Below are 72,089 nucleotides of genomic sequence, written 5' to 3'. Positions count from 1 at the left end.
AGAGTCTTCTCCAACACCACAGTTCAAAAGCATCAATGCTCAGCGCTCAACCTTCTTTATGGTCCGACTCTCACATCCATACATGACTACTAGAAAAATCATAGCTTTGACTAGATGGACCTTTGTCGGCAATGTCTCTGCTTTTTAATATGGTATCATATTATCATAGCTTTTATCATAGCTTTATCACAGGTTTATCATAGCTTTTCTTCCAAGGAGCAAGCATCTTTTAATTTCACGGCTGCAGTCACCATCTGCAGTGATTTTAGAGCCCAAAAAAATAAACTCTCTCACTGTTTCCATTGTTACCCCATCCATTTGCCATGAAGTGATGGGACCAGATGCCATGATCTTAGTTTTTTGAATGCTGAGTTTTAAGCTAACTTTTTCACTCTCTCTTTCACTCTCATCAAGAGGCTCTTTAGTTCCCTTTTGCACATAAATGTCCAATTATGCACATAAATGTCCAATTATTCAAGTGCCACTTGTTGAAAAGACTATTCTATTTTGCCACCAAATAGCGTAGATATTTTTGACAAAAATCAATTTTCCATACTACATGTGAGACTATTTCTAGACCCTCTCTTCCATTCCATTGATTTATGCTTGAGCCTAATGATCTGTGTGTCTGTTTTGACACCAATAACAAACTGTTTATTATCATGGGTCAATTTTAAGTTTGGGAATCATGTAGTACAATTCCTCCAAAATTTTTCTTTTTTAAAAACTTATTTGGCTATTCTAGGATCACTGCATTTCCATATAGGTTTTAGAATTATCTCATCAATTTCTATAAGAAAGTCAGCAAGGATTTTGACTGGAACTGTGTGGAACCTATGAATCAATTTCCAGAGAGCTGACACTTAGCAATATTTAGTCTTCTGACCCATAAGCACAGGATATCTCCCCATTTATTCAGGTCTTCTTTAAATTTTTCTTCAGCATTGTTTTGCAATTTTCAGTGAAACAGTCTTTTGCGTATTTTGCTAAATTTATTTCTAAGTAAATCATATTTTTAAGGCTACTATAAATGGTACATTTTAATTTCAATTTCCAAGTGTTTGTTGATAGTATATAGAAATATAATTGACTTCTCTGTATTGATCTTGCATCCTGAGATCTTGCTAAACTCACTTATTAATCCTAACAGCATTTTTAAATAGAATTCTTAAGAGTTTTCTATATAGGTAATTATGTCATTTGAGGATAAAGACCATTGTATGCATTCCTTTCTGCTCTGCCTTTTCTTTTTCTTGCTTTTCTGCACTAAACAGGGACAGAAAAATGTTGAACAGAAATGATGAGAAAGGACATTCTTACCTTGTTTCCAACGTAGGGAAAAAGCATTCAGTCTCTCATTATTAAATATATTAGCTGAAGGTTTTTCAAAGATGTTCCTAGTACTAAAAGAAAGTTAACTTCTAATATTCTAAGAATCTTTATCAAGAATGGATAATAATTTTTGTCAAATATTTCTCCTGTATCTATTGAAATACATGATTTTTTCATTTTCAGCCTGATAAAATAATTACAGTCACTGATTTTCAATTTTTAACCAAACTTAAATTCCACTAAGTCATGAAATATTATCACTATTATATATTTCTGAATTTCAGATGCTAAAATTTTATAGTGAAATTGTGTTTATAGGCCCATAATCCATAGTGATATACAGTTGTCTTATAATGTCTTTTGCATCAGGTTTGAAGATAACTAATGATGATGTTTATAAATCATGCAAATTACAAAATTATATCTTTCTTGATATAGTAAAGATGAAGATATTCATGAATGATGCAAATTACACAGTAAATAGGAATTTACATTACATATTGACTTTTCAAAAGTTAGCTGTATAAAAGCATGAAATGATAATACATTAAATACAGTTGCTTTAAAAAGAATTCCCCCTTTTAGAAGCTGTTCACAACTTTTTTGCCATAATCAGGAATTTTGCATTTCTACTATATTAATACTTGATAGAAACAGTTTCATGGCTATAAATTTAAAGTGGATTCTCTTCTATTACAGCATGGGGGTAATCTGGAAATCCCACTCATTGATATGAATTTGTGTCATTCTCTTTATAAATGGAGTTCCCTGGTGGCTCAGATGGTAAAGCGTCTGCCTACAATGAGGGAAACCCGGGTTCAATCCCTGGGTCAGGAAGATCTCCTGGAGAAGGAAATGGCAACTCACTCCAGTATTCTTGCCTGGAAAAATCCCATGGACAGAGAAGCCTGGTAGGCTATAGTCCATGGGGTCACAAAGAGTCGGACACGACTGAGTGACTTCACTTTCTTTTCTTTATAAATGAAAAAGAGGTTAATGCTAACCAGACTCAAGGTAAATATAAATGAATATATTAGAATCCTGTTATATTCCAAGCAGCGCAGATAAACTGCTGTTTCTGAAACAGCATGTTTCTCTCTGTGAAATAATAAGATCAAAGTACTTAGAAAATAATATAATCTCTTTAGCAATTTCCAAACTGCACTGAAAGTAGACAGTCCATTTTCAGAGTGCTAGAGTCAAAAAAGTGAAGTTCACATTAACATGTAAGATTCTGTCAAGGAAGGCTGACTGTGGCTTGATACAAAATAGGCTGCCAATTACTACTGAGATAGAATCACGAATAAATGGAAAATTCAGAAAACTTCAGAGCAAACATTGAGCTCTCCAGGAAGCAGACCAAGAGATGTTAGTTAAGAAGTACCTCTAGGATCAAACCTATGAAAAGAGAGGGGAATGAAGCAGGTTTGGCCAGAGGGAAAAATGAGATCGCAATACAGGTCTAGTGTCAGCCTTGACTGATGCCACAGGAAACTGCAGCTGGAATGGCCCTTCAGAGGTGTCCTCAGTTGGGCCAGAATGGTCAGACCTTTATACTTCTTATGGCAATCAGCCACTGACTGTGGGCCACCCTAGGAAAGAGAGTTATCTTAGTTGAGCGGGCTCCTGGCCACTGACGTGGTCCCTCAAGGGACTGCCAGCTATGGGTTATCTGTCCACTGCACTCCCAGAGGCTGGGGCAACAAGCCCTCAAGGAAGGGAGACTTGGGTGGCACATAACAGTACCTACCACATTAGGAAAAGCATTTATGAAAAGGAAGAAAAATTTTAAACCATGCCAGAAACCTTGTCTAATATGTGCTACATTTCAAAGTTTACATGACTTTATTCAGCTCTCTATACAAATGTGATCCCTCCAGAACTTTCCCTGACCAATCTAAGATTGACTTCTTTAATGTGTTACATTGTTTCATGGTGTTTATCACTACCTGATATCTTAATATATACATTTATTTGTTCATTGGGTGTTATCTGTCACTCCCACTGGAATATAACTTACAAGAGGGAGTAACTTTGTCTTGTTTACCACTTATCTCCAGTGTCTAGAAAAATGCAGGAAAAATAACATATTCATAAATAATCAGTTCACTTAATATTTTTACTTATAGTTGTTGATATCTCATCAACTATACTGTAGTTGGATTGGATAGCAAAGGCTGTAACTTGACCTAGATTCCTGATGAGAAAAGTGCATGTGTGCATGCGTGGTCAGTCACTAAGTCGAGTCCAAGTCTTTGAGATGTTATGGACTGTAGCCTGCCAGGCTATCCTGTCCATGGGATTCTTCCAACAGCAATACTGGAGTAGGTTGCCATTTTCTCCTCCAGGGTGTCTTCCCATTTCAGGGATCGAACCCTTGTTTCCTGAATCTCCTGCATTGCAGGCAAGTTCTTTATTGCTGAGCCACTAGGAAAGACCAATGATGAAAGATGTAAAACATACAATTAAGAACATTAAGGTAGGTCATTATGATGGTTAATTTTACATCTCAATTTGACTGGGCCACAAGATACCCAGGTATTTGGTCAAACAATACTCTGGGTGTTACTATGATGATGTTTTTGGATGAGTTTAACATTTAAATCCACCATTCCTGGCCCTCAATGTGAGTGGGTCTCATCCAATCAGTTGAAGATATGAATAGAACAAAAAGGCTGACCCTCCTCTGGATAAGGGAATTCCTTTTCCCTGACTGCCTTTGAGCTATGACTTCAATGTTTTCCTGCCTTTTGACTCAAACTTAAATACCAGCTCTAGGTCTTGAACCTTGTAGCCTTTGGACTAGAGCTACACCATTGGTTCTATTGGTTCTTAGGCCTTTGAACTACGACTGGAATTCCACTATCAACTTTCCTGGGTCTTGATCTTGCCGACTGCAAATCTTATAATCTGTCAGCTCCATAATGGTGTGAACCAATGACATGGTTCATTCAGACTGGTATAACAAAATACCAGCTGTTTGGTTATAAACAACAAAAATTTACTTCTGACAGTTCTGAAGGTTGGCAAGTTCCAAGATGCTAATACAGTCATTTTCTCATGAAGGCCCTCTTTCCTGCCCCCAGCCAGCACAGTCTCTCAGTCCTCAGATGTTAGGAGAAGTTAGAGAGCTCTCTCAGTTCAGCCACTCAATCGTGTCCCACTCTTTGCAATCCCATGGACTGCAGCACGCTAGGCCTCCCTGTCCATCACCAACTCCCAGAGCTTGCTCAAACTCATGTCCATCTAGTCAGTGATGCCATCCAACCATCTTATCCTGTGTTGTCCCCTTCTCCTCCTGCCTTCCATTTGGCCCAGCATCAGGGTCTTTTCTTTTTTTTTTTTAATTTTATTTTTAAACTTTACATAATTGTATTAGTTTTGCCAAATATCAAAATGAATCCGCTACAGGTATACTTTTCAAATGAGTCAGCTCTTCACATCAGGTGGCCAAAGTACTGCAGTTTCAGCTTCAGAATCACTCCTTCCAATGAATATTTAGGACTGATTTCCTTTAGGATTGACTGGTCCAAGAGACTCTCAAGAGTCTTCTCCAACACCGCAACCCAAAAGCCTCAATTCTTTGCGGCTCAGCTTTCTTTATAGTCCAACTCTCACATCCATACATGACTTTGTATGGAAAAACGATAGCTTTGACTAGAAAGACCTTTGTTGGCAAAGTAATGTCTCTGCTTTTTAATATGCTGTCTCCGTTGATCAAACTGCCAACATCCACTGGATCATCGAAAAGCAAGACAGTTCCAGAAAAACATCTATTTCTGCCTTATTGACTATGCCAAAGCCTTTGACTATGCGGATCACAATAAACTGCAGAAAATTCTTTAAGATGTGGGAATACCAGACCACCTGACCTGCCTCTTGAGAAACCTATATGCAGGTCAGGAAGCAACAGTTAGAACTGGACATGGAACAACAGACTGGTTCCAAATAGGAAAAGGAGTACGTCAAGGCGGTATACCGTCAACCTGCTTATTTAACTTATATGCAGAGTACATAATGAGAAATGCTGGGTTGGAAGAAGCACAAGCTAGAATCAAGATTGCCGGGAGAAATATCAATAACCTCAGATATGCAGATGACACCACCCTTACGGCAGAAAGTGAAGAGGAACTAAAAAGAAAGTAATTAGCCTCTAAATAAAATAAATACATTTAAAATAAAAGAAAGTGAAAGAGGAGAGTGAAAAAGTTGGCTTAAAGCTCAACATTCAGAAAACTAAGATCGTGGCATCTGGTCTCATCACTTCATGGGAAATAGATGGGGAAACAGTGGAAACAGTGTCAGACTTTATTTTGGGGGGCTCCAAAATCACTGCAGATGGTGACTACAGCCATGAAATTAAAAGACGCTTACTCCTTGGAAGCAAAGTTATAACCAACCTAGATAGCACATTAAAAAGCAGAGATATTACTTTGCCAACAAAGGTTCATCTAGTCAAGGCTATGGTTTTTCCAGTAGTCATGTATGGATGTGAGAGTTGGACTGTGAAGAAAGCTGAGCACCGAAGAATTGATGCTTTTGAACTGTGGTGTTGGAGAAGACTCTTGAGAGTCCCTTGGACTGCAAGGAGATCCAACCAGTCCATTCTAAAGGAGATCAGTCCTGGGTGTTCTTTGGAAGGAATGATGCTAAAGCTGAAACTCCAGTACTTTGGCCACCTCATGAGAAGAGTTGACTCATTGGAAAAGACTCTGATGCTGGGAGGGATTGGGGGCAGAGGAGAAGGGGATGACAGAGGATGAGATGGCTGGATGGCATCACCGACTCGATGGACGTGAGTTTGAGTGAACTCCAGGAGTTGGTGATGGACAGGGAGGCCTGGTGTGCTGTGATTCATGGGGTCACAAAGAGTCGGACACGACTGAGCGACTGAACTGAACTGAACTTAGGTTGGTCATAACTTTTCTTCCAAGGAGCAAGCGTCTTTTAATTTCATGCCTGCAGTCACCATGTGCAGTGATTTTGAGGTCCAGAAAAAGAAAGTCTACTGGGGTCCAGCCCCAGTTGGATCCAGGGATTCCCTCAGGATGACAGTGTCAGAGATTAGAATAGCAAAGCAAAGAGATTAGAGGCTCAGTATAACTGGTTTACGTGGAAAATCAATATAACCCATGACACCAGGTTTGCTCTGACCACGGAGGCCGCAGGCGCTCTCTCGAATTGCTGAAGGTGCCCCACCTCGGGCACCTTCTCGAGTGGGTCTTAGAAGCCCAGGCAAGTACTTGGTCTCAGAGGACCTCTGCGCTCCAATTATTTTGGCCTGAAGGAAGATCAGAAGAGAAAAGGCGGAAAAGGAAACAAGAATGAACGACACAGGGAGACCAAGCTTTGAGCAAGGCCCATAGCTTTATTTTTAAAGGGAGCTTATATACCTTAAGTTGTGCATAGAGGATAATAGGGGGTGTGAAATCGTGCAAAGTCAGCAGTCTTAGATCCTTATCAAGACCAGGCTTTCTTTTCTGCAAAGTTATCATATACAAATGGTTTAGGTGATTTACATCATCTTCTGGCCAGAAGGCCTGTTAACATTTTATGACTCTGATAAAGGTTTGTCAACCATAAGACTTATTTTCTCTAAGAGTAATTATTTTAAAGTTTGGCACCATCCTCCAAAGGTGTTAGATAAAGTTTCATTCCTATAGGGCAGAGGTGCAGTGGGTTTACAACAAGGAAAGAATTTATTACCTTAAGGGTCTAAAGTTGTTAGCACCAAGGCCACTACTTATTTTTTCTATGTACTAACTATATTAATTAATACACTTCCAAGGATACACTACAGGGGATGTGGAAACTTGGCAGCAAGCATTGACCCAACAATGAAATCTTCTACTAATCCTATTCTAACAATTTCTAACTCCCCAAGAGGCTCTATACTATTTGAATATCTTAAGCTTCCCGTGCCTCTCGAGGTTGGGAGACTGTAAACAATCATATGCGTAGCTGTAGGAGTCCGGGTAAACCTGTCAGGCAAGTTAGAAAGCCTTCTGAGGAGTTTGGATTTAAACACTCCTATTATGCCCAGGAGGCTTATTAACTAGAGTTTTAAGTTGATTTTCTTATAGAGAAAGGTGGTCGGGAATAGCTCCCCGTTAATGTCAGAAGCGTTGGTGAAAGTTGTGAAATAGTAAAACAGGCAGATTCTGGTTTTGGGGTACACACTCAGGCAGGTCCAGGGGGGCCCCTTGAGCCCTGACTCACCTTTGCATATCAGGCCTCTCCGCATGACCTTTGTCATGGGTGGGAACTCCCGTGCTGGCTCCCGACAGAAGTCTATCATTGTTTCCACTGTTTCCCCATCTATTTGCCAGGAAGTGATGGGACCGGATGCCATGATCCTCGTTTTTGGAATGTTGAGTTTTAAGCCAACTTTTTCCACTCTCCTCTATAACTTTCATCAAGAGGCTCTTTAGTTCTTCAGTCTCTGCCATAAGGGTGGTGTCGTCTGCATATCTGAGGTTACTGATATTTCTCCTGGCAATCTTGATCCCAGAGTGTGCTTCATCCAGCCCAGCATTTCTCATGATGTACTCTGCATATAAGTTAAATAAGCAGGATGACAATATACAGCCTTGACGTACTCCTTTCCCTATTTGGAACCAGTCTGTTGTTCTATGTCCAGTTCTAGCTGTTGTTTCCTGACCTACTTACAGATTTCTCAAGAGGCAGGTCAGGTGGTCTGGTATTCCAATCTCTTTCAGAATTTTTCACAGTTTGCTGTGATCCACACAGTCAAAGGCTTTGGCATAGTCAATAAAACAGAAATAGATGTTTTTCTGGAATTCTCTTGCTTTTTCAATGATCCAAAAGATGTTGGAAATTTGATCTCTGGTTCCTCTGCCTTTTCTAAGTCCAGCTTGAACATCTGGAAGTTCAAGGTTCACATACTGCTGAAGCCTGGCTTGGAGAATTTTGAGCATTACTTTGCTAGCATATGAAATGAGTGCAATTGTGCAGTAGTTTAAACATGCTTTGGCATTGCCTTTCTTTGGGATTGAATGAAAACTGACTTTTTCAGTCCTGTGGCCAGAAGAACTATACAAAAAAGCCCTTCATCACCCAGGTAACCACAGTGGTGTGATCACTCACCTACAGCCAGACATCCTGGAATGTGAAGTCAAGTGGGCCTTAGGAAGCACTACTATGAACAAAGCTGGTGGAGGTAATGGAATTCCAGTTGAGCTATTTCAAATCCTAAAGATGATGCTGTGAAAATGCTACACTCAGTATGCCAGGAAATTTGGAAAACTCAGCAGTGGCCACAGGACTGGAAAAAGAGAGCTCTCTGAGGCCTCTTTTTCAAGAGTTAATCCCATTAATGAGGGCTCCACCCCCATGTCCTGCTAAGCTAAGTCGCTTCAGTCGTGTCCGACTCTGTGTGACCCCATGGACAGCAGCCCACCAGACTCCTCTGTCCCTGGGATTCTCCAGGAAAGAATACTGGAGTGGGTTGCCTCATCTTTGGGGGTTATAGGATTTCAACATGTGAGTTTTGGGGGTTTACAAACATTCAGATCACAGCTATATATATATAAGCCCAATATACTCAGTCTGTTTTTCTGCAGAACAGCTTAAAATAAAGAAATCTCTAACTATGAGAGCAAATTATAAATCTAATCATAAGTAATTAATGTGTACTTTGTTATTCTCTACAAAGGACATTAGCCATCATTTGGAATTTACCTGTTAAATGTGTTGCCTCTTATGTGTATGTCTAAGAAGCAGAGGGTCTTATAATGGGATCTAACCCTTACAAGAAGGAAATCCAAAGATCTAAAGAAGTATAAAATCTTGAATATATTCCACTGGACTAAATACACTTCAATATCTACATAAAATCAAAGGCTGGTAATAAAGTCACAGGGTATTAGGCACACCCTTATCCAAATGCAGTACAAAAATGCCTTCAGATGTTAACAAGAAGTAATTTTTGGATTAAAGGCCTCTTGGGAGTTTACATGTTTAGGCTCTCTTTCAATTAGTGTAAATAATCAAAAACTAACTGGATTTCAAGTGGAACATTTAAATTGAGATCATCTTATGTTTTTTCATGCACATCATTCTGAGAGACAAATGTTTCTTGCAAAGCTACATTTAAGGGACTCCTCATAAGCAAATGCCACCTAATCTACATGAAAAAGCACAAATTAGTCTAGCTTGCTCAGGATGAATTTATTTGGTTTTGCTACACTACACTACGCTAGGTCGCTTCAGTTGTGTCTGACTCTGTGTGACCCCAGAAACGGTAGCCTACCAGGCTCCCCCGTCCCCGGGATCCTCCAGGCATTGACTGCTAATCTACGAATGCTATAAAGTGCTTGCTTTAAACAAGAGAAAAGAAAAGAAATAATATTTCACTTTTAATGTATTTCATTTAGATTTAAAAAGTCAGTATGCCTCAGAAAAAACAATTCCTCATCCAATGCTCAAATGAACAGTATATATTTTAAGTAAGTCATAAATATTATCCAATATGGAAACATTTTAAAACTGCCACAATTTTTTCAAAGTTTCTGTATCCATAGATTGTGAATATAAAATCAAACAAAACTTGGTCTCTGAAAAGAAATTCTCCTTTAAGATGGTGCCATTCACCTAAAATACTCATCATTTATCTCAAAAAAATCACAACTTTATCCCAGTTAGTTCTTATTTGAAAGGAATGTCTCTATTTAGAACCTGAACTTTTCTGAACCCCAAAAGATACTGGTTGATGACACTTGTTTATGCGTTGCTTCTATACTGTTAAAACAGTGCTATTTCACTTCAGGCCATCAAAATAGTAGAATACATTGCTTTAATGAATTTTCCAATGCTTAATATAGACGGTTTCCTGGTCTAAGGGGCAACAATCAAATATTTTTCCTCTTGTTCTTGCCTCTTTTTGGGGGGGTCAATTCTCTCCTCTCCAAATTAGAGCTATCCCTGAAAATGTAGGGATTCAGTTGGTAAAGAATCCGCCTGCAATGCAGGAGACCCCGGGTTGATCCCTGGGTTGGCAAGAGCCCCTAGAGAAGGGAAACGCTACCCACTTCAGTATTCTGGCCTGGAGAATTCCATGGACTGTATGGTCCATGGGGTCACAAAGACTTGGACACAACTGCACAACTTTCACTTTCACTTTCGAAAATGTATCTCTTGATAGACTTGGATGACCCAGTTTAATTGAGTCCACACAAAAAGAAGAATTCTTAGAGATACAGTGAAATCATCTTTCTGTATTTGGAATATATTAGGTACTGAATTTGAATTGTGTCCCCCCAAAGCCAGTGCTTTAGAATATGGCTCTGTTTGAAGACAGAATCTTTAGAGATGTAATTAAGTTAGAAAGAGATCATCAGGGTGAGCCCTAATCTCATCTGACTGGTGTCTCTATAAAAAGAGGAGATCAGAACGCAGAGACACAGGGATGTGCACGCACAGAGAAAAGGCCATGTGAGGACACAGTGAGCAGCTCCACAAGGGGCCTCAGGAAAAACCAAACCTAACATGTTCATCTTGGACTTTCAGCCTTCAGAACTGTGGGAAAGCAATTTTTTGTCAAGGCACCCAATCTTTGGTATTCTGTTATGGTGGCAGGCAATATTGTGATTCATAAGAAATATATATTTGGTTTGAATGATCAAAATATATTTCTTACATATTTGGTCTATGTCCACAGTTCTTATCTCAGAGTTCCCAACTCTTGGAATTTCCTGAGTAATAAGGGCAATAGGAAACTCTCCTGTCATATTTGGTCTCCTGTTCTCAGTTCCTGAAGTCACTTCAGAGCCACAGAGGTCATATGGGTGTCCTGTTACTTATAATAAGCTACTTTTGACCACAATGGGGTTTATGTTAATGAGGTGACTTTTGGAAAGCACACGATGGGGGCTGGTTACCAGGGGAACTAGCTGTGAATAGTGTGTTAGAACTTTCACTCTCACCCCTTGATTTCCTGGGAAGGGAGAAAGGATCCAAGTTGAATCAATCACCAATGGCTAATAATTTCATCCATCAGGACTGTATACTGAAGACTCCATAAAGGCAGAAGGAGGAGATTCAGAGAGCTTCCAGGCTGGTGAACACACAGAGACTTGAGGAGAGTAGTGCCCTTCAAGAGCACAAAGAAGCTCTGGACCCTTTCCCTGTACCCCACCCCCAGCATCTCTCCCACCTGAGCTACATACTTTTATAATAAACTAGGGATCTCGTAAATAAAATGTTTTTCCTGACTTCTCTGAGCTTCTTTAGAAAATTATAAATTTAGAAAATTAACTGAATTTAGAAAATTAACTGAATCCAAGTTAGGGCAAGGGGAGGTCAGTGGAACCTCTAATCTACAGCCAGTTGGTAAGAAGCACAGATGACAACGACAACTTGGGACTTGCAACTGATGACTAAAGTGGGTGTATGTGTGTCTGTGTGTGTGTGGAGGGAAATGGAGGTTTTGTGGGAGTGAGTTCTAAGCCTGTGGAATCCAATATTGTCTCTAGGTATATAGTGTCAGGATTGAGTTGAATTGTAGGACACACAGCTGGTGTCAGAGAATTGCTCAGTGGTAAGGAGGAAACTCCCACCCCCAACACACATTATAATTGGTCCCAGAACCTTTACAACCCTAGGAAACTAATATAGACTATGTTGGTACATTTATTTCAGGCTTATACAATCCTGATATCCTAAGAGAAGAAAAAGATACATCAAGTCACCAGCCAAAATGTAGCTAAGAGAATATATAATAATAAAACACGATGCTCAGTATTTCAGAAGTTCTATTTGCTTTGTGTTAATTCAATCCAATCCAATTCAATCCAGGCCAAGCCAGCTCAATCAAATGGCCTTTTCCATCCAACTGCTCCAGAGTCAAAGACAAATGAAACAATCTTTGTGCTACTTTGCTGCTAGTTAAGAAACAGACACATTAAAAAAGGACAGCTATGTAATACGCTCTTAAATCATAAAAAACCAGACCAAATTATTATCTAATGCATCAAGTGATAAACGTATGCTATAAACACCTGTTTCATAAATATGCACGTGCATATGTAGGGTATGTGCACACGAAATACACACTGGGAAAACCACAGGAAAGTCATATACAAAATGCTGACAGCTGTGCTTCAAATGGTACAATTAAGGTAATTTAAAATTTCATTTTTGTTCAGTCCTTTGTTCCGTGCGTGGGCCTGGCGGTGTCTTAGGTTAGGGCTGGCTTTTCACGTGGTAGATATCCCACAGTCTGGTTTGCTAGCCCAAATTATTTCGCTCAGATAGTGCTCGGGTTATTCAAGCCAGATCCTTACTCTAAGCGATGTAGCCCGCGCTGCGCCTCCCTGCCCAGCCCCCGCTTGCTAGTGGCGTGTGCAGGCGTCTGCGCTGCTTCTCCACTGGGGGAGTTACCGTAGGGCTCCTAATCTGCAGGTTTTAATTGTTTATTTTTCCTCCCTGTTATGTTGCCCTCTGTGCTTCCAAGGCTCAGCACAGATTCAGCAGTGAGAAGGTTTCCTGGTGTTTGGAAACTTCTCTCTTTTTAAGACTCCCTTCCAGGGATGGAGCTCCGTCCCTCCCTCTTTTGCCTCTTTTTTTTGTCTTTTATATTTTTTCCTACCTCCTTTCGAAGACTTGGGTTGCTTTTCGGGGTGCCTGATGTCCTCTGCCGGCATTCAGAAGTTGTTTTGTGGAATTTACTCGGCGTTTAAATGTTCTTTTGATGAATTTGTGGGGGAGAAGGTGTTCTCCCCGTCTGTAGAACAGTGTGGAGATTCCTTAAAAAACTGGAAATAGAACTGCCTTATGATCCAGCAATCCCACTGCTGGGCATACACACTGAGTAAACCAGAAGGGAAAGAGACACGTGTACCCCAATGTTCATCACAGCACTGTTTATAATAGCCAGGACATGGAAGCAACCTAGATGTCCATCAGCAGATGAATGGAGAAGAAAGCTGTGGTACATATACACAATGGAGTATTACTCAGCCATTAAAAAGAATACATTTGAGTCAGTTCTAATGAGGTGGATGAAACTGGAGCCTATTATACACAGTGAAGTAAGCCAGAAAGAAAAACATCAATACAGTATACTAACACATATATATGGAATTTAGAAAGATGGTAACAATAACCCTGTATACGAGACAGCAAAAGAGACACTGATGTATAGCACAGTCTTATGGACTCTGTGGGAGAGGGAGAGGATGGGAAGATTTGGGAGAATGGCATTGAATCATGTAGAATATCATGTATGAAACGAGTTGCCAGTCCAGGTTCGATGCACGATACTGGATGCTTGGGGCTGGTGCACTGGGACGACCCAGAGGGATGGTATGGGGAGGAAAGAGGGAGGAGGGTTCAGGATGGGGAACACATGTATACCTGTGGTGGATTCATTTCGATATTTGGCAAAACCAATACAATATTATAAAGTTTAAAAATAAAATAAAATTTTAAAAAAATTAAAAAAAAAGAGAAGAAACCAAAACTCTTCTAGATCTCAAAACCAAAAAATAAATAAATAAAATTTCATTTTTGCTAATCTTTGGTGACACGTATTATTTTTGTATTGGAAAATGACTAAACATTTTTAAAAGAAATACTACCTCATGAAAGACTGCCTGTACGTGCTAAGTCGCTTCAGTCATGTCTGAGTCTTTGCAACCCTATGGACGGTAGCCTGCCAGGCTCCTCTGTCCATGGGATTCTCCAGGCAAGAATACTGGAGTAGTTGTCCTGCCCTCCTCCAGGGGAACTCCCTGACCCAGGGCTCAAACTTGCAGTTCATTATATCTCCTGCATTGGCAGGTGGTTTCTTTACCACTAGTGCCACCTGGGCGGAGAAGGCAATGGCACCCCACTCCAGTACTCCTGCCTGGAAAATCCCATGGATGGAGGACCCTGGTGGGCTGCAGTCCATGGGGTCCCGAAGAGTCGGAGTCGACTGAGCGACCTCACTTTCACTTTCACTTTCATGCATTGGAGAAGGAAATGGCAACCCACTCCAGTGTCCTTGCCTGGAGAATCCCAGGGATGGCGGAGCCTGGTGGGCTGCCGTCTATGGGATCGCACAGAGTCGGACACGACTGAAGTGACTTAGCAGCAGCAGCAGTGCCACCTGGGAAGCTCTGAAACATGTACTCCAAAGACTAACAGGAGTAAACAGCTATCAATACTTAAAAATTTTACACTCAATTCGTGGGTTCAATTATTCTTGTTTTACTGAGGTGAAATTCACATAACACAAAATTAATCTTTTTTGAGTATACAATTCAGTGGCATTTAGCATATTACAATGCTGTGCAACTACCATCTCTACTTTAAATCATGTAATAACCTTAAAAACATCCAGTATTCACTGAGCAGTCATTCCTAGCTCCTCCTTCCCTATTTACCAGTACTTTGCTCTCTGTCTCTATTACCTTTTCTGGATATTTCATGTAAATATTAATAGATTCAGACAATATACCATCTTTCTATGACTTTTTAAACTTAGAATAATATTATTGAAGTCTATCCACACTGTAGCATGTCTAAATGCTCAGTTCAGTTCAGTTCAGTCACTCAGTTGTGCCCGACTCTTTGAGACCCCATGAATCACAGCATGCCAGGCCTCCCTGTCCATCACCAGCTCCCGGAGTTCACTCAAACTCACGTCCATCAAGTGAGTGATGCCATCCAGCCATCTCATTTTCTGTTGTCCCCAAATGTCTCAATATTCCATTCCTTTATATGGCTAAATAATATTCCATCATAGGGGTAAACCATATTTTCTTTATTCATCAGTTGATGGACATTTGCATTATTGTCATCTCTTAGCTATACCAAATAAAGCAGCTATAAGCATTCACATGCAAACTTTTGTACTATACTTAGGAGTGAACTGCTGAGTAATATGATAATTCTATGTTTAGCAACTACCAAAATGTTTTTCACAGTGGCTTCACTATTTTACATTCCCACCATAATAAATAAGGGTTCCAATTTCTCCACATCCTCTCAACACTCATTATTCTCCTCTCCTTTTTTTAATTAAAGCCAACCTTGTCAGTATAAAGTAGTTTTTAATTGTAGTTCATTATGTTATAATCCAATCTACACACATCTGACATTTCAGTCTAGTAATCACTCAACAAATTCCTAACAATTATACCAAGTTATATGAAGAAATTTTAAAATATAAGAACATGTCCATTAGGAACAAGGATAAGATTGGGATTAATTTAATTAGTCAATTTAGGTAATGCTGAAGTCCAGGATTCTTGTATTCTTGTATTCTTCAGTATTCTTGCCTTGAGAACCTCATGAACAGTATGAAAAGGCAAAATGATAGGATACTGAAAGAGGAACTCCCCAGGTCAATAGGGGCCCAATATTCTACAGGAGATCAGTGGAGAAGTAACTCCAGAAGGAATGAAGGGATGGAGCCAAAGCAAAAACAATACCCAGCTGTGGATGTGACTGGTGATAGAAGCAAGGTCCAATGCTGTAAAGAGCAATATTGCATAGGAACCTGGAATGTCAGGTCCATGAATCAAGGCAAATTGGAAGTGGTCAAACAGGAGATGGCAAGAGTGAATGTCAACATTCTAGGAATCAGCGAACTAAAATGGACTGGAATGGGGGAATTTAACTCAGATGACCATTATATCTACTACTGCGGGCAGGAATCCCTTAGAAGAAATGGAGTAGCCATCATGGTCAACAAAAGAGACCGAAATGCAGTACTTGGATGCAATCTCAAACAGAATGATCTCTGTTTGTTTCCAAGGCAAACCATTCAATATCACAGTAATCCAAGTCTATGCCCCAAGCAGTAACGCTGAAGAAGCTGAACAGTTCTATGAAGACCTACAAGATTTTTTAGAACTAACACCAAAAAAAGATGTCCTTCTCATGAAAGGAGACTGGAATGTAAAAGTAGGAAGTCAAGAAACATCTGAAGTAACAGGCACATTTGACCTTGGAATATGGAATGAAGCAGGGCAAAGGCTAATAGAGTTTTGCCAAGAGAATGCACTGGTCATAGCAAACACCCTCTTCCAACAACACAAGAGAAGACTCTACACATGGACATCACCAGATGGTCAACACCGAAATCAGATTGATTATATTCTTTGCAGCCAAGATGGAGAAGCTCTTATACAGTCAGCAAAAACAAGACCGGGAGCTGACTGTGGCTCAGATCATGAACTCCTTATTGCCAAATTCAGACTTAAATTGAAGAAAGTGGGGAAAACCACTAGACCATTCAGGTATGACCTAAATCAAATCCCTTATGATTATACAGTAGAAGTGAGAAACAGATTTAAGGGACTATTTCTGATAGATAGAGTGCCTGACGAACTATGGACTGAGGTTCGTGACATTGTACAGGAGACAGGGATCAAGACCATCCCCATGGAAAAGAAATGCAAAAAAGCAAAATGGCTGCCTGAGGAGGCCTTACAAATAGCTGTGAAAAGAAGAGAAGCGAAAAGCAAAGGAGAAAAGGAAAAATATAAGCATCTGAATGCAGAGTTACAAAGAATACCAAGGAGAGATAAGAAAGCCTTCCTCAGTGATCAATGCAAAGAAATAGAGGAAAACAACAGAATGGGAAGACTAGAGATCTCTTCAAGAAAATCAGAGATACCAAGGGAACATTTCATGCAAAGAGGGGCTCGATAAAGTACAGAAATGGTATGGACCTAACAGAAGCAGAAAATATTAAGAAGACGTGGCAAGAATACACAGAAGAACTGCACAAAAAAGAGCTTCACAACCAAGATAATCACGATGGTATGATCACTCACCTAGAGCCAGATATCCTGGAATGTGAAGTCAAGTGGGCCTTAGAAAGCATCACTATGAACAAAGCTAGTGGAGGTGATGGAATTCCAGTTGAGCCCTTTCAAATCCTGAAAGATGATGCTGTGAAAGTGCTGCACTCAATATGCCAGCAAATCTGGAAAACTCAGCAGTGGCCACAGGACTGAAAAAGGTCAGTTTTCATTCCAATGCCAAAGAATGCTCAAACTACCGCACAATTGCTCTCATCTCACATGCTAGTAAAGTAATGCTCAAAATTCTCCAAGCTAGGCTTCAGCAATACATGAACCGTGAACTTCCAGATGTTCAAGCTGGTTTTTAGAAAAGGCAGAGGAACCAGAGATCAAATTGCCAACATCCACTGGATCATGGAAAAACCAAGAGAGTTCCAGAAAAAACATCTGCTTTGTTGATTGTGCCAAAGCCTTTGACTGTGTGGATCACAACAAACTGTGGAAAATTCTTAAAGATATGGGAATACCAGACCACCTGACCTGCCTCTTGAGAAACCTATATGGAGGTCAGGAAGCAACAGTTAGAACTGGACATGGAACAACAGACTGGTTCCAAATCGGAAAAGGAGTATGTCAAGGCTGTATACTGTCACCCTGCTTATTTAACTTCTAGGCAGAGTACATCATGAGAAACGCTGGGCTGGAAGAAGCACAAGCTGGAATCAAGATTGCCGAGAGAAATATCAATAACGTCAGATATGCAGATGACACCACCCTTATGGCAGAAAGTGAAGAGGAACTCAAAAGCCTCTTGATGAAAGTGAAAGTGGAGAGTGAAAAGGTTGGCTTAAAGCTCAACATTCAGAAAATGAAGATCATGGCATCTGGTCCCATCACTTCATGGGAAATAGATGGTTAGTGGAAACAGTGTCAGACTTTGTTTTTTGGGCTCCAATATCACTGCAGATGGTGAGCGCAGCCATGAAATTAAAAGATGCTTACTCCTTGGAAGGAAAGTTATGACCAACCTAGATAGCATATTCAAAAGCAGAGACATTACTTTGCCAACAAAGGTCCGTCTAGTCAAGGCTATGGTTTTTCCAGTGGTCATGTATGGATGTGAGAGTTGGACTGTGAAGAAAGCTGAGCGCCAAAGAATTGATGCTTTTGAACTGTGGTGTTGGAGAAGACTCTTGAGAGTCCCTTGGACTGCAAGGAGATCCAACCAGTCCATTCTGAAGATCAGCTCTGGGTGTTCTTTGGAAGTAATGATGCTAAAGCTGAAACTCCAGTACTTTGGCCACCTCATGCGAAGAGTTGACTCATTGGAAAAGACTCTGATGCTGGGAGGGATTGGGGGGCAGGAGGAAAAGGGGACGACAGAGGATGAGATGGCTGGATGGCATCACTGACTAGATGGACGTGAGTTTGAGTGAACTCCGGGAGCTGGTGATGGACAGGGAGGCCTGGCGTGCTGCAATTCATGGGGTCGCAAAGAGTTGGACACGACTGAGAGACTGAACTGAAACTGAAGACCAGGATGGAATAGGTGAAAGGGGGATAGCATACTAACCCATTAAGTCCATGGATTTCTGTTCTTACTTGATAAATAATGGATGAAGTGGCTCACATGATATATTCCTTCTCACGGTAGATAAGCCCTTGGATAAAATAATGAAATTTGAATTCAATCAAGAAAGAGAGAAAGGAAAGGAGGAAGAAAGGAGGAGAGGGATGGATGGAAGGAGGGAGGCAAGAAGAGAAGAAGAGGGAGAAAGAAAAGAAAAAAAAAAAAAAAACTCTATACCAATTCTGAGACACTTGTGATAAAATGTTCTATCTTGGATACAGTTCCTCTAGGAGAATTCTCATTGGAAGGACTGATGCTGAAGCTCCAATACTTTGGCCACTTGATGCGAAGAGCTGACTCATTGGAAAAGACCCTGATGCTGGGAAAGATTGAAGGCAGAAGGGGAAGAGGGTGACAGAGGATGAGACAGTTGGATGGCATCACCGATTCAACAGACATGAACTTGGGCAAACTCCAGGAGATGGTGAGGGACAGGGAAGCCTGGCATGCTTCAGTCCAAGGGGTAGCAAAGAGTCAGACATGACTTGGCGACTGAACGACAACAAAGTCCTTCTGTTCATGGTTCACCATTTCCTGTTCAACCCTGATCCCTCCCTTCTCTGTCTTGCCTAAGCCTTAAGCCTGCCAGAAACACTCACTGACATCCATCAGTCTCCACAATGTACTCAAAACGTTAACATTCTTGAACAAGGATGATTACCCCTACCTGCAGATTTTAAACCCTCACTATTTCAGGAGGATTTTTAAAAGCAGCTTTGTCTGGGGAGGCAGACCTTGATATTTTCTTCTCTAGGAAACACTACCACTCTGCAGAACTGAAAGGTTTCCCGGAAGGTTAGGTGACTGGGTGAAGCATGGACCTGGGGTCACAGTCCTCCTCCTCACATTCTCAGCATAAATCCTGCAGCACTAGTGAAGGTGATGCTCCTGCGAACCAGTAAAGCTTGAGTGGGAGAGAAAGCCCATGGCCAATGCCACAGCGCAGCTGAGAAACAGTCTGGTGAAGACGTCCAGAAACAGTCAGGATGAGGATGCACACTGAAAAGATTACTAGAGATTTCAAGTGCTATATGGAGGACAAAGGTTTAACAATGTTAAACTGACTTTATTTATATAAATTATTTGACTTTTTGTAATATTCAGATGGCATATGGTTAAAATAGAGCTGATAGGTTAAAAAGCAAATACTTCCTGGTAAAGTCAGGATATTATACTAGTGATTACGCTTCAAGTACTGAAAACCATGTACCTGATTCTCTGCATTTGTTCATGAGAGAAACTGATTTCTCTGTGGTATCAGACTACAGAGATACCCTCATTCTCTTGCCTGATACCAATCTCATAAAAAAAAAAAAAAAAAAAAACACTACTTGGGTGCCAGACCTGAGTTAAACCAAAATTTGGAGGAAACGTTGCAAGAGCTGTAATCCCAAATGACTGATGTTTTCCTCATACACTGGGAAGGAGTTTTGTGGACTGGATGGACATTGACTCTGCTCTGCCAGGGAGGGAGTCTGACTGCCTTAGGAATTTAATATGGGAAAATCCAGGTGACAAAAATGAAAAATGAACAGATGGAAACACCATATAAATGCACAGAACTTCTGCAAAACATATTGTCCATCTATGGAATTTCTCCTATCTAAATAAATACTACTCCTAGGAGCACAAAAGAGTTTCCCAGAAGTCACACCCCAGCTACTAACTGACAGAAAGAGACAGGATTCAAATCCAAGCCACCTGCATTCCATATGTACTGGAAAGTAGCAATAAAGAATACAGTTACTGTAAAATAATTTCTAAGAGTGGTTAAGACCAAAAGAACTTTCACCAATGACAAAGGACCAGGCTATCCCAAGAAGGCCTATGTAACATTATTGATAGCTTAGAAAAATCAAACAATTACAAAAACATGTCTTTCAAGCAGCAGGAAGGAATTAAAGAGGGAAAAGGACTCATTCATGTCTCTCAATTAAAAGAAAAGCCAACTCTAAAACAAGCAGCAGTTGAAGTAACTCATACCAAACAGTTAAGATTTCCAATATAAAAGAAGTAAAGAAATAAAAACATACTTCTAAGACATAAAAGTAATAAAGCAATTTAACAACCAAGCTGTTTTTATACAAATAAAAGATCAATACTTTTATTAAAAGATGGAACAATTCCTCTTTTAGTTTTGTCATTTTAAGTAAAAAGGAGATCAATAAAAAAAGCAGTAGAAGAAAGCATATCTGTAAAACCATTCCCTTTCTCTAACCAATAAGCCAAAAATACTCAGCAACAAAGCAATATAAAAATTTCAGAAAATCAGTCAGGCCAAACTATAATGCTTCAGTCAGAAGTTTCCATTACGATCCATATTATGTCCAAATATTTCAAAAGACAGAAGGTCCATTGAGTATTTTAATAGAAACTACACAGTTTTAATACTAAAGACAAGAACAATGAGTTCTAAAAACTCTCCAGAGTCCAGCCTATTAATTATGTTAACTTAGTATCACCGAATACATATCAAGTTTCCACTGAATTATTAGGCGTGAGCAGTAGAACATGTGACTGACTTGAGCGAAAGAACAGCACTGATTATCAGGAAACCTAAACCCTATTCACGTCCTGCCACACACAGTCTGCATGTCCTGGAATGTGTCGTTAGGCCTCAGTTTCCCCATCTGTAACATGAAGCATCTGGCCTGGATAATTTTTCAGTTTCTTTCGACTTTGGAAATTACAATACAGTGTAAGGCTGTATCACTCTCTAACCTCCTGATACATAATGACTTTGTGCCTCTGACAGGAAAATAGAGTTTTCTCATTTCTATGCTTCTAATTTTTAAAATTTATTTTATTAAAATATAGCCAATTTTCAATGTTGTATTAATTTCAGCTATACACGGAAGTGATTGAGTTATACACACACACACATACATTCTTCTCCATATTCTCTTCCATTATGGTTTTTTTTAAAAAAGATTGCTTTTGATATGGACCATTTTTAAAGTCAATGGCACCCCACTCCAGTACCCTTGCCTGGAAAATCCCATGGACGGAGGAGCCTGGAAGGCTGCAGTCCATGGGGTCGCTGAGGGTCAGACACGACTGAGCGACTTCACTTTCACTTTTCACTTTCATGCATTGGAGAAGGGAATGGCAACCCACTCCAGTGTTCTTGCCTGGAGAATCCCAGGGACGGGGGAGCCTGGTGGGCTGCCGTCTATGGGGTCGCACAGAGTCAGACACGACTGAAGTGACTTAGCAGTAGCAGCAGCATTTTTAGAGTCTTTTTGAATTTGTCACAACATGGCTTCTATTTTATGGGTTTTTTCTTTAATTTTTTGACTGCAAGGCATGTGAAATCTTGGCTCCCTAACCAAAGATTGAACCCACACCCCTATGCATTGGAAGGTGAGTCTCAACCACTGGAGTCCCAGGGAAATTCCTCCATTGCGGTTTATTACAGAATATTGAGTATAGATCCCTGTGTTATATGTACAGCAGGGCCTTGTTGTTTATCTATTCTTTATATACTACGCTATATCTGCTAATCTGAAACTCCCATTCCTTCCCTCTTCCCTCTCCCCTCCCCCTTCTCAACTACAAGTCTGTTCTTTATGTCTGTGAGTGTTTGTTTCAAAGATAAGTTCATTTGTATCATATTTTAGATTACACTTTTAAGAGATATCATAGGGTATTTGTCTTTCTCCTTCTGACTTACTTCATTAGTAACATAATCTCTAACACCATCCATGTTGCTGCAAATGGCATTATTTCATTCTTTTTATGACTGAGTAATATCCGATTGAGCTATTTCAAATCCTAAAAGATGATGCTGGTAAGTGCTGTACTCAATATGCTAGCAAATTTAGAAAACTCAGCAGTGGCCACAGGACTGAAAAAGGTCAGTTTTCATTTCAGTTCAAAAGAAAGACAATGCCAAGAATGTTCAAACTACCACATAATTACACTCATCTCACATGCTAACAAAGTAATGCTCAAAATTCTCCAAGCCAGGCTTCAACAGTATGTGAACCAAGAACTTCCAGATGTTCAAGCTGGTTTTAGAAAAGGCAGAGGAACCAGAGAGCAAATTGCCAACATCCGCTGGATCATGGAAAAACCAAGAGAGTTCCAGAAAAAACATCTACTTCTGCTTTGTTGATTATGCCAAAGCCTTTGACTGTGTGGATCACGACAAACTGTGGAAAATTCTTAAAGATATGGGAATACCAGACCACCTGACCTGCCTCCTGAGAAACCTGCATGCAGGTCAAGAAGCAACAGTTAGAACTGGACATGAAACAACAGACTGGTTCCAAATCAGGAAAGAAGTCCGTCAAGGCTGTATATTGTCACCCTGCTTATTTAACTTATATGCAGAGTACATCATGAGAAATGCCAGGCTGGTTGAAGTACAAGCTGGAATCAAGATTGCTGGGAGAAATATCAATAACCTCAGATATGCAGATGATACCATGCTTATGGCAGAAAGCAAAGAACTAAACAGCCTCTTGTTGAAAGTGAAAGCGGAGAGTAAAAAAGCTGGCTTAAAGCTCAACATTAAGAAAACTAAGATCATGGCATCCAATACCATCACTTCATGGCAAATAGATGGGGAAACAGGGGAAACACTGAGAGCCTTTATTTTTCTTGACCCCAAAAGCACTGCAGATGGCGACTGAAGCTATGAAATTAAAAGACGCTTGCTCCCTGGAAGAAAAGTCATAACCAACCTAGACAACATATTAAAAAGCAGAGACAGTACTTTGCCGACAAAAGTCCATCTAGTCAAGGCTATGGTTTTTCCAGTGTTCATGTATGGATGTGAGAGTTGGGCTATAAAGAAAGCTGAGCACCCAAGAATTGATGCTTTTGAACTGTGGTGTTGGAGAAGACTCTTGAGAGTCCCTTGGACTGCAAGGAGATCCAACCAGTTCATCCTAAAGGAAATCAGTCCTGAATATTCATTGGAAGGACTGATGCTGAAGATGAAACTCCAAGACTTTGACCACCTGATACGAAGAACTGACTCATTGGAAAAGACCCTGATGTTGGGCAAGATTGAAGGCAGGAGGAGAAGGGCACGACAGAGGATGAGATGGTTGGATGGCATCACCAATTCGATGGACATGAGTTTGAGCAAGCTCCAGGAGTTGGTGATGGACAGAGAAGCCTGGCGTGTCCCAGTCCATGGGGTTACAAAGAGTGGGAAATGACTGAGCGACTGAATTGAACTGAACATTCCATTGTATATGTGTAGCATATCTTCTTTATCCATTCCAATGTCAAAGGAGATTTAGGTTGCTTATATCTTGGCTACTGTAAATAGTGCTGTGATGAACATAGTGGTGCCTGTATTTTTTTGAAGTAGTTTCCTCCATATATATGCCTAGGAGTGGGATTCCTGGGTCATATGGCAACTCTATTTTTAGTTTTTAGAGGATTCATCATACTGTTTCCCATAGTGGCAGCACCAATTTACATTCCCACCAACAATGTAGGAGGGTTCCTTTTCTCCACATCCTCTCCAGCATTAATTATTTGTAGATTTTGTAATGGTGGCATTCTGACTGATGTGATTTGTAATGATGGCACCTCTGTGAAGTGATATCTCATTGAAGTTTTTATTTGCAATTTGTTCTCTAATATTTAGTGATGTTGGGTACCTTTTCATTTACCTGCTGGCCATCTGGATGTCTTCTTTAAAGAATGTGTATTTAGGTCTGCCTATTTTTTGATCAGGGTATTCATTTTCTGTTGTTGAGTTGTATAAGCTGTTTGTATATTTGGAAATGAAGTTTTTGTTGGTCACATCGTTTGCAAATATTTTCTCCCAGTCTGCAGGTTGTCTTTTTGTTTTGTTTATGGTTTCCTTTGCTGTACAAAAGTTTGTAAGTTTAATTATATTCTATTTGTTTATTTTTGCTTTTGTTTCTACTGCCTTCAGAGATGGACCTAAAAAAACATTTTATGTCAGAGAATGTTTTGCCTATATTCTCTTCTAGGAGTTTAATGGTATCATGTCTTCTGTTTAAGACTTTAAGCCATTTTTAGTTTATTTTTGTGTATGGTGTGAGTGTATGTTCTAACTTCACTGATTTACATGTAGCTGTCCAACTTTCCCAACACCACTTGTTGAAAACACTGTCTTTTTTTCTATTGTACATTCTTGTGGCCTTTGTCAAAGATTACTTGAACATAAGTATGTGAGTTTATTTCTGGGCTCTCCATTGATCCATATATCTTTTCTTGTGTCAATACCATACTGTTTTGATTACTGTAACTTTACAGTATATTCTAAAGTCTAGGAGGGTTATGCCTCTTGCTTTGTTCCTTTTCCTCAGGAATGCTTTGGTAATTCTGGGTCTTGATACAAATTTTAGGATTATTCATCCAAGTTCTGGGGGCAGGAGAAGGGGACGACAGAGGATGAGATGGCTGGATGGCATCACTGACTCGATGGACGTGAGTCTGAGTGAACTCCGGGAGTTGGTGATGGACAGGGAGGCCTGGCGTGCTGCGATTCATGGGGTCGCAAAGAGTCGGACATGACTGAGCAACTGATCTGATCTGATCTGATCTATGAAAAAAAGTCATGGGTAATTTGATAGAGATTGCATTAGATCTATAGATTGCTTTGGGTAGTATAGTCATATTAACAATATTAATTCTTCCACTCCAAGAGTCTATACTGCTAATTTTCATCTCAATGCTTAAATTAAGCTCTAACAGAAGCAATCCTATATTTGAACAAATCATCACACATTCACATTATAAAAATAAAAATAGTGTCTTAAGTTCACATAACTACTAGCTTCTGACTATATAAAACCCAGCCGCCTTTCTATGAGGTCAGCCAAGAAAAATCACTATATGTACTTTCTTATCTAACACTGAAGATTTTCTTGGCACAAGCTATTTGACACACACATCTCCAATGGAAAAGGCAAAAAAGAAAAAAAAAAAACAAGGCCTGCAGACCTACAACACATTAGGTCCTTAATATATGCATGTTGAAAGAACAAATATATCTATAATAGTAAAAGACTCCCATGCTTAGAATGTTTGTAACATCAATACAGGAATAATAGAGAAATACCTGAAACATCAACAAAGGTCAATAATATGGGTAGGTGTTAAAAATCATAGTAGTCAAGTTGTTGTTTATAACCATGCCTCTAAGTTTGATATTAGACTCATAGAAGAAAACCAAAAACTTATCCCTTCTAGCCTCTTATGGAAGCTCATACCAAATCACAACAACACTGACAATAATAGGCAATAGGCCAGATCTAAGCCATGCATCTAGAGCCAGACATCCTGGAGTGTGAAGTCAAATGGGCATTAGGAAATATTACTATGAACAAAGCTAGTGGAAGTGATGGAATTCCAGCTGAGCTATTTCTAATCCTAAAAGATGCTGCTGCTAAAGTGCTACACTCAATATGCCAGCAAATTTGGAAAACTCAACAGTGGCCACAGGACTGGAAAAGGTCAGTTTTTATTCCAATCCCAAAGAAGGGCAATGCCAAAGAGTGTTCAAACTACTGAACAATTGCCATCTCACACACTAGCAAAGTAATGCTCAAAATTCTTCAAGGTAGGCTTCAACAGTACATGAACCAAGAACTTCCAGACATACAAGCTGGGTTTAGAAAGGGCAGAGGAAGCAGAGATCACATAGTCAATATCCACTGGATCATAAAAAAAGCAAGAGAATTCCCCCAAAAAATCTATTTTTGCTTCATTGACTATGCTAAATCCTTTGACTGTGTGGATCATAACAAACTAGAAAATTCTAAGAGATGGGTATACCAGACCACCTTAACTGACTCCTGAAAAACCTGTATGCAGGTCAAGAAGCAACAGTTAGAACTGGACAGGAAACAACAGACTGGGTCCAAACAGGGAAAGGAGTATGTCAAGACTGTACATTGCCACCTTGTTCATGTAACTTATATGCAGAGTACATCATGAGAAATGCCAGGCTGGATGAAGTACAAGCAAGAATCAAGATTGCAAAGAGAAATATCAACAACCTCAGATATGCAGATGATACACTAACACTAAGGGCAAAAGAGAAAAGGAACTAAAGAGCCTCTTGAAGGTGAAAGAGGAGAGTGAAAATGCTGGCTTAAAACTCAATATTTAAAAAATTAAGATCTGGTCCCATCACTTCAAGGCAAGTAGATGGGGAAAAAGTGGAAACAGTTACAGATTTCATTTTCTTGGGTGCCAAAATCACTGTGGATGGTGACTGCAGCCATGAAATTAAAAGATGCTTGCTCTTTGAAAGAAAAGCTATGATAAATCTAGACAGCTTGTTAAAAAGCAAAGCCAAAAATTTGCCAACAAAGGTCCGTACAGTCAAAGCTATGGTTTGTCCAGTAGTCATGTATGGATGTGAGAGTTGGACCATAAAGAAGGCTGAGTTCCAAAGAATTGATGCTTTCAAACTGTGGCTAGAAAAGACTCTTGAGAGTCCCTTGGACAGCAATATCAAACCAGTCCATCCTAAAGGGAATCAGTACTGAATATTCATTGGAAGGACTGATGCTGAAGTTGAAGCTCCAATACTATGGCCATCTGATGCAAAGAGCTGACTCACTGGAAAAGACCCTGAGGATGGCAAAGACTAGGCGCAAGAGGAGAAGGGGGCGACAGAGGATGATGGTTGGATGGCATCACTGACTCAATGGACATGAGTTTGAGTAAACTCCAGGAGGTAGTTCAGGACCTAGAAGCCTGGTGTGTTGCAATTCATGGTATTGCAAAGAGTCAGACATGACTTAGCGACTGAACAATAACAAGGCCATGCAGAGAATTTGCAATTTGGAGGAAGGGTGGAATAAAAATGAAAAGTCCGGAGATTTCTCTTGCCAAGATGTATGGTGAGAAGAAGAGTTAATGGCCCCACCATTGTTGCTGCTGCTGCTGCTAAGTCGCTTCAGTCGTGTTCGACTCTGTGCGACCCCATAGACGGCAGCCCAACAGGCTCCCCCATCCCTGGGATTCTCCAGGCAAGAACACTGGAGTGGGTTGCCATTTCCTTCTCCAGTGCATGAAAGTGAAAAGTGAAAGGGAAGTCGCTCAGTCGTGTCCAACTCTAGCGACCCCATGGACTGCAGCCTACCAGGCTCCTCTGCCCATGGGACTTTCCAGGCAAGAGCACTAGAATGGGTTGCCATCGCCTAGGGCCCCCACTAATGTTGAACTGTTATATTTTAAATCCCATGCAAACATCAAGGAATGTTTTATTGAGAAAATCCCATCTTTTCCTAAGGTAAATGTCTTTCTATTGATTCTTAGCTAAGCAGCAATGGAAAGCATCAACATTCAGGTAGAAATATTAGAAATTACTGCTTAAAAAGCATGCCAGTGGCAGAATATGATTAAATTTATCATTTTAGACTCAGATTCAAATCCTCTGAGAGGCCTACCCACACCATGCTATCTAACAACCCTCTAAAATCTGAGGAATTGCCAGGAGTTGTTCTCAGCTCCTAGAGGCTGGGCACTTGAGCATTACAAATCCAGTCCCATTCCATGTGGCCGCCTCAATCTTTAAACCAGCAAAGACACAAAGAATCTTTCTCATGTTTTTAATTTTTCTGACTTCCTCTTTTACCACTACCAGTCAGAGTAAATTGTGCTTTAAAAAGGTTAATGTAGTTATAACTATAGGATCTCCAGACCTATCCTGATAATCTCCTTTTCTGAGAGTCAATTATGCCATTTAACATAACCTAATCATGAGAGTGAAAATATCCAATTTACAGTCCCAGGGATTACTCGGAGCATAAATGCTGGGGGAGAGGGTATGATGAATCCTGAGTAACATCTCAGAATTCTGTTACCACAGTCTGGTGAAAAACATATTTCAACATGCTGAATATAAATGAGAAAACAATGTGGGCAAACAGACACATATGAGGAACAGAAACTTTTGAAAAACAACTTGCCAAGAAAAATCAAGAGCCATAGACATGTCATATTCCTTGGCCCAGTCTTACTGTTCTTGGAAATACAGTCCCCACTCCCCCCCCCCCAACAAAAAAAAAAATCATGAGAAAGAAAATGCTGTCACATGACTATGTTAGCCTCCTCTGGGTTTACCCAGCACCATATATGCAACTCTGGAACAGTCACTACTAAAGGAAGTTTACCTACCTGTCTCTGCCACAATACTTGGAGCATCACATCCAGAAACTGTACCTTATTAACCTTCTGGTTCCCAGACTCTAGAATGCGGTATGTAGTCGGCAAATATTTGCTGAGAGCCTATTATGTGACCAGGACTGAATGAGGCATTAGGACCCACAACTGTATAATCCATACTCTGGTATACCTCATTTCTCATAATTTTTATAAGAATAAAAAAGTTATATAATATCAAAAAGTTCTACAATCAATATTTGTGCAAAGTACTAAAATCATAAAAGCCAACAACAGTGAGGAAATTGTTGGTCCAGGCCTTGAAAGTTAAGTAAAATTCACTAGAAAGACAAAGCAGATGAGGAAATGAGGGCTTACAGGGGGAAAAAAGTTGGGAATATATTACATAACCATGTAAAATTATAATTATGAACTATGTAAAACTATATAAAAATGTTTATATTAAATGAAAAAACTCTGTTTACCAAATTACATATTTGTTCTAACCATAGTTATGCCAAAAAGTATAAAAACACACAGAAACAGGGAAAAAAATCCAACACAGTTTTCTAGAAGGTACAATAATTGCTAATTTGTTTCCCTCTTATTTTATTTATATTATGCCTATATATTACACACATATATTATAATATTGTTGTTGTTGTAGCTGATAGAAAGGAGAAATACTCAGTGTCAGAGTCTATTTACCACCATTCAAACTAAAAGTCCTGATTACAAGAAAGAGCATACTTAACCATTCATTAATTCCACAAGCACCTCCTGAGCACTAATAATGGCCTGACATGGTTTGGTGCTGGAAATACATAAATGGATAACACAGTCCCCACCCTCAGAAAGCTCTTAATTTGATGGATTATCACAGTGAGATTTATTTGGCAATGACATTTTACTAATTGCTGAGAAGACAAAATTCTCTAAATAATAGTTCAGTTCATAGGTGGAAGCCTAGTTTGACAGAACGTAAAAGCTCCCTACTTCAAGTCTATCTACAACACAGGCATAAGACCTGTCATTGCTGCCAAGCAACTGTTTTTCTGAGACTCACAAATCAGATGAACCAGATTCTTAAATTCCATCAGTTCTATCAACAGTGGAAAGTGATCCAGTCAATGCCTAAACATACACCTCAGTAAATCTACAGATCTAACATCTTGGCTCACTAACAGGTGTTAAGGCTGGAAGAATAACGTTTGAATGACCGATAATTCTAACACAAGTTTACTTACAGGATCCAATTTTCATAAGGAAAATCTCTACAATCTGTGTATTTCTGTGTTTTATTTTATTTCACCCTTCATTTTTTGGTCTTTTTTTATTCCCAATTCTTATCATGAACAATCAACATGCAGCACTGAGGAAAGATAAAAATCTCAATTTCACTCAAACTTCTAAAACTATTAGAAGAATTAAAAGCAATATGAATTTCTAATTGGTGAACACACTGTTTCTCCACAGAGACCATTTCTGCTAGCTACCAAGATAGAGTTTTTCAGTCAAAAGGTGTCTCCTTCTAAGCTGCAGGTTATTTGAACAAGTAAAACAAAGGAAAAAAGAGAAACGAAGGGGAAAAAAAGAAAACAAAAGGAAAAAAATTACGCCCTGCCACAAAAGCCAAGATCTTTCAATGTCTTCCTCATAGAATATAAACCCAACTTGAGGATTTTTGTTACAGAATCTTCATATTTCACTAAATGACTTCTTAGTAGGGTTTTATTACCTATCACCTGTGTGTGTGTGTGTGTGTGTGCACGTGTGCATGTGTGTGTGTGTGTGTGTGTGTTAGTCACTCAGTCATGTCTGACTTTCTGACCCCATCGACTATAGCCTGCCAGGTTCCTCTGTCCATGGAATTTTCCAGCCATGAATACAGGAATGGGTAGCCATTCCCTTCTCCAGGGGATCTTCTTGACCTAGGGATCATTTATATAATAAGAGCTATACTTTATCAGTTACTCAGAGGTAACAGAGTCAGTAGTTCACTAAATCAGAAATATTATAAAGCACAATGGATACATTTGGGTTTTCTCCACTTTGATTTACACTTTTCCTATTGCCATTGTCATCATCACCACCATATTTAACATTTATTAAGCAGTTTACAACATGTACCAGGAACTGGACACCACAGAAAGCACATAGACAGTAGATCATCTCCTCTTCAAAACTACATTTTAAGCATCAGAGATCTAAGGAACTTGTCTAAAGTCACACTAACAAGATCCTCATCTTTCTAACTTGAGAGCTCAACCTCTCAACCACTGTATTAGTCTCCTAGAGCTGCTTTTATATTGAAGCCCACTTATTCCCTTCCCAGTGGGATACCACTCCCCCTCTTTCCATCAGCCTAAATTTAAAATTTTGCATATCCTAGCCTTCCTTCCTAGTTATTAGGTTGGTACAAAAGTAATTTCAGTTTTGTATTGTACTTTGCTGTTTGATATTGAAATATATTCTTAAATAAATGTGGTTATGTTAAAAAATAAATAAATAAATAAAAAATAAAAATAAAATAAAAATTGCCACAAACTACATGGCTTAAAACAACACAACTTTACCCTCTCACAGTTTTGGAGTCCAGAAGTCCAAAATTAGCTTCCCTGGGCAGAAACCAAGGTGTGAGGAGAGCTTCCCTCTGAAGACTCTGGAGGAGAAGCTCATTGCCTCCTCCAGCCTCTGGTTGCTGCCAACATTCCCTATCACTCCAAACTTCAGATCTCCCTCGGCTCCATCTTCACTATGCCTTCTCCTCTGTGTATAATCAAATATCAAGATCCTTAACTTGATTACATCAACCATGTAAGGTAATACTAAGAATTCCAAGGATTAGGAGAGGGATCTTTGAGGTGGGGTCTATTTTTCAGCCTACCACACCATTAAACTCTACTGTTTCTTCAGCTGATTTTTTCATGGGTTCCTGGTGTGGTGATGAATGAGAGATATTACGGAAAGATCCCACAAGGAGTAGTATATACTCTTCTTTGGGAAAAGTCATCCAGGCAAGAGACATACATCTAAGATTAGAACCAATAAAATAAGAGAAAGACACATATGGACTTCTATTGAAGTCACTAAAATCCAACTCATCAGCTCCATGTCAACACTGGAACCCCATTCTCCTTACTCCTTACCCCAGCAATATTTCCAGAGCCACAAACAAATCTTAAACCATTGCACCATTTCTTTAACAGGCCAGACTTATGCTTTGGACCTTTGTTAATGCAATTTCTTATCTTTATGCCTACTGAAATGCTACTCTCCTCAATGCTTTACCATCAAACCTATCAAGTCTTCCCTGATGTCCACACTCCTAATGACTCCTTTCCTGGCATTTGGCTTCTATTTCTTCAGTGTCACTTGTCATTAGTCCTGAATCATATAATTGCTTATGGATGTATGTATCTTCCTAGAGAGTATGAGGTCCTTTAGAACAAAGGCTGTTTATCACCCCAGTGTATGGCAGAGAATTAGGCACAAATTCTAACTAAATTTACATTATAGAAAAGGAAGGAAAAGAGAAGGGGAGGGGATCTGAGAGGAAAATGAGGAGGGAAGGGAAAGGAAGAGAAGGGAGGGCAGGGTGAATATTAAAGCCCAGATTGCTTTAAGAGAACAGAGAGAAATACAGTTCTTTCCAACACATATATGTGAAAGCCTGGAAGAAAGAAGATTTTCAAAAATGTCTGAAAGAAGAGTACCTGAGAGCAAGGGTGTAGGCCTTTCTTGGTATGCTTGAAGCCCAAGACTATAGAGAAATGATATTCCATAGAGAACCTGCAAAGGAACCTCTGCATCCAGATGCTTGTTAACTGGAAATTCCAAGGGTACCTCCTAGACCTGCTGAATCTGAATTGTGGGGTACTGGAAAATAAAATCAGCATTTAAAACAAAATTCTGAGTGATTCTGATGCCCAATAAAATTTGACATAATCATTAGTCTCATAGGAAAAAAAGGAATAGGTCAAACACAGAAGACTTTTTTTTTTTTTTTCTTTTGGCTCAATTCCCAAGGTCTAGTACTGGATTTGATGATGATTTTCCTTTAAAGGTAAAAATAAAAGCCCAGCTTCTAAAATGCCAAGACTGTAGGTTTGCAGTATGTTCCAGGGGAAAATGCCAATGACTTAGAAAGGGGATTTGGGAAAGGTGCCAGGATGATTCGATACTGAGCCCCTCCAGATTATGAAGATATTACTTTAATCAGACTGGTCATAGAAATGATAGCCACAATTTGCCTGACATACCCAATCAATGACAGCCTTATGCCAGTTTGTGGTTTTCTGTCATCTCAATTATTTTTCACTGACTTAAATTCTTTTTGAAGATGCTTCAGGGCTTGAGAAATTATAAGGAATTCCCTGTGTCCCCTCCTGCAGTTATATCATAGATCTTACTGATATTGTGCTCCATTCCTCATTCTTCAAATTCCTTCTTAGAAATGATTTGTTACAAGTCTCCCTCAATCTTCTTATAAAATGTAACAGGTCATGCCAGGGTGCAACTAATTTCAGTAACACTTCACCCCATCATACTCTCAGGGCTACACAGCCCCAGCAAAGAAGACATCTGAGGAGGAGGCTGTCTCCAGGCTGTGGACACTCACTCAATCGTCTAGTATTCTGTTCTTTTGTCCTGTCATTTTTACAGGACACATTTGCTTTTCAAGGATCAATATTCAATTTAGCTTTCTATACACTATAAATCAAAATGAAGAAAATGTGTTTCTGGTTTTGAAGTTATTTTAAACCATAGCCAGGTCCTAGTTCAGTTCAGTTCAGTCGCTCAGTCGTGTTCAACTCTTTGTGACCCCATGAATCGCAGCACGCCAGGCCTCCCTGTCCATCACCAACTCCTGGAGTTCACTCAGACTCACGTCCATCGAGTCAGTGATGCCATCCAGCCATCTTATCCTCTGTCATCCCCTTCTCCTCCTGCCCCCAATCCCTCCCAGCATCAGAGTCTTAAGCTGAGCCCAATTAATAAGGCTCATTCTTGCAAATTCTAAGCACAAAGTATGAGCTATGAGAGGTAAGGTTACATTTCTTTCTTTCTGTCAAAGAATTTTGCCATAAGAGATATTTTTAAGTAAAATAATGAGCTATAAATCAGTCTAATTAGAGAATTTGTAAGTACTCAGCAGATGTGAAATTGTAAGCTTTAAAGAAATAATTTCTTTTGCTCATTATTTCTTTCTATGGATGCTATAAAACATATTCCTGACCAGTAATTTTTATATATGTAAAGACAGAATTATTAACATACTCACATAATATTTTAGTGTTATTTCATCAATGAGTTAAAATTAACAACCTGTTTAATTTAGAAATTTAGAACAAATGAACCTTATAACGGTTGTGATATACCATCAAATGCTAGTACCATCTACATATTTTAAGGAAGCCTTGGTTAAACACAAATAAAATTATAAAATAAACCTGTTCTATGCATTTAAAATAACTTATTTCTAAGTGTCCTCACAAAGTTTAAACAGATCTCTTCAACCCTATGGACTGGACATGTTTCTGAATTAATTTCCACCCAGATACCCATGGGATGAAAATTCTAACTGTGTGATAAATTAAGTTGCCAAACGAAATGGATTAGTGATCAGTGAAATTGCCTGATAAGCTGTCAGATCCACTTTGAATTGGGATTAATCCTCTTTCTTCACCTGTTCATTAAGCTCAGAGTTCATGGCAACTCTAGTGACTGATTGCACATTAACAAGCTGTTTATGTGGGGAAGTGTAGCTAGTCTAGTCAACATTCCTACACTTATGCATTCATTTAAACATAATTCTCTGGTAATTTATTCTGTTCATAATCCCAGGATGGAAAAATATACCTCTACCCTGAAGTTTAACTTTGGACACGACAGAGATGTGATCTATCATAAAATTAAAACTTAACAAACAAATCAGAGTTACCTTAAGGTCAAAAAAAGCCAGGGAAATTTAAAGCCATAAATTTACTTCTTCAGACAGTTACAAAAATAAAAAGAGTAGTGAAAAGCTGGTGCCACTGCACTGATAGTATGCCAGAACAAAATATTTATTTCTGTCCCTATTCTAAAGCAAACACTGACTGCTTTAATAACCAGAAAGCTAAAACCAGTTAATAATGTTGAAAAATACTTCCCAACCTTTCTTTCTTATCAAAGTGACCAAAATCTTCCTTTATACTACACTAAGTGTAATAAAACGACTTGTTAATCAAAAAGTACCAAATCTGAGTTATAAGAATATTCTTCTTACTCAAGCATCAAACTTGGACTCTGTTCTTTTTAAGCACATAGAATTTACTCCATATGGGGACTATTCATTAAATACAAATCTAATAAAAGTCAATAATTCCTCTGAAACTGCTGCAGTTTAAAAAATTTCTATATCAGGAAAATATAAGAATGCTTACTTTCTAGAGATAAGCTAGTGTTCTTCACTATTATTTATGAAGCCTAATTTTTATATGAATTAATGAAATCAATGTCACTTTTCCCTTTCCCTACACATATAAACCAAGGCTTTAATTGAAGAAAAATTTAAAAAACTAACAGCCAAGTGATGACAATTATATTCAGCCAACAGAATAGAATGAATATCATCCACATGGTTTGACCCCACAAGAAGAAGCTCCCCAAAAGTCATAAAGAAGAAAAATAACTTAGAAATTAAGTTGATGTGTATATTAAACAAATAAAACATACAATTTCTTTGGTTGAAATAACCAGAAGGGTACATAAAATGATTTTTCAATTTTACTGTATAATTAATAAATAAAAATTTTAAAAGTAAAAGAGCGTAGAGGATTCCATATAAGGTCACACATGAGGATTAGACAGCTCCGAGGCCTCATGAAATGCCACCTAGCATTGTTATAAAGTTCAGTTTTTAACTAGATTTAACCATAATCAACTACTGACAAGTCATGCAATTACAAGACAAACTATGGCAGACAGCATTTATATTTATTAACTACCAATAGAATTACGATTCACTTATCCCATCCCTTCATCCCACATAAACACTGCTGCTTCCCCTTCCGAGGGACTGGTCCCTTCCTCTACAGTCTCAATACAGTCTCAATGCAAATGGAAGGTAGCAATGAAAGCACTGGAATCCAATTTCAGAAGCTAGGGATGGTTTCAGTATATGTCAAGACTCTACAGAGCAGGGTCCTGTGGCTTATATGGCACCTAAGGACTGCCACCCATTCTAGCCCAGGGTAGGCTCTGAGATTTTCTAGCATAGAGAAAAGGCTCAGTTTCAGAGAAACTATGCTTTTCAACAACCACTAAGAACCAAAGCCATGGCCATAAGACATCCCCAGAACCAAGCTCTGTGCTAGACCCTAGGTACTACTCTGAAAGGGACAGAAACAATACAAAACAAAACAAAAAGAACCACAGTTTCTCTCATCTCAAGGTACTGCAATGTCCATCTCTTTCCCCACTATCTTGGATTTCAAGAACAGAACAGTGGCAATGAATTTGAGCTACTGGGTTTGTCTACTGAGAAACATTCAGTACTGTTCTCCTGAAGCCTCCATCCAACCCAACCACACCCAATGCCTCTAGGTTACCACCACCAAGCTACTTGTACCTTATTGGTGCCAATAAAATTTTACAGGTAAAATCCTGCATTCAATTCCACAAGGCAATATCAAAAGGTATATTTCCCATCTTCAAAGAAATGGAAATTTAAACAATAATACATAGGGCTACCCCACGCCAGAGGTCAGGGGTGGTGGCCAAGAGCTAACCCAATCCTGAGGCCAGGGGAGGCGGCCGAGAGGAGCTACCCCCCGCCTGATGCCAGTGGGGGCAGCCTAAAGAGCAACCCCATGACCAGGAGCGGCAGCTGTATCAGCGCAGGAGTGCCAAGAGGAGCTAGTCCACCTTCAAGGTCAGGAGGAGCGGCCATGAGAAGACACCCCTCGTCCAAGGTAAGGAGCAGCGGCTGCACTTTGCTGGAGCAGCCATGAAGACATACCCCAAGTCCAAGGTAAGAGAAACCCAAGAAAGATAGTAGGTGTTGCGAGAGGGCATTGGAAGGCAGACACACTGAAACCATAATCACAGAACACTAGCCAATCTGATCACACAGACCACAGCCTTGTCTAACTCAATGAAACTAAGCCATGCCTGTGGGGCCACCCAACACAGGAGGGCCATGGTGGAGAGGTCTGACAGAATGTCCACTGGAGAAGAGAACGGCAAACCACTTCAGTATTCTTGCCTTGAGAACCTCATGAACAGTACGAAAAGGCAAAATGATAGGATATTGAAAGAGGAACTCCCCAGGTCAGTAGGTGCCCAATATGCTACTGGAGATCAGTAGAGAAATAACTCCAGAAAGAATGAAGGGATGGAGCCAAAGCAAAAACAATACCCAGTTGTGGATGTGACTGGTGATAGAAGCAAGGTCCGATGCTGTAAAGAGCAATATTGCATAAGAACCTGGAAATGTCAGGTTCATGAATCAAGGCAAATTGGAAGTGGTCAAACAGGAGATGGCAAGAGTGAACGTCGACATTCTAGAAATCAGCGAAATTAAAATGGACTGGAATGGGGGAATTTAACTCAAATGACCATTATATCTACTACTGTGGGCAGGAATCCCTTAGAAGAAATGGAGTGGCCATCATGGTCAACAAAAGAGTCCGAAATGCAGTACTTGGGTGCAATCTCAAAAACGACAGAATGATCTCTGTTTGTTTCCAAGGCAAACCATTCAATATCACAGTAATCCAAGCCTATGCCCCAACCAGTAACACTGCAAGAAGCTAAAGTTGAACAGTTCTATGAAGACCTACAAGACGTTTTAGAACACTCAAAAAAGATGTCCTTTTCATTATAGGGGACTGGAATGCAAAAGTAGAAGTCAAGAAACACCTGAAGTAACAGGCAAATTTGGCCTTTGAGTACGGAATGAAGCAGGGCAAAGGCTAATAGAGTTTTGCCAAGAGAACGCACTGGTCATAGCAAACACCCTCTTCCAACACCACAAGAGAAGACTCTACACATGGACATCGCCAGATGGTCAACACAGAAATCAGATTGATTATGTTCTTTGCAGCCAAAGATGAAGAAGCACTATACAGTCAGCAAAAATAATACTGGGAGCTGACTGTGGCTCAGATCATGAACTCCTTATTGCCAAATTCAGACTTAAATTGAAGAAAGTGGGGAAAACCACTAGACCATTTAGATATGACCTAAATCAAATCACTTATGATTATACATTGGAAGTGAGAAATAGATTTAAGGGACTACAACTGATAGACAGAGTGCCTGATGAACTATGGACAGAGGTTCGTGACATTGTACAGGAGACAGGCATCAAGACCATCCCTGAGAAAAAGAAATGCAGAAAGGTAAAATGGCTGTCTGAAGAGGCCTTAAAAATAGCTGTGAAAAGAGGAGAAGTGAAAAGCAAAGGAGAAAAGGAAAGATATAAGCATCTGAATGCAGAGTTCCAAAGAATACCAAGAAGAGATGAGAAAGCCTTCCTCAGTGACCAATGCAAAGAAATAGAGGAAAACAACAAAATGGGAAAGACTCGAGATCTCGTCAAGAAAATTAGAGATACCAAGGGAACACTTCATGCAAAGATGGGCTCAAAAAATGACAGAAATGGCATGGACCTAACAGTAGCAGAAGATATTCAGAGGTGGCAACAATCCACAGAAAACTACACAAAAAAGAGCTTCATGACCAAGAAAATTATGATGGTGTGATCACTCACCTAGAGCCAGATATCCTGGAATGCGAAGTCAAGTGGGCCTTATAAAGCATCACTATGAACAAAGCTAGTGGAGGTGATGGAATTCCAGTTGAGCTATTTCAAATCCTTAAAGATGATGCTGTGAAAGTGCTGCACTCAATATGCCAGCAAATCTGGAAAACTCAGCAGCAGCCACAGGACTGAAAAAGGCCAGTTTTCATTCCAATCCCAAAAATGCTATGCCAAAGAATGCTCAAACTACCGCACAATTGCACTCATCTCACACGCTAGTAAAGTAGTGCTCAAAATTCTCCAAGCCAGGCTTCAGCAATATGTGAACCGTGAACTTCCTGATGTTCAAGCTGGTTTTAGAAAAGGCAGAGGAACCAGAGATCAAATTGGCAACATCCGCTGGATCATCAAAAAAGCAAGAGACTTTCAGAAAAACATCTATTTCTGCTTTATTGACTATGCCAAAGCCTTTGATTGTGTGGATCACAAGAAACTGTGGAAAATTCTGAAAGAGATGGGAATACCAGATCACCTGACCTGCCTATTAAGAAACCTATATGCAGGTCAGGAAGCAACAGTTAGAACTGGACATGGAACAACAGACTGGTTCCAAATAGGAAAAGGAGTACTTTAAGGCTGTATACTGTCACCCTGCTTATTTAACTTCTATGCAGAGTACATCAGGAGAAACGCTGGGCTGGAAGAAGCACAAGCTGGAATCAAGATTGCCCGGAGAAATATCAATAACCTCAGATATGTAGATGACACCACTCTTATGGCAGAAAGTGAAGAGGAATTAAAAAGCCTCTTGATGAAAGTGAAAGAGGAGAGTGAAAAAGTTGGCTTAAAGCTCAAACATTCAGAAAACGAAAATCATGGCATCTGGTCCCATCACTTCATGGCAAATAGATGGGGAAACAGTGTCAGACTTTGTTTTTGGGGGCTCCAAAATCACTGCAGATGGTGATTGCAGCCATGAAATTAACAGACACTTACTCCTTGGAAGGAAATTTGTGGCCAACCTAGATAGCATATTAAAAAGCAGAGATATTACTTTTCCAACAAAGGTTCATCTAGTCAAGGCTATGGTTTTTCCAGTGGTCATGTATGGATGTGAGAGTTGGACTGTGAAGAAAGCTGAGCGAAGAATTGATGCTTTTGAACTATGGTGTTGGAGAAGACTCTTGAGAGTCCCTTGGACTGCAAGGAGATCCAACCAGTCCATCCTAAAGGAGATCAGTCCTAGGTATTCACTGGAAGGACTGATGCTAAAGCTGAAACTCCAATACTTTGGCTACCTCATGCTAGAGTTGACTCATTGGAAAAGACCCTGATGCTGGGAGGGATTGGGGGCAGGAGGAGAAGGGGATGACAGAGGATGAGATGGCTGGATGGCATTGTCGACTCGATGGACGTGAGTTTGAGTGAACTCTGGGAGTTGGTGATGGACAGGGAGGCCTGGAGTGCTGCGATTCATGGGGTCGCAAAGAGTTGGACACAACTGAGTGACTGAACTGAACTGAACTGAAATGAAAGTACAATTCAAAGGCATAGGTTAAAAAAATCATTAAACTTAAGATTGATGAAGTTTGGGGAAATACATTATCTTTTAACTAAGTGATATAAATTCATTTAACCTTTCCATAAAGCTATTTGGTTACATACATCAAAAGTTTAAAAACTTTCATACTGCCATAATTTCACTGCAAGGAATATACTCCCCCTGGACTAATCAAAGATTTTTTACAAAGATCTGCTAGGATGTTTGTTTCAGCCTGTTGATAATATTAAAAACAAGAAACAATCTAAATTTCCAACAATGAGAGAATACTTAAATCAATATTCATGTGTATAACTGAATATCACACAGCAATTTAAAATGACATGTAAAAATGACTGCAGTGTTAAAAAAAATTAAGTGGTATTTTTCTACAATTCAAAATACACCTATGGAATAAAAAGAAAATAACCTGAAGCAAAAACACTGAACTTAAACAATGATGTATATGCTGGGAAACACCATGGAGATGTTTTATTGTTTTCTGTATTTTTATTTTCCCTATTTTAAATATTACAGTGTATTCCTTTGGCAATCAGACACCCCCCAAAAATTTTTGAAACATTTTTTGAAAGCAATTGAATAGTATGGGACAAAATATAAACTTCCTAAGTCACTGAAGAATTCTCAGAAAGAGAATAAAACCACTGAAAATATGGAATAAATGCCCAAGCAGCTCCAATCACTTTACCCCATCATTTTTTTTGAAAATTTTAGTCTCTCAAAGTCCCTTGAGGACTATGCTACTATTTAACTCCAAGGGATATTCCATTAAAAATAGTGACAAGAGTGGTCAAAAATAGAAGTTGAAAACTCAAGGGAATTTTCTGGAAGTCACCCATTCCCATAGCAATTATTTTCTTTTGAGGATTCTTTGAGGATTTTAACACCTCACAAAGCTCCTTTCTCATTTAATCTTTCACTCCATCCTCATACAGACCCTCTTTTCTGTCTATCCTTACCCTGGATAAAGCAAAGACACTGATATTCTTACAGCTGGAAGCTCACACATAAACCTGTAGCCAGTGTTAAGAATTCAGCCCTCAAAAAATTGCTCTCACCCAGCCTACACACTCACACCTGTCTGCTCAACTGTATTTCACAGGTTGAGCTTTCCACACAGTGGTGATTTTGAAACTTTTCAGCAGGTTCCAGCACAATATAGGAGGGAAAGTAAAGGCAGAGAATGAGGAAAAGTAATTCTTTCCCCCTTGCTTGGCCTCACTGGAATGGGTACTGGGAGAGATCTACAGAGGGAGGTAAGAAGTAGTTTCTGAACATTACTGTCTCCATGCTAACAACAATGCTCCCAAAAACTTTAGCTATCACCCCATAAGTAATTTGTAGCTAGCTACTGTCTAATAGACAGTTATCCCAAAATAAGAGGTCTAAGATTTCAGTAAATTCATAATGAACACTTGATTTTAATACTGCCTTACTCAACAGACTCGTAGGTCCCATCAAGTTCTTCAGAAGCAATGAAAAGAACAGATTAAAAGGTGGAGGAAATGTGGTGGATTCATTTCGATGTTTGGCAAAACTAATACAATATTGTAAAGTTTAAAAATTAAATTAAATTAAAAATAAATAAATAAAGTGCAGAAGCCAAAAAGAATAAATAAATAAAATAAAATAAAAGGTGGAGGAACCATTTTAAAGAGGAAAAGCAATATGAAGAAACATAAGCCAAAGTGCTCACTCAGTAAGATGAAAAACACTGCAGAACCTCAAGGAAATCATGGAAAGAAATGGAATATTAGTTTTATTTTGTCTACTTGCATAAAACTTACAATAACTGTTTAATTGTGGTTAATACTTCAATTGTAGTTCAACTTTTCAGACACGGTGAACTCTAATAAGGACCTAAATGTTCTATAGTTATAATCTCAGGCTTCCTTGCAATAAGTAAAATTTTATAAGCTATTATTTACAAAATCCTCAATCTGTTAACTCAAAATTTACATAACTTCAGATTTTTATTTGACCAGTTCCAATTTACATTGATTCATGAACCTACATTCCAGGTTCCTATACAATATCGTTCTTTGGTGGTTTAATCACTAAGTCGTGTCCGACTCTTACATGGACTGCAGCCTGCCAGGCTCCTTCGTCCATGGGCTTCTCTAGACAAGAATACTGGAGTGGGTTGCCATTTCCCTACAGCATCAGATATTACTTCCATCAACAGTCACATCTACCACTGGGTTTTTGGGGTTTTTGTTTTGTTTTTGTTTTGCTTTAACTCAACCTCTTCATTCTTTGCTGAGCTGTTTCTCCCCTCTTCTCCAGTAGCATATTGGGCACCTACCGACCCGGGGAGTTCACCTGTCAGTGTCATATCTTTTTGCCTGTTCATACTGTTCATGGGGTTCTCAAGGTAAGGATGCTGAAGTGGTTTGCTATTTCCTTCTCCAGTGGACCACGTTTTGTCAGAACTTTCCACCATGACCCATCCGTCTTGAGTGGCCCTACACAGCATGGCTCATAGGTTCACAAACTTAGAAAAGGCTGTGATCCATGTGATCAGCTTGGTGAGTTTTCTGTGACTGTGATTTTCATTGTGTCTGCCCTCTGATGAATAAGGATAAGAGGCTTGTGGAAGCTTCCTGATGGGAGGGACTGGCTGTGAGGGAATCTGAGTCTTGCTCTGATAGGCCGGGCCATGCTCAGGAAATCTTTAATCCAATTTTCTGTTAATGGGTGGGGCACTGTTCCCGCCCTATAGTTTGACCTAAGGTCAGGTAAGGGTTATGCTAGGGGTTATGACTTCCTTCAAAAGGACTTATGCCAGCACACCCCACAGTTCCCAGGACTTCTGTATTCAGTGCCCCTGACCCCAAGGCAGCCCACTGTCAACGCACGCCTCTGCTGGAGACTCCTGGACACTCACAGGCAAGTCCGGCTCAGTCTCTTGTGGGTTCACTGCTCCTTTCTCCTGGGCACAAGGTTTGTTTGTGCCCTCCAAGAGTCTGTTTCCCCAGTCCTGTGGAAGTTCTGTAATCAAAGTCCACTGGCCTTCAAATTCCCCAGGGATTCTCAATCTCTTTGCCAGATCCTCAGTTTGGGGAATCTGTTGTGGGCCCTAAATTTATGCAACAGGGCAAGAACTTCTTTGATATAATTGGCATAGGAACCTGGAGCGTTAGGTCCATGAATCAAGGTAAATTGGAAGTGGTCAAGCAGGAGATGCCAAGAGTGAACATTGACATTTTAGCAATCAGTGAACTATAGTGGACCAGAATAGGAAAATTTAATTCAAACGACCATTACATCTACTACTGTAGGCAAGAATCCCTTAGAAGAAATGGAATATCCCTCTGAGTCAACAAAAGAGTCTGAAATGCAGTACTGAGATGCAGTCTCAAAAGTGACAGAATGATCTCTGTTCATTTCCAAGGCAAACCATTCAATATCGCAGAAATCTAAGTCTATGCCTCAACCACTAATGCCAAAGAAGCTGAAGATGAATAGTTCTATGAAGACTTACAAGACCTTCTAGAAACAATACCCAAAAAAGATGCCTTTTCATCATGGGGGACTGGACTGCAAAAGTAGGAAGTCAAGAAATACCTGGAGTAACAGGCAAATTTGGCCTAGGAGCACAAAATGAAGCAGGGCAAAAGCTAATAGAGTTTTGCCAAGAGAACGCACTGATGATAGCAATCACCCTCTTCCAACAACACAAGAGATGACTCTACACATGGACATCACCAGATAGTCAACACCGAAATCAGATTAATTTTATTCTTTGCAGCCAAAGATGGAGAAGCTCTATACAGTCAGCAAAAAAAGACCAGGATTTGACTATGGCTCAGATCACGAACTCCTCATTGCAAAATTCAGACTTAAGTTGAAGAAAGTAGGGAAAACCACTAGACCATTCAGGTATAACCTAAATCAAATCCCTTATGATTATAAAGTAGAAGTGACAAACAGATTCAAGGGATTAGATCTGATAGACAGGGTGCCTGAAGAACTACAGACAGAGGATCATAACATTTACAGGAGTCTTTAATCAAAACCATCCCCAAGAAAAAGAAATGCAAAAAGGCAAAATGGTTGTCTGAGGAGGCCTTACAAATAGCTGAGAAAATAGGAGAAGTTAAGGCAAAGGAGAAAAGAAAAGATATACCCATCTGAATGCAGAGTTCCAAAGAATAACAAGGAGCAATAAGAAAGCCTTCCTCAGTGATCAATGCAAAGAAATAGAGGAAAATAGAATGTGAAAGACTAGAGATCTCTTCAAGAAAATTATAGATACCCAGGGAACATTTCATGCAAAGATGGGCACAATAAAACAGAAATGGTACGGACCTAACAGAAGCAGAAGATATTAAGAAGAGGTGGTAAGAATACACAGAAGAACTATACAAAAAAGATCTTCATGACCCAGGTAATTATGATGGTGTGATCACTCATCTAGAGCCAGACATCCTGGAGTGCGAAGTCAAGTGGGCCTTAGCAAACATCACTCTGAACAATGCTAGTGGAGGCGACAGAATTCCAGCTGAGCTATTTCAAAGCCTAAAAGATGATGCTATGAAAGTGCTGCATTCAATATGCCAGCAAATTTGGAAATCTTACCAGTGGCCACAGGACTGGAAAAGGTCAGTTTTCATTACAATCCCAAAGAAAGGCAATGCCAAAGAGTGTTCAAACTACTGAACAATTGCCATCTCACACACTAGCAAAGTAATGCTCAAAATTCTCTAAGCTAGGCTTCAATAGTACATGAACCAAAAACTTCCAGACGTTCAAGTTGTATGTAGAAAAAGTAGAGGAACTAGAGATCAAATTGCCAATATCTGTTGGATCACAGGAAAAGCAACAGAATTCCAGAAAAACATCGACTTCTGCTTCACTGACTATGTTAAAGCCTTTGACTGTGTGGATCACAACAAACTGTGGAAAATTCTTAAAGAGACGGGAATATCAGACCACCTTACCTGCCTCCTGAGAAACCTGTATGCAGCTCAAGAAGCAACAGTTAGAATGGGACATGAAACAATGGACTGGTTCAAAATTGGGAAGGGAATATGTACATCAAGGCTGTATACAGTCACCCTACCTATTTAACTTATATGCAGAGTACATCATGTGAAATGCCAACCTGGATGAAGCACAAACTGGAATCAAGAAAAATCAATAACCTCAGATACACCAATGATACTACCCTTAAGGCAAAAAGCAAAGAGGAACTAAAGACCGTCTTGATGAAAGTGAAAGAGGAGAGTAAAATAGCTGGCTTAAAACTCAACATTCCAAAAACAAAGATCACAATATGCTGTCCCATCATTTCATGGCAAATAGATGAGGAAACAATGGAAACAGTGACTGACTTTATTTTCCTGGGCTCAAAAATCACTGCAGATGGTGACTGCAGCCATGAAATTTAAAGACACTTGTTCCTTGGAAGAAAAGCTATGACAAACCTAGACAGCAGAGACATTACTTGGCCAACAAAGGTCTGTCTAGTCAAAGCTATGGTTTTTCCAGTAGTCAGGTATGGATGTGAGAGTTGGACTATAAAGAAAGCTGAGCACTGAAGAATTGATGCTTTTGAACCGTGGTGTTGGAGAAGACTCTTGAGAGTCCCTTGGACTGCAAGGAGACCCAACCAGTCCATCCTAAAGGAGATCAGTCCTGGGTGTTCATTGGTGGGACTGATGTTGAAGCTGAAACTCCAATACTTTGGCCACCTGATGTGAAAAGCTGAGTCATTTGAAAAGACCATGATGCTGGGAAAGAATGAAGGCAGGCAGAGAAGGGGACAACAGAGGATGAGATGGTTGGATGGCATCACCAACTCATTGGGCATGAGTTTGAGTAAACCCCGGGAGTCGGTGATGAACAGGAAAGCCTAGCGTCCATGGGATTGAAAAGAGTTGAACGCGACTGAGCGACTGAACTGCAATTGAACTGCAAGATTGAAGTTTGGAAAGTACTTGGTTGGGAAAAAGTTTTAAATATCAAATCATTTCATTCATGACAACCAGGCATTCCAATGCACTAACACAAACACGGGAAGAGAACTTTACAAGGCGGAAAGTGATGACGCGGCTGCTTTGGCGGCTTGACTGGGCAAACCGCCTCCCACTCCCCTCTCACCAGAGGCAACTCTGGAGTTTCCTGCCATGTCGCCTTGTTCACCTGAAAGTCAACAGCTGTTCCTCTCCTGACACACCAGGCAAACAAAGCAGCACAGCAGAAAGCTGTAAATAAAGTCATTACACTGTGCATTTGGCATCTCTTTCCATGTACCTAAGAACTTCCTGATGAGGCTGTCCTTGGGAGATGCAGAGCATGGCCAAACTATAATTACCTCAGCCAGAGAGATAAGCCAACAGTGCCAAATGCTTTTAGGAGTTGCTGCCTGACTTTGTATAAATTCGTCAAACTCTTGTACACTATGTGACAGCGATGAAAAAATTACACAAGCAAGGACAAAGAATCAGAAGAGTAACGGGATCCTTTCCTGTTAATAATGTTTTCTCTTTAGCACCACTTTATTTCACTAAAATTATTTTTATTTCTTGATCAAAAAAATTGTTTTTCTTAAATGAGCCAAATTGTGTTGTTCACTGTGTCAAGTCCCCATTGTTGAATGTGCTATGGGTCAAAGGTGCTATAAACTCAATTGTGTAGTTCAATTTAACAAATATACGTGACCAGGTGTTTATTAAGAACACAAGAACAAGACACTACTTTGAGAGATTACACCAAAAGTGGAAAAAATACCAGTCGATAGCCTCAACAGGGAGATAAATGAGTATACAGTTAACAAAACTCAAGGAAAACCATGATTACTAGTATTATTAAGTATTCTATCAAGGCAAATTCAATGTTATGTTAATAACAAGAGAGAGAAAACTCATGAGAGTAGTCTTAAGGCATTTAAGGAAATAAATGTCAACAACTGTACTCCATATGGCAGAACTGGGATCAATGACTGGAAATTACAACAATATAGAGGAGAGCCAGTGATGTACAGATAGTGTGAAACTGTTAGTCGCTCAGTCGTGTCCAACTCTTTGTGACTGATGGACTATAAGCCTGCCAGGCTCCTCTGTCCATGGAATTCTCCAGGCAACAATACTAGAGTGGGTTGCCTATTTCCTTCTCCAGGGGATCTTCCTGACCCAGGGATCAAATCTAGGTCTTTCACATTGCAGGCAGATTCTTTACTGTCTCAGCCACCAGGGAAGTCCCATTGTGTATGTGTATGTGTGTGTGTGTGCACACGCACGTGTGTGTGTGTGTGCACACGCACGTGTGTGTGTGTGTGTGTATATGTATATTTAATTAAATAATTAATTTCTTTAAATTAAAGCTCACGTTTATGGAATTTAGGGCATACACCAAGGAACGTTCCTACTATGTTGTTTGACTTTACACATCACCAGAGTGAAACCTGAGACAACACGGAGCTCTAACTAACTTTTGTATTCCTGGAAAGCAAGGTCTGTCAAAAAATTAACCCCCACCCTTCTGTGTTCTGGAAAACAGCTTACTGCAAAGAGCTAGTCTTCCCCATATGACTGAGATAAAACTCCCAATGACCCTTGTATGCTATGACAAGACCAAGGCACAGACTCTCCAAATTCCCATTCTTTGTCTCATAAATGATTAGCTGAACTATTTGTCCCCATCAACCATTCTGGTTGATCAATGCCTGTTAACTAGACTTGACCAAACTTTATTCAGGCTTCTTTCTTTCCTCCAAGCCCCTGAACTTTGACCTACCCTTGAGCAATGGAAGGTGAACAACCCCTCTTTAATGACCCCTTCCAAAATAAGCTAGCCTCGAGGAAAAATGTTTCCTGATCAACTGTCCAATCATGCCACCCACATCCAATGTTCACGCCTCTCTGTAAAAAAAATGTCCTTTTCTGCTTGAACTTTGAGATGCTTGCTTATCTCATAGTCAAAGTGGTTCTTCCTATCGTAATATTCTTCCTCCTCCTACTGAGATAAGTCTCCACCCCTTATTGTAATAATCTTTTTGAATAATGCTTCTCTTTACCTAAGTCTGCATTTGTTTTTAAACCTTTTAACTTGCAAAGAGCCTAACTTTACAGAACACAAATTAAAATTATGAAATATCCAATTATTGATATTTATTTTTATAGAATCACAAACATTATGTATTTCTTGATATACAGTCACATGGTAAAATATATAAAAGATACAGACCTCTATAAAATAACCTAAATTAAAATTTAACATTAATTGTTATTTCCCAATGTTTGAAACCCCAAATAATAAGATCATTAATCATAAAATAAACCATTAAAAACAAACATGAATAGTTGAAACCAAGCAACTGAGTTTGGAAACTACAGAAATAATTTCTTTATATTTTATTTCTGTCTGGTGTAGATCAAACATCTCTTTACAAAGTCAAAAGAAGGAAAAGCTTAATGAACTTGCTTTTATGTTGGCCAACTATTAACTGAAGCATTAAATCAACAATAATACAGCTGCTAAAGTTCTTTCTAAGGAACTTTCTGCAACAACCTGTTACTTTTCCAGGGGTCCAGTACCCTAGTTACAACTCAGTATGGATACCATGTAGAGTTAACACATTAACTGCAGCACATACATAAAACAAATGCTCAGTGTCTTTAATACATGACATCTCTATCTCTGGAAGGGTACTTTTTCTTAAACATTTGTATTCCTATTTATGAAAAAATATTTTTAAACAATAAATATTTTGTATTGCAAGCAGATGGGGTATGGGGTCCCCGGAGAAAGAGAACCAGGCATGACTTTCTTGACTTTAAAGAGGTCATCTCTGGCCTAGGTCATTTTGTGATCTAAGGATGGGTAACGACGCCTGCCCTTGAACACATCTCAGTAATTACTGATCTTACCGCAGGTGAAGGAATGCAGGAACAAAGGAGAAACAGTCAAGAAACAACAGTTGAGCAGTAAAACAGAGTCCTAGTTCCGCCTTAAGGGATACAGATAACAATTTAAATGTGTGAGTTAGGCAGGAACAAAGGCCCACATCCAGGTGGAGCATGGAAATATGATAATGACCTTTTCTGACTTCAACCAACTAAAACTGGGGCTCTGTCAACCTTTTCCCCAGCTCTAGGCTGAATTCTCCTTTGCTCAAGCCCCTTCATGAGTATGCAAGTATCCTTAGCATAAAAATTCCCCAATCTTACTGTTCTGGGAAACACTGCTTTGGAAAAGATCCCCAGCATTCTTCTTGCTGCAAGTAATAAATCTTTCTTTCTCCCAATTTGTGGCCTTTTGGCCTGATACCCACCAAGACGCGAACCCAGATTTAGGGCAACAGTATAACAAATACATCACAAAATATCAACTACTCACCAGCATTGACTATAGCATCCACCTCTAGCAATGTGATGTCACCTCTATACAGAGAAACTTTCTCACTCAAACTTTTCTTCCCATGTGATGGTTCCTGAGTATTTTCTTCTGTAATAAAGAAGGAATGTATATTAATAGTAATATTCTTAATTTAATAAAGACAATTTTAATACAAGAGCCAATATGGGTCACACTCTGACACATTAGACAAATGGAAATAAATGTGTAACTATTACCAGGAATGTGGCCTATTCTCTATTTATCAAGTACTCCTCAATACAAAATGCAGTTATCATATATATAATAGGCATTCAATAAATTTCAGTTCAGTTCAGTTGCTCAGTTGTGTCCGACTCTTTGTGACCGCAAGGACTGCAGCACGCCAGGCCTCCCTGTCCATCACCAACTCCCAGAATCCACCCAAACCCATGTCCATCAAGTCGATGATGCCATCCAACCATCCCATCTTCTGTCATCCCCTTCTCCTCCCACCTTCAATCTTTCCCAGCATCAGGGTCTTTTCCAATGAGTCAGCTCTTGGTATCAGGTGGCCAAAGTATTGGAGTTTCAGCTTCAACATCAGTCCTTCCAATGAACACCCAGGACTGATTTCCTTTAGGATGGACTGGTTGGATCTCCCTGCAGTCCAAGGGACTCTCAAGAGTCTTCTCCAACATCACAGTTCAAAAGTGTCAATTATTCAGTGCTCAGCTTTCTTTATAGTCAAACTCTCATATCCATACATGACCACTGGAAAAACCATAACCCTGACTAGCCCTGTTATATTGGTCAACAAAATGTTCAATTCTTGCTATTAACATTATAAAGATATGAATTTTAAGGTATAATTATGTACTAATGGTTTCACAAGAATATGAGAACAAAATGTGCAAACTACCAACAAAATAATGAACAAGTTTATTTCTATTTTGTTCAAGTTACCCAAAAAGCATCCTTGTAAAGAACATTTACTCAGAACAAAAAAATGTAGGTTCCACTCTTTGCTATGTAACAAGCTGTCCCTTGGAATGGTAGGGATCAAGAACCCAGGACAGTGTGAAACATTTCCTTTATCAAATTCTATAAACCTTTCACTCTAGAGGGCGCTGCTACATTTAAAATAGAAGAAGTTCTGTCCTGCACGCAACAGTCAGCATGCTGGTATATTTAAAACAAGCCAGACATTACCTTCTAAAACCTGATATATTTTTAATGTTTTACAGCAGTACGATAATTTGTATTTTCATGTATTTTAAACAAATAATATTAAAATATATTAAACAAAGCTATATAAAGTCAATGTTTTAAAATACATTGAAATGCTATACATAAAAAGTTTTCTAATATATTTTTAGGAAAGATGATTTATAAATTCAAGTGTTTTTAACTATTTATGAATATGGGCAGGTGTTTCAAGGGGGGAGGTAATGCTATTGATTCACAAAAACACTGTCAAATGAGCATGAAATTTTGATGTATGTAGTGGATTAGAGGTAGTAGGTTCAGTTCAGTTCAGTTCAGTCGCTCAGTCGTGTCCAACTCTTCGCGACCCCATGAATTGCAGCACGCCAGGCCTCCCTGTTCATCACCAGTTCCCAGAGTTCACCCAGACTCACGTCCATCGAGTCAGTGATGCCATCCAGCCATCTCATCCTCTGGCGTCCCCTTCTCCTCCTGCTCCCAATCCCTCCCAGCATCAGAGTCTTTTCCAATGAGTCAACTCTTTGCATGAGGTGGCCAAAGTACTGGAGTTTCAGCTTCAGCATCATTCCCTCCAAAGAAATCCCAGGGCTGATCTCCTTCAGAATGGACTGGTTGGATCTCCTTGCAGTCCAAGGGACTCTCAAGAGTCTTCTCCAACACCACAGTTCAAAAGCATCAATTCTTTGGCGCTCAGCCTTCTTCACAGTCCAACTCTCACATCCATACATGACCACAGGAAGAACCATAGCCTTGACTAGACGGACCTTTGTTGGCAAAGTGATGTCTCTGCTTTTGAATATGCTATCTAGGTTGGTCATAACTTTCCTTCCAAGGAGTAAGCGTTTTTTAATTTCATGGCTGCAGTCACCATCTGCAGTGATTTTGGAGCCCAGAAAAATAAAGTCTGACACTGTTTCCACTGTTTCCCCATCTATTTCCCATGAAGTGATGGGACCGGATGCCATGATCTTCATTTTCTGAATGTTGAGCTTTAAGCCAACTTTTTCACTCTCCACTTTCACTTTCATCAAGAGGCTTTTTAGTTCCTCTTCACTTTCTGCCATAAGGGTGGTGTCATCTGCATATCTGAGGTTAGTGATATTTCTCCCGGCAATCTTGATTCCAGCTTGTGCTTCTTCCAGTCCAGCGTTTCTCATGATGTACTCTGCATATAAGTTAAATAAGCAGGGTGACAATATACAGCCTTGACGTACTCCTTTCCCTATTTGGAACCAGTCTGTTGTTCCATGTCCAGTTCTAACTGTTGCTTCCTGACCTGCATATAGGTTTCTCAAGAGGCAGATCAGGTGGTCTGGTATTCCTATCTCTTTCAGAATTTTCCACAGTTTACTGTGATTCACACAGTCAAAGGCTTTGGCATAGTCAATAAAGCAGAAATAGATGTTTTTCTGGAACTCTTTTGTTTTTTCCATGATCCAGCGGATGTTGGCAATTTGATCTCTGGTTTCTCTGCCTTTTCTAAAACCAGCTTAAACATCAGGAAGTTCATGGTTCACATATTGCTGAAGCCTGGCTTGGAGAATTTTGAGCATTACTTTACAAACATGTGAGATGAGTGCAATTGTGCGGTAGTTTGAGCATTCTTTGGCATTGCCTTTCTTTGGGATTGGAATGAAAACTGATCTTTTCCAGTCCTGTGACCAAAAGCCACTTAAATCATCTCTGGGCTCCAATAACCAAAGAAAAAATTGGCCAAGACTAAGGTAATCAATCTGTGGCCATAAAAGTGATCTTTCCTCTCTTCATCTCCAAAGCATACCCTTCTTTGCAACCACTTCTCTCCTTAAAGGATTCTAATGAATTATTCATTGGTGATGGTATGCATGCATGCTCAGTTGCTCAGTCACATCTGACTCTTTGCAACCCCACCAGGCTCCACTGTCTGTGGAATTTTTCAGGCAAGAATACTGGAATGGGTTGCTATTTCCTTCCCCAGGGGATCTTCCCAACTCAGAGATTGAACCTGTGTCTCCTGCATCTCCTGCACTGGCAGGTAGATCTTTACCACCGAGCCACCAGGGAAGACCCTTGTTGGTGGTAGTAATACTAATAATGATAAGCAGGAGAATAATGTGGGAGAACTGTATGTTAAAACAACAGAGAAAGATTTCAGAAGACTTCAAAATAAAAAACGCTTACAGTTGACTTGACCACCTCAGGGAATCCTAGAGTGCTATTTTCCTGAGTCAGGTAAAGAGGAAGAGCTCAGGCTTTTCTACCAGACTGTTCAAATCTTGGTTCTACCAATTAACAAAGGGGTGACCTTGGGTAAGTTATCTATTTTTGCCATGCTTCAGTTCATAATATACTGGCTCCTTTACAATGAACATGAGCTCATGACTTAGAACTCATGTTCTAAGTAATGTTTGAATATTTGGTCCACAGTAAGCTCTCAATTTTTCATTCAGAAAACTAAGATCATGGCATCTGGTCCCATCACTTCATGGCAAATAGATGGGGAAACAGTGACAGACTTTATTTTGGGGGGCTCCAAAATCACTGCAGATGAGGACTTCAGCCATGAAATTAAAAGACGCTTGCACCTTGGAAGAAAAGTTATGACCAACCTAGACAGCACATTAAAAAGCAGAGACATTACTTTGCCAACAAAGGTCTGTCTAGTCAAAGCTATGGTTTTCCTAGTAGTCATGTATGGATGTGAGAGTTGGGTTATAAAGAAAGCTGAGTGCCAAAGAATTGATGCTTTTGAACTGTGGTGTTGGAGAAGACTCTTGAGAGTCCCTTGGACTGCAAGGAGATCCAACCAGTCCATCCTAAAAGAAATCAGTCCTGAATATTCACTGGAAGGACTGATGCTGAAGCTCTAATACTTTGGCCACCTGATGCAAAGAGCTGACTCACTGGAAAAGACCCTGATGCTTGGAAAAATTGAAGGCAGGAGGAAAAGGGGACGACAGAGGATGAGATGGTTGGATGACATCACCCACTCAATGGACATGAGTTTGAGTGAACTCCGGGAGTTGGTGATGGACAGGGAGACCTGGCGTGCTGCAGTTCATGGGGTCATAAAGAGTCAGACACTACTGAGTGACTGGATTGAACTGAACTGAACTGAAGCTCTCAATATACATTCCCTTTTTTAACAAAGGTTTTACCAAGGTGACAAGTATTATTTCAGCATCCATATTCAAAATGCCACACTAGTTTTTAACAATTTTCAATATTTATTATTATTATTCCTTTCCAGTGAAAGAGAAAAATTGTTTGTGCTCTTATAATCTGTCAATGCCTGGCCCAATGACAAAGACTTTAAGTCACAAGACCCTGAGTTCCATGACCAATGAGCTTCTATTTTTACCACTTTTATCAAACTAGAAAGTTCTAATTCCCAATTAAAGATCATTAGATGATAATAAATATTAATATTTGGTAGTTCTGTCAGAAAATTCTGGGTATGTGGACTACTGAGAACCTAGATATTATAAAGACTTCTCACTGATGATGAGTTTCAAAGTTCCATCAGGCATTAAATTGATAACCATATCACAAATGAAAGCAGAAAGATGGACTGTTTCAACTTGGGAGACACGGTAAACAGATTCCTAATCTAGTTGCATTTAATTCTAAAAAGTATTTCATTTTCTTATGAAACATTATGTCTATAATACTGCATGTACAGTAATGTGACTTTAAAAGATATATGGAAATAAATCATGTATTTTTCCCAAAACAAGAATTATATTAGAAAACATCAAAGTTTAAACCATTTATACCACAGCTCAGTTTTCTTAAAAGAAATCCTAATCTCTCAACTGCAAACTGTAAAATGGTAATATTTTAAGCCTAAAGTTTCAAACAATTCAACATCTTTAATACATACACTGCTATGACATGTCATTCAATAAGGTACTCAAAATGGTTTTGTCAGAATTATCAGAATCATGAAGGAATACTTTTATCTCTCTTTCCTTTTAAAATTCACATGAGCATCTTTTTTCCTCAAAGCCAGTACACTTGCTGCCCAACTCTTCTCATAGTATATCAAAAAGGCATAAATGTACTGGAAAACTGTAATTTGATAGTATTAATAATTATCGGTATTTCCTCCAACAATAAACCAAAACCAAATGGCATATTTTTGACTACCTACTGCTCTCTGTAAATCCAACACTATAAATTGCCACTACAGGCCACATCTTTTATTTGAATATTTAATAGCAATGTACTACCTTCATTTTCACCCAGCTGTGTTCCATCAGTGCTGATTCCAATGTGTCTTTTCCCATATCCTGGGTTGTTTTTTTTTTAATATAAATTTATTTATTTTAATTGGAGGCTAATTACAATATTGTATTGGTTTTGCCGTACATCAACATGAATCTGCCACGGGTGTACACGTGTTCCCCATCCTGAACCCCCCTCCCACCTCCTTCCCCATCCCATCCCTCAGGGTCATCTCAGTGCACCAGCCCCAAGCATCTGTATCATGCCTCCAACCTGGACTGCCGATTCGTTTCACATATGATATTATACATGTTTCTTTTTTTTTTTAGTTTGCTTCAAATTTGTTTATTTCTCAACATGCAGCAACCTTCCTAATGAGATAGTTGAGTTGAACTATTTATTCTTAAAGAGTACAATGTACCTTGTCCTCAAAGAGTTTTATCAACTTTAACATTTTCAAAGAGCTCTATGAGGCTGCTCAATATGGTAGTTTCCCCCTGAAATTTCCTATTTGGAGGATGGCAAAACAGTCTAGAATCTTCCCCAGTCTACTAGTTGCTTGTATTCATATCACAGCTTGGCTGGCTAAGAGGTAGAGACTGAATAATATGTAGAGAGCCTTCAAGTCCAGCTGAGTGAGACAGCTTCATTTTTAGAAAGGAAACCAAATCATGGAAACCCTCCTAATAGTATGATTTGTTCCAGGGTCCTTTTAAGAAGGGACGTACTCCTCATGCATAGGACTTTTTATGGCCTTCCAGGGTTTTCTGCTCCAGCCAGCGTTCTCTAGCCAGGTGACTTATTGAACTTGCTGCAGAACTGAAAGCATGAAGTCTCTTGTCTACTTTCATAATTAGAGGTGGTGTTAGTCTTCTCATTTCTGGCCAAATGGATCCGACCACACTTTCAACCCTGGTGGCTGCACGTCTTCTTGAACAATACCAGCTCGATTTATGGCTTGTTCTTTCTTGTACTCCTCCAGCCGCCATTAAGGGCCGGAAGTAGATGGGGTAGAAGGCGGCGCCGATCAGGGAGATGAAGCCGCGGAAAATGAGAGCAGTGCGCAGGTTCCGGGACATGGCTTCAGCCGGGGCTACCCGGATTCTCCGAGTGCCCGGGACTCTCCAAACCCGGCTCCCGCCGGCTGGGCCGTAACCCCGCTCGGAAGAGCTATTATACATGTTTCAATGCCATTCTCCCAAATCATCCCACCCTCGCCCTCTCCCTGGGTTTTCAGAAATAAACAGGACAGAAAATTGTCAAGTATTGTTCCCCCACAGACATTCTTTATGTACACGAAGCACTGACTTACGTCGTGTCCCTCACAGGCTTTCACTAACTGAAAGCTGATATATCTGTTCAGTGTGCACATATAAGAGTAGCTGCTCTTCCAGACTGTATTCTATTGATATTATGCATATTAAAAAAAAAAAAAAAAACACAGGTTTTATACGGGAACTACAGCAATAAGGGAAAAGAGATCTCAATACAGAACTGGGCTCAATTCCCAATACAGCAAATACAAGTGGATACCTATAGCCAAGAAGCAGAGTAGGGATCAGTGGGAAGAAAATTACTATCACTAAGGGGAAACTTTAGGGGGTGAGGGAAGATTCTGGTTAAACAGACACAATTCTTGCTGAAGAATTGTCAGGTAGTGAGATATCATCACTTCATGGGAAATAGATGGGGAAACAGTGGAAACAGTGTCAGACTTTATTTTGGGGGGGCTCCAAAATCACTGCAGACGGTGACTGCAGCCACGAAATTAAAAGACGCTTACTCCTTGGAAGGAAAGTTATGACCAACCTAGATAGCATATTCAAAAGCAGAGACATCACTTTGCCAACAAAGGTCCATCTAGTCAAGGCTATGGTTTTTCCTGTGGTCATGTATGGATGTGAGAGTTGGACTGTGAAGAAGGCTGAGCGCCAAAGAATTGATGCTTTTGAACTGTGGTGCTGGAGAAGACTCTTGAGAGTCCCTTGGACTGCAAGGAGATCCAACCAGTCCATTCTGAAGGAGATCAGCCCTGGGATTTCTTTGGAGGGTATGATGCTGAAGCTGAAACTCCAGTACTTTGGCCACCTCATGCGAAGAGTTGACTCATTGGAAAAGACTCTGATGCCGGGAGGGATTGGGGGCAGGAGGAGAAGATGGCTGGATGGCATCACTGACTCGATGGATGTGAGTCTGAGTGAACTCCGGGAGTTGGTGATGGACAGGCAGGCCTGGTGTGCTGCGATTCATGGGGTCGCAAAGAGTCGGACGCAATTGAGCAACTGAACTGAACTGAACTAAGATATCATTTAGGGTATTGGGTGGGAAGCGAGGGGAACAGAATTTTATTAGACATGAAGGGTGACCAGGTATCAAGGATGGAAAATTCTCTCTAAACTGATAAAGCAGGATTCTTATGAAAATTGGACAATGTAAGTTTAGCAAGGATGGGGTCTAGAAAAAAACGGTTCGAAGGAACCTGACTTGTGTTAGTCGCTTAGTCATGTCCGACTACTTGTGACCCAGTAGACTGTAGCCCACCGGGCTTCTCTGTCCATAGAATTCTCCAGGCAGGAATACTGGAGTAGGTAGCCATTCCCAACTCCAAGGGATCTTCCCTACCCAGGTATCGAAACTGGGTCCCCTGCACTGCAGGCAGATTCTTCACTGTCTGAGCCACCAGGGAAGGAAGCCCTGTGTAGTCAAGGAACCTGACTAAAGTTAAGCTAAGGAAGAGAGTTTCTGTCAGTCCCTGCTCTTATCTGAAGAAAGAGACATTCTTCTTTGAACAAAGTAAGTCCATTTGTCATTAGGTTGCCTTTTGTCCTTTAAGGACCGTCTGAACTATTAGTTGAGGCTTGGTTAAGTAGAGGATATTTGGAAGGTGGCACAAGCAGTCAGGCATTTAATGAGGAGAATTTCTATGAAAAGAAAAGGAAAAACAAAGATAATTGATTGGCATATGCTATAAAACTAGTTTCTGCGTCCAGAGGGAAGACAGTTGAGAAGACACCTAGATGATGGGCTTGAATCATCTTTTGCAGTTTGAACGTCCTTAGTGATGGCATCGGTTGTTTCAGCAGACTTCCTGAATGGCCCTCACAATAGCAAGCATGAAAGTTGTACAACATACATGATCTGTTGTGGTGATTTCTTTGAAGTTTATATCAGGTCACCAGCTTCAGCTTGCAGGGCTCCAGGAAAGGGGAAGGTTTAGTTCTCAATGAGGCCAAATCAGGAGGAGGGTAGAAAAAATGGAAATATTTTGGAGAGTTGTAGCCAGACACTGGAAGAAAGTAGACAATTGACAGCATATGTAAGACGATCAGCAACACTGGAATTTAATAACCCACAAGGGTACACTACAGTTTTCCACTGAAACATAAAATATTTCTGTACAGTCAACCTGGCTCCCATCCCCCATTTTTATTCTTGTTTACAAAATAAGTCTGGTCTCATTAGATTTAGCCTGATTATTTACATAAGTGCAGCAAAAATGATTATTGACCACTTAGGCCTTTCAGGTTTGCTTTGCTGGAACTTTTCATAAAGAATCTCAAATCAGACTTTTGAAAGCCTCTCAAGGCTAGATGGCAAATAGATGGGCAAACAATGGAAACAGTGGCAGACTTTATTTTCTTGGGCTCCAAAATCATTGCAGATGGTGACTGCAGCCATGAAATTAAAACACACTTACTCCTTGGTAGAAAAGTTATGACCAACCTAGACAGCATACTAAAAAGCAGAGACATTACTTTGTCAACAAAGGTCTGTCTAGTCAAGGCTATGGTTTTTCCAGTGGTCATGTATGGATGTGAGAGTTGGACCATAAGGAAAGCTGAGCGCTGAAGAACTGATGCTTTTAAACTGTAGTGTTGGAGAAGACTCTTGAGAGTCCCTTGGACTGCAAGGAGATCCAACCAGTCCATCCTAAAGGAAATCAGTCCTGAATGTTCATTGGAAGGACTGATGTTGAAGCTGAAGCTCCAGTACTCTGGCCACCTGATGGGAAGAAATGACTCATTGAAAAAGACCCTGATGCTAGGCAAGATTGAAGGCAGGAAGAGACGGGGATGACAGAGGATGAGATGGTTGGATGGCATCATAGACTCGATGGAGATGAGTCTGAGCAAGCTCTGGGACTTGGTGATGGATAGGGAAGTCTGGCGTGGGGCAGTCCATGGGGGTCACAGAGTCAGACACGACTGAGTGACTGAACTGAACTGAACAAGGCTTGGAAGCCAGTCTAAGAACTAACTACCAAATTTAACTTGTAATGCCTAAAAATTTGGGTAAATTCCTCTCTTCTCAAGGTTCCCAGAATATTCTATGGTCCCTGGGTTTCCCAGGAAGTGACCTTTCTTCCTCATCTGTAAAGCTGAGAACTCTATAAACCATGTGCCAGGCTGGTTTCTCCAAAGGGCTCTGTAAGTACTGGCTCTATAAAACAAATCTTAGTTCCTTACAACTGTCTCATAACGTGAGATTTGACATCTTTGAGATTCTCATTCTCAAATACAGTATTCCAGCCAAAGTCTATCCAACTAATTTTTCCAATTATGTCCTGTTACAAGGAAAACAGATTCCTATTGAACTTATACAAATAATGTCACTGTCATGAAAATAAGAATACTCAGTAGAGATTCTGAATTCTGGAGCGATCAAGTAGGGAGAAAAGATAAAAGTTTCATTTTTACTTACAAAAGTATAATCGACTAAATTGCCATGAGTTATGGACAGCTTGAGAAAAGATAAAAAAGAGTTCCTTAACTAAAACATTAAAGAACCAGCAATGTTACAAAGCAATAATCATAAAAATCAAAATCATTCTTTATTAGTTCATTCAGTCCCATGTAACTGATTCTTTCTTCCCCCTGGCATTATTTAATGTATTAGAACAACTACAACAAACTCACTTTTACTTCATTAACTCAATATCTATATTAACTAATCTTATATACTGAGATCTATTTCTGAATTCTCTGTTCTGTTCTACTAAACATTCTTTATACTACACTCTTTTCTTCTTCATGTAATGGATTTTTGTTCTGCTAGACCTTGGGTCAGTGTTCTTTTTGGCTTTTTTTAACCAGTCAGGTTCTCCATTAGTACCAGAAATCCTTACTCGATCCAGAGGTATAGTCTCAACGTTATTTAAGCAATAGTGCCCTCAGAAGCTGTACCCCGAAGTACTTGTCACAGTTCTTTTCATGGATTTCTGAAACAGCCACTCTTTTTGTTAAAGACAACACACTTTTGCCTGTAACTGACTACAAGAGCTTTCAAGGAAGAATCACAGTAAAACAAAAATTATCTGTGGATGATAAAAGACTTAAAACAGTCATTGTCAAAGGTCTGAGGAGAATTTATTATAAAAAATTTTATACATTGAGAAGGGAATATTTATTTCTATGACATACAATGTTCAAATAAATCAAATTAGGGAGAGAAGGACTATGGGTTTGGGATTAGCAGAGACAAACTATTACATATAGAATGGATAAACAACACGGTCATAGATCACTATGAAACAATCCTTAAGTTCTTATAAACAAACATAATAAAAACAACATAACCCACAGGAAATTATTTTGATAAGACACAGAATTCTTGCTTCTAAGCAGATAACTTAAAAGACATGAAAAAATACCCCACGTCCAAGGTAAGAGAAACCCAAGTAAGACGGTAGGTGCTGCGAGAGGCCATCAGAGGGCAGATACACTGAAACCATAATCACAGAAAACTAGTCAATCTAATCACACTAGGACCACAGCCTTGTCTAACTCAATGAAACTAAGCCATGCCTGTGGGGCAACCCAAGACGGGCGGGTCATGGTGGAGAGATTTGACAGAATGTGGTCCACTAGAGAAGGGAACGGCAAGCCACTTCAGTATTCTTGCCTTGAGAACCTCATGAACAGTACGAAAAGGCAAAATGATAGGATACTGAAAGAGGAACTCCCCAGGTCAGTAGGTGCCCAATATGCTACTGGAGATCAGTGGAGAAATAACTCCAGAAAGAATGAAGGGATGGAGCCAAAGCAAAAACAATACCCAGCTGTGGATGTGACTGGTGATAGAAGCAGGGTCCAATGCTGTAAAGAGCAATATTGCATAGGAACCTGGAATGTCAGGTCCATGAATCAAGGCAAATTGGAAGTGGTCAAACAAGAGATGGCAAGAGTGAATGTCTACATTCTAGGAATCAGCGAACTCAAATGGACTGGAATGGGGGAATTTAACTCAGATGACCATTATATCTACTACTGCAGGCAAGAATCCCTCAGAAGAAATGGAGTAGCCATCATGGTCAACAAAGAGTCCGAAATGCAGTACTTGGATGCAATCTCAAAAACGACAGAATGATCTCTGTTAGTTTCCAAGGCAAACCATTCAATATCACAGTAATCCAAGTCTATGCCCCAACCAGTAACGCTGAAGAAGCTGAACGGTTCTATGAAGACCTACAAGACCTTTTAGAACTAACACCCAAGAAAGATGTCCTTTTCATTATAGGGGACTGGAATGCAAAAGTAAGAAGTCAAGAAACACCTGGAGTAACAGGAAAATTTGGCCTTCGAATATGGAATGAAGCAGGGCAAAGACTAATAGAGTTTTGCCAAGAGAATGCACTGGTCATAGCAAACACCCTCTTTCAACAACACAAGAGAAGACTCTACACATGGACATCACCAGATGGTCAACACCGAAATCAGATTGATTATGTTCTTTGCAGCCAAAGATGGAGAAGCTCTATACAGTCAACAAAAACAAGACCGGGAGCTGACTGTGGCTCAGATCATGAACTCCTTATTGCCAAATTCAGACTTAAATTGAAGAAAGTAGGGAAAATCACTAGACCATTCAGGTATGACCTAAATCAAATCCCTTATGGTTATACAGTGGAAGTGAGAAATAGATTTAAGGGCCTAGATCTGATAGATAGAGTGCCTGATGAACTATGGAATGAGGTTCATGACATTGTACAGGAGACAGGAATCAAGACCATCCCCATGGAAAAGAAATGCAGAAAAGCAAAATGGCTGTCTGGGGAGGCCTTACAAATAGCTGTGAAAAGAAGAGAAGCGAAAAGCAAAGGAGAAAAGGAAAAATATAAGCATCTGAATGCAGAGTTCCAAAGAATGGCAAGAAGAGATAAGAAAGCCTTCCTCAGTGATCAGTGCAAAGAAATAGAGGAAAACAACAGAATGGGCAAGACTAGAGATCTCTTCAAGAAAATTAGAGATACCAAGGGAAAATTTCATGCAAAGATGGGCTCGATAAAGGACAGAAATGGTATGGACCTAACAGAAGCAGAAGATATTAAGAAAAGGTGGCAAGAATACACAGAAGAACTGTACAAAAAAGATCTTCATGACCCAGATAATCACGATGGTGTGATCACTGACCTAGAGCCAGACATCCTGGAATGTGAAGTCCAGTGGGCCTTAGAAAGCATCACTATGAACAAAGCTAGTGGAGGTGATGGAATTCCAGCTGAGCTATTTCAAATCCTGAAAGATGATGCTGTGAAAGTGCTGCACTCAATACGCCAGCAAATTTGGAAAACTCAGCAGTGGCCACAGGACTGGAAAAGGTCAGTTTTCATCCCAATCCCAAAGAAAGGCAATGCAAAGAATGCTCAAACTACCGCACAATTGCACTCATCTCACACGCTAGTAAAGTAATGCTCAGAATTCTCCAAGCCCAGCTTCAGTAATACGTGAACCGCGAACTTCCTGATGTTCAAGCTGGTTTTAGAAAAGGCAGAGGAACCACAGATCAAATTGCCAACATTTGCTGGATCGTGGAAAAAGCAAGAGAGTTCCAGAAAAAGATCTATTTCTGCTTTATTGACTATGCCAAAGCCTTTGACTGTGTGGATCACAGTAAACTGTGGAAAATTCTGAAAGAGATGGGAATACCAGACCACCTGATCTGCCTTTTGAGAAATTTGTATGCAGGTCAGGAAGCAACAGTTAGAACTGGACATGGGACAACAGACTGGTTCCAAACAGGAAAAGGAGTACGTCAAGGCTGTATATTGTCACCCTGCTTATTTAACTTCTATGCAGTGTACATTATGAGAAATGCTTGACTGGAAGAAACACAAGCTGGAATCAAGATTGCCGGGAGAAATATCAATAACCTCAGATATGCAGATGACACCACCCTTATGGCAGAAAGTGAAGAGGAACTAAAAAGCCTCTTGATGAAGGTAAAAGTGGAGAGGTGAAAAAGTTGGCTTAAAGCTCAACATTCAGAAAACTAACATCATGGCATCCAGTTCCATCACTTCATGGGAAATAGATGGGGAAACAGTGGAAACAGTGTCAGACTTTATTTTTTGGGGCTCCAAAATCACTGCAGATAGTGATTGCAGCCACGAAATTAAAAGACGCTTACTCCTTGGAAGGAAAGTTATGACCAACCTAGATAGCATATTCAAAAGCAGAGACATCACTTTGCCAACAAAGGTCCATCTAGTCAAGGCTATGGTTCTTCCTGTGGTCATGTATGGATGTGAAGAAGGCTGAGCGCCGGAGAATTGATGCTTTTGAACTGTGGTGTTGGAGAAGACTCCTGAGAGTCCTTTGGACTGCAAGGAGATCCAACCAGTCCGTTCTGATGGAGATCAGCCCTGGGATTTCTTTGGAGGGAATGATGCTGAAGCTGAAACTCCAGTACTTTGGCCACCTCATGCGAAGAGCTGACTCATTGGAAAAGACTCTGATGCTGGGAAGGATTGGGGGCAGGAGGAGAAGGGGACGCCAGAGGATGAGATGGCTGGATGGCATCACTGACTCGATGGACTTGAGTCTGAGTGAACTCTGGAGTTTGTGATGGACAGGGAGGTCTGGCATGCTGTGATTCATGGGGTCGCAAAGAGTCGCACAGGACTGAGCGACTGAACTGAACTGAACTGAACTTAAAAGACAATGATCTTTCTATGATCTCTTACTAAGAACCAACTAATTATCCAAGAAAACTTTGCTGTTTTCACAGAGAGAAAACCCAACTCTAATTTTGCATCAGTACATTAGTAGGCTTATTTAAAGCAAAAAAAAAAAAACAAATAAATTCTTTCAATCTTAACTAATTTGATCACAGATAAAATTCCTCTTCTGAAAACCATCTGTAACTCTATATCTATTCAGGTTTTCTCCTGTATTTTTCCTTTCTCATTCTAAACTAACCATTTATTTCAAATTAGAATAAAATGACTCTCTTTTCCCTTAACAACAACAACAAAAATCTTCCATTCCTCACAAACTTTGCATACAGAGTTGTTTCTTTTATTATTTTTAATTAGTACTGTTTACTTTACAGAAAAGACTAAGAAGTAAATGACTGCAGATTGTCACATGCCAGCATTCTGCAGCAAGGGCTTCCCTGGTAGCTCAGTTGGTAAAGTATCCGTCTGCAATGCAGGAGACCCTGGTTCGATTCCTGGGTTGGAAGATCCACTGGAGAAGGAATAGGTTACCCACTCCAGTATTCTTGGGCTTCCCTTGTGGCTCAGCTGGTAAAAAATCTGCCTGCAATGTGGGAGACCTGGGTTCAATCCCTGGGTTGGGAAGATCCCCTGGAGAAGGGAATGGCTACCCACTTCAGTATTCTGACCTGGAGATTTCTATGGACTCTATAGTCCCCAGGGTCACAGAGTCGGACACAACTGAACAACTTTCACTTTCAGCATTCTGTAGCAGACTAACAAATTTCATGCATATAGCATCTTCTGATTTCTAGAGACATGTTTTTAAATGGTACAATCTTTCAATATGGTAAAAGAACACTTATTAACATGTTCAAATATATTTAGCTTCTCTATACTACATTAAAAGAAACCAAAGTACATAAACTTGAAGTTATGTTCAGTAATTAGTATTTCAATAACTTATTTTACTTTGAAATAATCATGATTTTTAATAAATATCTATACTTAACTAAGTATACTTGAGGTTACAAGGTACTGAAAAGACTTTGGAAACTATTTTTATACAGACATATTATAACATAATACAAAGCTCGCCATCATTTCAAGTTATTACCCTGTTAACTATTTTTATGGCACATGCATGTTAGGCAAGCTTTGCAAAGCAAAAACCTAAAAAAGTTAAGCACATGGATCTTCTTTTAATGCTATGCTTGATATACAAGATATCATAAATGGCAAGCAATTCATTTTTACTACATCTTTACTTGTACATTTGGTCCTGGGTTGAATTTATAATATTTATAATCTAAACACCTAGTAGATAAAACATAAGCTTATTTGACTAGTAAACCCAGTACAACAAAAATGTATGCTCAGCTTTTATATTTACTGCTTATAACTCCGAAGTCAAACTTTTTTTTTTTTCTTCAAACTTTTTTTTAAGCCAACAGTATTAAGCTAGTCTTATTTACCAAAAACTTACCCAAGTCATGAAAATATGAAAAGGTTTTGGGCTAGTTTTTATATTTCTGAGAGTATTAGGAATATTTTATTTATACAATGTTAATTTATCTCCAAAAAGCCAATTTGCATAGAGTTCCTTAATAGGATTTTATGAATTTTTCTGATAACACCACCTCAAAGTAGAAAAATATCACACACATATAACATGCACACATATCAACACATAAACATATATACAGACATCCAGAGATTCTACAGCTTTCACTCTAAAATTTTAGCCATGAGTCAGGTATATACAGTAGTATATTCTGGTCTTTTCTCCCCTTACTATTTTTATCCAAATTTTCCTTCTGGCAGAAGAACAAGTTAATGTTATCTGTTCAATATGAGAGTTAATGTTTTTTTACAGGTATATGTGAAGGAAACTTTCCAGATTTTTCATTTGCCCAGATATGTAATCTTAAGGAGGCTGTGGACTAAATTTTAGGTGAGAAAATGACAGGAAATATCAAGCAGATGCCTGGATGTGCCCAAAGCCTGTCTGAGGGACAAAACATCCAGTCTTGTTTTCAATTACCTTTTCTTCCTTTTGAGCCTCAAGTATCAACAGTTGCTTTCAAGGGCCCCTGAGTTCCTTGAGAGTCCCCTGTGAGGAACAAGGAGCCTAAAGTTCCAGTGCTATATGAGCTGAGGAGCTTAAGTAGGAAGGAAAAAGTTTAGCAAGGGAGAGAGAGATGGAGAAGTTAGGAGTTTTGAAGAGGGATATATCAAAGGATTTAAGTGGACCTGAAGGGTACATAAAAGGTGTAACAGAAGGAAGAAGGACCACAAGTAATGGGAAGGGGAGCTTAGTCTTAGAGGATGCAGTTTGAAGAAATTTTAAGTTTCCCAAGGAAGCCAGCCAATGAAGCTCCAAATTATCCACAGTAGTCATGCCAGACTATATGATGGATTCCTACAAAAGGAAGTAGACCAAGATGGCAGAGCACACAGTCCACAGGGGCTCAAGAAGGGGGTTTCAACTGCCTGAGAAGGCCCCATGGGAATGGCACACCAAACAGAGCAGAGAGGACTTACAACTGCGCTTCCAGCCAAGACTGAGTCTCTGCTTGAAACAAGGGATTTCCAACCCAACAAGCACCATTCAAACAGAGAAGCCTGGACCTCTAACTCAGCTTCAGACAGTATATTTAGAATTTTGAGATTAAAAATCTACCCCTATTGTGCCTCAGCTGACAGTCATCTGGGGCTCTGGCTCAATGGAGATCTCCACCAGGCCCTAGAGATCACTAATGATCTCTCCCTCTCCAGTGATCTCTGCCTTTCATCATCTTTGAGCTATTCTATAATTCTGTATTCCCAGGTGACACTAGTGACGAATAATCTGCCTGCCAATGCAGGAGAACCAAGACACACAGCTTCAATCCCTGGAGTGCGATTCCAGTATTCGTACCTGGCAAATTTCATGGACAGAGGAGCCACAGGGTTGCAAAGAGTCAGACACGACTGCACAACTATGCACGCACCCATGCAAGTTGTAGAAAACAGAAATAACGTAAATAATCCTTGTCTGTGGAAATGCAAATGAATTATGTTTTCTTGAATGCAACTGATACTGTCCTATGGACAATTTGCATTTACTGGTAAATTCCACTTGAGTTCTTTACTGTGAATGTAAGTGTGGTTCTTTAAATTCTCCTTTGAACCAGAGTTAATAAAATTGTTCATAAATGTTCAATTTATATTTGTATGACTCATACTCTCATCTATATAAAAATACTTTCCTCTAACAGACATTTTCATTTAGTTCTAAATTAATTAATTAATACTTGTATAAAATTTACTATGTGCCAAGTGCTGTTCTAATGCTTACAAATATTACCTCCTATAATCCTCGTAATAAATCTATGTAGTATATATTACCATTATTCTCTCCATGTAGATAAGGAAGCTGAGGTATACAAAAAGAAGGCTATTTGATCAAGTACATATAACTGGTAAATATTAAACAAACCTGGGATATGAACCCAGACAGCCATACTCTTTAACACCAAGCTATATAGGTTCTCATTTACCTATTTTTATTTTAAGGTGTCCAACCCTGAATGAGGTATCTGCTATTGAGATCCTGTCACTCCCTTTAGTTGCACAAAGCATTAATTTCACTCCCCTCCAAAACATTACCTACTTTCGCCCTAGAAAAAGGTGGTTACCATACTTTGAAAATAATACAATGGCCTCAGTGATTTCCCGGTATATATTATAAAGTTTCATAACACACAACACACCAGGGGTTAGAGGACCACATAATAAAATCAAATTTGCAGATACTAAACATGCATTTTACTTGTATTTTTCTGTCATTTATGCAAAATCATCAAACTTGCTGATTCATTCATCCCAATACCTACTCTATAAAGAGTCGGACACGACTGAGTGACTGATCTGATCTGATCTGATCTGATCAGTTTACCATTTAAATTTATAAACTTATTCAGAGTTCTGGAATTTGTGTTACTTTTCCACCTCTTTTTTGAGACATCAATAAACCACTTTAGAGATACTGATCCATCTTATGAGGTAAGAATATAATGCAATGTTATAGTAACAACAAAAACAAATTTAATCAAATTTACATCACTAATGGCATTAAGATGCTTTAGGAGCAACAAACTACGTTAACTGAATTTTAATTAAAATAAACTGACAAACATTCCCCTTGTTTTAAAAGCATAACCTTTAAGACTATAATTATTAATATATGATAAAATGTTCATAAAAATTGTAATTATACTTTACATTTCAAACTTTTTAAATATATTGAACAAAACTGTCGCATCACTTTTCCTCTGGAACTGCCAAATTATCTAAAGTCTACCTCATACACAGCTAGGGGACCATCACTGGGAACTCTGATCACTTAGAAGACTAAGATGCTACAAGGTACTCATTTGAAGTACCCAGAAAAGTTCAAATTCTTATGTTCCCTCATATTAACATCCTCTGTATTTTATTTTTTGCATTACACAACTGGATGTTTATTTTGTTTATTTATTTATTTTTATTTTAATTGGAGGCTAATTACTTTACAATATTATGGTGGTTTTTGCCATACATTGACATGAATCAGCCATGGGTGTACATGTGTTCCCCATCCTGACCCTCCCTCCCACCTCCCTCCCCATCCCATCCCTCTGGGTCATCCCAGTGCACCAGCCCTGAGCACCCTGTCTCATGCATCGAACCTGGACTGACGATCTGTTTTACATATGGTAATATACATGTTTCAATGCCATTCTCTCAAATCATCCCACCCCTGTGCCTTCTCCCACAGAGTCCAAAAGACTGTTCTTTACATCTGTGTCTCTTTTGCTGTCTCGCATATAGGGTCATCATTACCATCTTTCTAAATTCCATATATATGTGTTAATATACCGTACTGGTGGTTTTTTTTTCTGACTTACTTCAATCTGTGTAATAGGCTCCAGTTTCATCCACATCATTAGAACTGATTCAAATGCATTCTTTTTAATGGCTGAGTACTATTCCACTGTGTATATGTATCACAGCTTTCTTATCCATTAATCTGCTGATGGACATCCGGGTTGCTTCCACGACCTGGCTATTGTAAACAGTGCTGTGATGAACATTGCGGTACACATGTCTCTTTCAATTCTGGTTTCCTCAGTGTGTATGCCCAGAAGTGGGATTGCTGGGTCATATGGCAGTTCTATTTCCAGTTTTTTAAGGAATCTCCACACTGCTCTCCATAGTGGCTGTACTAGTTTGCATTCCCACCAATAATGTAAGAGGGCTCCCTTTTCTCCACACCCTCTCCAGCATTTATTGCTTGTAGACGTTTGGCTAGCAGCCATTCTGACCGGCATGAGATGGTACCTCATTGTGGTTTTGATTTGCATTTCTCTGATAACGAGTGATGTTGAGCATCTTTTCCCATGTTTGTTAGCCATCTGTATGCCTTCTTTGGAGAAATGTCTGTTTAGTTCTTTGGTCCATTTTGTGATTGGGTCGCTTATTTTTCTAGAATTGAGCTGTAGGAGTTGCTTGTATATTTTTGAGATTAATTCTTTGTCAGTTACTTCATTTGCTGTTTTTTTCTCCCATTCTGAAGGCTGTCTTTTCACCTTGCTTATAGGTTCCTTCATTGTACAAAAGCTTTTAATTTTAATTAGATCCCATTTAATTTTTGCTTTTATTTCCATTACTCTGGGAGGTGGGTCATAGAGGATCTTGCTGTGATTTATGTCAGAGAGTGTTTTGCCTATGTTTTCCTCTAGGTGTTTTATAGTTTCTGGTCTTACATTTAGATCTTTATCCATTTTGAGTTTATTTTTGTGTATGGTGTTAGAAAGTGTTCTAGTTTCATTCTTTTACAAGTGGTTAACCAGTTTTCCCAACACCACTTGTTAAAGAGACTGTCCTTTCTCCATTGTATATTCTTGCCTCCTTTGTCAAAGATAAGATGTCCATAGGCGTGTGGATTTATCTCTGGGCTTTCTGTTTTGTTCCATTGATCTATGTTTCTGTCTTTGTACCAGTACCATACTGTCTTGATGACTGTAGCTTTGTAGTATAGCCTTCAGGCAGCTTGATTCCTCCAGTTCCCTTCTTCTTTCTCAAGATTGCTTTGGCTATTCAAGGTTTTTTGTATTTCCATATAAATTGTGAAAGTATTTGTTCTAGTTCTCTGAAACATACCATTGGTAGCTTGATAGGGATTTCATTTTAATACCTATAGGCAGGATACCAAAAAAAGCTACCAAGAGTATCAATAAGTTGGCTGGTGATCCCACAACAAGAGCCCTACTGCCAGTTTACCTCTTCTATTCTGAGGATGCTAGTTAAAGTCAGCTTGGTTTTATTCCAGCTGTATATATACAAATTTAAATTAACATTTTCTCTAAAAATAAAACAAAAATGTTAGTAGGAGACCATGCTACAAAATAAAGAGCAATCAAGCAAATTTCTATAGAAATCATCATTTAAATTAAAATTATAATCAAGATGATGAGAAAAAAATACCTTTGAGTTCATTAAGAGACTTTAACGATATACAACGTGAGAGCTAGAGGAACCCCATGCAGGCTATGCTTCTGAGAGATTCTAAACTGAAACCAGCCAGCTTGCCAATCTGCCCACCACCACATTCTATCTGACCATGTCAGGCTAACCATTTTCAGGCCACTAGTCCAGATTACTGCCTGTTCTGACCTTCCAACTTAACAGCTCACTTCTTTAATTGGGCCAACATTCAATCCATTGCCTCTCTTCTTATCTCCAAGTTAAACAGAACTTCCACAGATGAAAAACTCAGCAGCAAATTCCCTTTCTTTTAAGCCTTGGGATTCCAAATTAGTCCTGTCAGGGAAAGTCAGGAAACCATCAGATAAAGCACTCATATTTGAGTGAGACCTCACTTGAGTAGCTAGGCAGGAATCCAGGCATGATAGCCATACTAACCAATGCAGGAAATATAAAATCCAGGCAAGTTATGAATTCCACATTCTAGCAGAATAATAAAGCATACACAAATAATAAAGCACAAATAACTTCAATACAGGGAAGAACATTACAAATGCCATGAGAAAGACTTAAAAGTACTTTGAGGTTCACACAGAACACTTAATAAAGTGTGACTTTAGTGGAGATATCCAAGTTGAGTTTTAAAGGATCAGGAAGAATATCAGAGGACAGCAAGACTGGATGAGAGTGAAAAAAAGAAAAGCATGCCTAAGTCAAAGGGACAGAAAAAAATGCTTGCCTTGAGGAACAGTAAGGATTCATCCTTGATGAGAATATGGAAAGTATGACAAACTGGGGAGTTAGTGGCAGATAAGATCAGAACTATTCAGGTTCAAACCAGATGACAGATGGCCTCAGTTAGGAGCTCTTTGAGATCCATTAAAAAGGCTCAGACAGTAAAGAATCTGCCTGCAATGCAGGACACCCAAGTTTGATCCCTGGGTCAGGAAGATCCCCTGGAGAAGGGCATGGCAACCCATTCCAGTATTCTTGCCTGGAGAATTCCATGGACAGAGGAGCCTGGGGGTCTACAGTCCATGGAGTCAAAAAGAGTTGGACACGACTGAACAACTATACTTTCATTTTTCAAAGAAGTCACAAATTGACAGCTTTTTCTTGAATTTAGCCAAAAGATAAGATTTTCTTCAGTAAACAGTATCACTATTTTTGTTTTTCAATTTGCATTTCAATTTTCACATTCAATTAAATTTTAACATTCATAGCCAAGAGATTTTGGGTTGACAGTTAGATTTCCTCATTCTCGTGAAAAATGAGGTCTGGGAGTACTGGTCCCACATCCTCACATGACGTGTGAGGATAGGCTACACCTTTTGACAAGCATCCTCTGCTTTCCAATTTACAAAAGTGTATTTTTTCATACCTGAACTAGGTTGGCCTCACTCAATTACGTTACCCTGGCTATCTCCCACAGGCATTGGGTTGTTAGGTTTCTGCAGGACAGCGTCCAAAGGTTAATGACTATACATCCAAGGTAACTATTAAAAATCTATTCAAAATAGAAAATCCTGAAATGGCATGAGAAAAAGAATATGTGGCAAGTTTCCATCAAATTAAATGTTCATCTATCAAACAACAGACTGCAATCAAAACTTACACAGGGATCTATGATGTGGTAAAAATTCAGTAACTCAGAAAGTGCTTCATAAATTGAACCATAAAGACTTTCAAATAATCAACACTTCCTTGGATAATCCTCTTGCACAATGACTCTTGAGTTTTTTCATGACATT

At 39.5% G+C, this 72,089-nt stretch overlaps 1 pseudogene; it reads right to left on the bottom strand.

The window, feature by feature from the left end:
• Positions 1 to 55,367: 55,367 nt before the first annotated feature.
• On the bottom strand, positions 55,368 to 56,074 carry LOC129626152 (small integral membrane protein 20-like; annotated as a pseudogene).
• Positions 56,075 to 72,089: the final 16,015 nt, after the last annotated feature.

The sequence above is a fragment of the Bubalus kerabau genome, chromosome 13, assembly GCF_029407905.1.
Source record: "Bubalus kerabau isolate K-KA32 ecotype Philippines breed swamp buffalo chromosome 13, PCC_UOA_SB_1v2, whole genome shotgun sequence".
In the NCBI taxonomy this organism is placed as follows: domain Eukaryota; kingdom Metazoa; phylum Chordata; class Mammalia; order Artiodactyla; family Bovidae; genus Bubalus; species Bubalus kerabau.
This window is presented reverse-complemented; position numbering and strand designations above follow the sequence as displayed.